This window comes from Balaenoptera ricei, chromosome X (genome assembly GCF_028023285.1).
Source record: "Balaenoptera ricei isolate mBalRic1 chromosome X, mBalRic1.hap2, whole genome shotgun sequence".
Lineage (NCBI taxonomy): Eukaryota > Metazoa > Chordata > Mammalia > Artiodactyla > Balaenopteridae > Balaenoptera > Balaenoptera ricei.
Genome location: NC_082660.1, coordinates 80,210,006 through 80,282,094, shown reverse-complemented (window position 1 = coordinate 80,282,094; position 72,089 = coordinate 80,210,006).

Here is a 72,089-nt window from a genome sequence, read left to right as displayed (position 1 = left end):
TTTCCTTTTTAAAAAAAATTATCATGTTTTTAACTTTACTGAGGAATAATTGACAAATATACTTGTATATGTTTAAAGTATGCAATGTGATAATTTGATATACACATAAATTGTGGATTACCAAGATCAAGATAATTAACACATCCACCACCTCACATAGTTAACACTTTTTTGTGTATGTATGGTGAGAATGTTTATAGCTCTACTCTCAACATCTTTCAAGCATAAAATAGAGTAATATTAGCTATAGTCACTATGCTGTATTTTTTTGATTGAAGTACAGTTGATTTACAATGTTGTGTTAGTCTCTGGTGTACAGCACAGTGATTCAGTTAAATATACATATGTATATACATATACATATATATGCATATATAAATATATATACTTTTTCAGATTCTGTTCCCTTATAGGTTCTTACAGAATATCAAGTGTAGTTCCAAGTGCTATACAGTAGGTCCTTGTTGGTTATCTATTTTATATATTGTAGTGTGTATTGCAGTGTGTGTTCTTTTTATAACCAAAAATTTGTACCCTTTGACCTATATCACCCCATTCTATTAAGTCAGTAGTCTCAAACACACACACACATACATACACAGACACACATGTATACTGCGATTGTCTTTGTCTGCTGTATTAATCAGCTTGTGGGGCTGCTGTAACAAAGTGCCACAGACTAGGTGGCTTAAACAGCAGAAATGTATTGACTCACAATTCTGGAAGCTACAAATTCAAAATCGACGTGTCTGCAAGGTTGATTCCTTCTGAGGGCTGTGAGGGAAAGATCTATTTCAGGTGTTTTTCCTTGTCTTATAGATGACCATCTTCTCTCCGTGTCCCTTCACATTGCCTTCCCTCTAATGCATGTCTTGGTTTCCAAATTTTTCTTTTGCTAGGACACCAGGCATATTGGAATAAGTCCCATCCTAATAACCTCATTTAAACTTGATTACCTCTGTAAAGACCCCCATCTCAAAGTAAGATCACATTCTGAAGTACTGGAGGTTATGATGTCAACATAAAAAATTTGAGGGTGACAAAATTCAATCCAAAGCACCCACCAGTGTAGTTACTGTCATACATTTAATAATTCTTTTGAATAATATTTTATTAAAAAAAGAAAGCTGTATTTTTATTACCTTTAAGAATTACAAGAATTGAAATGATGATAGTGTCATTTCTTACTATTTTCAAAGCAGCACTTGGGGATCTGTGTGTGTGTGTGTCTGTGTTTGTGTGTAAAGGATGAAGAAAATAAAATTGCTTACTGCACTGCATTCAAGACTGGCTTCAATATGATTTTTATTATTGTTGCTAATAATAAGGTCACCCCTGAATGCTACTATGACTTCTTGAATAAGAATCCTCTGCTTTCAGAATCAATAATATTGCTTTGAAATTTTCTATACTCCTATGCTGAAACTTATTCTTGACACAAGACATTTTATCTTGATGTTGTCATTTAGCCCCTTGAATATATTTGCCTTCCATTATTGTGGTTCTATGTTGTGTAGATTTTCAATTACAGAACAAATGGTATTCCAGCAAGCTCTCTGCAAAACAAATGAAATACAGAGAATCTTTCAATAGTACTTTGGTTTTTTTCTGAATAATATCTGCCTTGTATTTTGCAGGAATGAATTTTATCTCCAAAAGTCCTATTCTCCTGAAGAAATATTAGTACAACAAACAGTTCATTTTTCACACCATTCTATTTAATACAGCAGATGGCATTGTTATTGAAAATAAAACAAGAGCAAAAATAGTACAGAGAACCACAGAAATATTTATTTCTTACAATTTATTTGAAGAAATAAATTAAAATTAAATTTACTTGATTATACTATATCTGTTAATTCAGACTTCTGTTCAGAGAATGGAATACATGCTGTTATCAATGGTTAAAATTAATTGGAGGGATTTTGCTAAAAACTGACTTTCCAACATTTGGGGGATAACATATGTACACACAAAGATTATTCCAAGTCTGAAAAAAATGTGACGTTTTATTAGTAGAAGTGCAATTTCTGTAGAATTCTATCTATATTCAAGTCAGGTCTGATACTCCATATTTGCTTCCAGGTTAAGATAAAAAGGCCTACTACTCTACAGGTGTATTTACAAAGTGACACCTAAAATTTTGAACCATTAGTTTAAATAGTTGCAAAAGCTGTAATTACTAGTAGATTGTAAATATTACACTTTAAATTAAAATGTTACATTACTCTTTTCAATGCATCAAATGTAATATAAAGACTACACTGATATGATATACACCTTTATTATCCATTTGAAAAATATGTAGCCAATTTTGTCTTTAACAGATGGATATTTTTAATTTTTCATCTTTCTCCTTGAATTTGTATTTCCATTTCATTTCCCCAACAAAATTTTATCCTAATACAATATATTTTATGCCAACCATACTCTCTGGAACTAAAATATGTGTATAAATCATATTTTTTAAAAAAAATACTGTAACAAATTTAAATATTTTACTCTGGAGTAAGTTATCATTACCATTATTAATAATAAATAGTTTATTAAACCAACGTAAATCTATTGCATATTTTGACAAGTAATACTAAATATCTAAAGTAAACCTTTATTGAAAACACAATTCTTTTTTTTTTTAACATCTTTATTGGAGTATAATTGCTTTACAATGGTGTGTCAGTTTCTGCTTTATAACAAAGTGAATCAATTATACATATACATATGTTCCCATATCTCTTCCCTCTTGCATTTCCCTCCCTCCCACCCTCCCTATCCCACCCCTCTAGGTGGTCACAAAGCACCGAGCTAATCCCCCTGTGCTATGCGGTTGCTTCCCAATAGCTATCTATTTTATGTTTGGTAGTGTATATATGTCCATGCCACTCTCTCACTTTCTCACAGCTTACACTTCACCCTCCCCATATCCTCAGGTCCATTCTCTAGTAGGTCTGTGTCTTTATCCCTGTCTTGCCACTAGGTTCTTCATGACCTTTTTTTTTTTTTTGCCTTAGATTCCATATATATGTGTTAGCATACTGTATTTGTTTATCTCTTTCTGACTTACTTCACTCTGTATGACAGACTCTAGATCCATCCACCTCACTACAAATAACTCCATTTCGTTTCTTTTTATGGCTGAGTAATATTCCATTGTATATATGTGCCACATCTTCTTTATCCATTCATCTGATGATGGACACTTAGGTTGCTCCCTGTTCTGGCTATTGTAAATACAGCTGCAATGAACATTTTGTTACATGACTCTTTTTGAATTATGGTTTTCTCAGGGTCTATGCCCAGTAGTGGGATTGCTGGGTCATATGGTAGTTCTATTTTTAGTTTTTTAAGTAACCTCCATACTGTTCTCCATAGTGGCTGTATCAATTTACTTTCCCACCAAAAGTGCAAGAGGGTTCCCTTTTCACCACACCCTCTCCAGCATTTATTGTTTCTAGATTTTTTAATGTTGGCCATTCTGACAGGTGTAAGATGATATCTCATTGTAGTTTTGATTTGCATTTCTCTAAAGATTAATGACGTTGAGCAATCTTTCATGTGTTTGTTGACAATCTGTATATCTTCTTTGGAGAAATGTCTATTTAGGTCTACTGCCCATTTTTGGATTCGTTTTTTTGTTTTTTTGTTATTTAGCTGCATGAGCTGCTTGTAAATCTTGGAGATTAATCGTTTGTCAGTTGCTTCATTTGCAAATATTTTCTCCCATTCTGAGGGTTGTCTTTTGGTCTTGTTTATGGTTTCCTTTGTTGTGCAACAGCTTTGAAGTTTCATTAGGTCCCATTTGTTTATTTTTGTTTTTATTTCCATTTCTCTCAGAGGTGGGTCCAAAAGGATCTTGCTGTGATTTATGTCATAGAGTGTTCTGCCTATGTTTTCCTCTAAGAGTCTGATAGTGTCTGGCCTTACACTTAGGTCTTTAATCCATTTTGAGTTTATTTTTGTGTATGGTGTTAGGGAGTGTTCTAATTTCATACTTTTACATGTACCTGTCCAGTTTTCCCAGCACCACTTATTGAAGAGGCTGCCTTTTCTCCACTGTATAGTCTTGCCTCCTTTATCAAAGATAAGTTGAACGTATGTGCGTGAGTATATCTCTGGGCTTTCTATCCTGTTCCATTGATCTATATTTCGGTTTTGGTGTCAGTACCATACTGTCTTGATTACTGTAGCTTTGTAGTATAGTCTGAAGTCAGGGAACCTGATTCCTCCAGCTCCATTTTTCGTTCTCAAAATTGCATTGGCTATTTGGGGTCTTTTGAGTTTCCATACAAATTGTGAAATTTTTTGTTCTAGTTCTGTGAAATATGCCAGTGGTAGTTTGTTAGGGATTGCATTGAATCTGTAGATTGCTTTGGGTAGTAGAGTCATTTTCACAATGTTGATTCTTCCAATCCAAGAACATGGTATATTTCTCCATCTATTTGTATCATCTTTAATTTCTTTCATCAGTGTCTTATAGTTTTCTGCATACAGGTCTTTTGTCTCCTTAGGTAGGTTTATTCCTACATATTTTATTCTTTTTGTTGCAATGGTAAACGGGAGTGTCTTCTTAATTTCACTTTCAGATTTTTCATCATTAGTGTAGAGGAATGCCAGAGATTTCTGTGCATTAATTTTGTATCCTGCTACTTTACCAAATTCATTGATTAGCTCTAGGAGTTTTCTGGTAGCATCTTTAGGATTCTCTATGTATAGTATCATGTCATCTGCAAACAGTGACAGCTTTACTCCTACTTTTCGATTTGGATTCCTTTTATTTCATTTTCTTCTCTGTTTGCTCTGGCTAAAACTTCCAAAACTATGTTGAATAATAGTGGTAAGAGTGGGCAACCTTGTCTTGTTCCTGATTTTAGTGGAAATGATTTCAGTTTTTCACCATTGTGGACAATGTTGGCTGCGGGTTTGTCATATATGGCCTTTATTTTGTTGAGGAAAGTTCCCTCTATGCCTACTTTCTGCAGGGCTTTTATCATAAATGGCTGTTGAATTTTGTCGAAAGCTTTCTCTGCATCTATTGAGATGATCATATAGTTTTTCTCCTTCAATTTGTTAATATGGTGTATCACGTTGATTGATTTGCATATTTTGAAGAATCCTTGCATTCCTGGAATAAACCCCACTTGATCATGGTGTATGATCCTTTTAATGTGCTGTTGGATTCTGTTTGCTAGTATTTTGTTGAAGACTTTTGCATCTATGTTCCTCAGTGATATTGGCCTATAGATTTCTTTCTTTGTGTCATTGTTGTCTGCTTTTGGTATCAGGGTGATGGTGGCCTCGTAGAATGAGTTGGGGAGTGGTCCTCCCTCTGCAATATTTTGGAAGAGTTTGAGAAGGGTAGGTGTTAGCTCTTCTCTAAATGTTTGATAGAATTCGCCTGTGAAGCCATCTGGTCCTGGGCTTTTGTTTGTTGAAAGATATTTAATCACAGTTTCAATTTCAGTGCTTGTGATTGGTCTGTTCATATTTGCTATTTCTTCCTGGTTCAGTCTCGGCAGGTTGTGCATTTCTACGAATTTGTCCATTTCTTCCCGGTTGTCTATTTTTTGGCATTGAGTTGCTTGTAGTAATCTCTCATAATCATTTGTATTTCTGTATGTCAGTTGTTACTTCTCCTTTTTCATTTCTAATTCTATTGATTTGAGTCCTCTTCCTTTTTATCTTGATGAGTCTGGCTAACTGTTTATCAATTTTATTTATCTTCTCAAAGAACCAGCTTTTAGTTTTATTTAACTTTGCTATCGTTTCCTTCATTTCTTTTTCATTTATTTCTGATCTGATCTTTATGATTTCTTTACTTCTGCTAACTTTGGCGGTTTTTTGTTCTTCTTTCTCTAATTGCTTTAGGTGCAAGGTTAGGTTGTTTATTTGAGATGTTTCCTGTTTCTTAAGATAGTGTTGTATTGCTATAAACTTCCCTCTTAGAACTGCTTTTGCTGTATCCCATAGATTTGGGTCATCGTGTTTTCATTGTCCTTTGTTTCTAGGTGTTTTTTGATTTCCCCTTTGATTTCTTCAGTGATCACTTGGTTATTAAGTAGTGTATGGTTTAGCCTCCATGTGTTTGTATTTTTTACAGATCTTTTCCTGTAATTGATATGTAGTCTCATAGTGTTGTGGTCGGAAAAGATACTTGATACGATTTCAATTTTCTTAAATTTACCAAGGCTTGATCTGTGACTCAAGATATGATCTATCCTGGAGAATGTTCCATGAGCACTTGAGAAAAATGTGTATTCTGTTGTTTTGGGTTGGAATGTCCTATAAATATCATTTAAGTCTATTTTGTTTAATGTAACATTTAAAGCTTGTGTTTCCTTATTTATTTTCATTTTGGATCATCTGTTCATTGGTGAGAGTGGGGTGTTAAAGTCCCCTACTCTGATTGTGTTACTGTCGATTTCCCCTTTTATGGCTGTTAGTATTTGCCTTATGTAGTGAGGTCCTCCTATGTTGGATGCATAAATATTTACAATTGTTATATCTTCTTCTTGGATCGATCCCTTGATCATTATGTAGTGTCCTTCTTTGTCTCTTGTAATAGTCTTTATTTTAAAGTCTATTTTGTCTGATATGAGAATTACTACTCCAGCTTTCTTTTGATTTCCATTTCATGGAATATCTTTTTCCATTCCCTCACTTTCAGTCTGTATGTGTCCCTAGGTCTGAAGTGGGTCTCTTGTAGACAGCATATATATGTATCTTGTTTTTGTATCCATTCAGCCAGTCTGTGTCTTTTGGTGGGAGCATTTAATCCATTTACATTTAAGGTAATTATCAATATGTATGTTCCTATTCCCATTTTCTTAAATGTTTTGGGTTTGTTATTGTAGGTGTTTTCCTTCTCTTTTGTTTCTTGCCTAGAGAAGTTCCTTTAGCATTTGTTGTAAAGCTGGTTTGGTGGTGCTGAACTCACTCAGCTTTTGCTTGTTGGTAAAGGTTTTAATTTCTCCATCAAATCTGAATGAGATCCTTGCTGGGTAGAGTAATCTTGGTTCTAGGTTTTTCTCCTTCATCACTTTAAATATGTCCTACCACTCCCTTCTGGCTTGCAGAGTTTCTGCTGAAAGATCAGATGTTAACCTTATGGGGATTCCCTTGTGTGTTATTTGTTGTTTTTCCCTTGCTGCTTTTAATATGATTTCTTTATATTTAATTTTTGACAGTTTGATTAATATGTGTCTTGGCGTGTTTCTCCTTGGATTTATCCTGTATGGGACTCTCTGTGCTTCCAGGACTTGATTAACTATTTCCTTTCCCATATTAGGGAAGTTTTCAACCATAATCTCTTCAAATATTTTCTCAGTCCCTTTCTTTTTCTCTTCTTCTTCTGGGACCCCTATAATTCGAATGTTGGTGCATTTAATGTTGTCCCAGATGTCTCTGAGACTGTCTTCAGTTCTTTTCATTCTTTTTTCTTTATTCTGCTCTGTAGTAGTTATTGCCACTATTTTATCTTCCAGGTCACTTATACGTTCTTCTGCCTCAGTTATTCTGCTATTGAGTATTCTGCTTCTAGAGTATTTTTAATTTCATTTATTTTGTTGTTCATCATTGCCTGTTTCCTCTTTAGTTCTTCTAGGTCCTTCTTAAATGTTTCTTGCATTTTGTCTATTTTATTTCCAAGGTTTTGGATCATCTTTACTATCATTATTCTGAATTCTTTTTCAGGTGGACTGCCTATTTCCTCTTCATTTGTTAGGTCTGGTGTGTTTTTACCTTGCTCCTTCACCTGCTGTGTGTTTTTCTGTTTTCTCATTTTGCTTATCTTAATGTGTTTGGGGTCTTCTTTTTGCAGGCTGCCAGTTCGTAGTTCCTGTTGTTTTTGGTGTCTGCCCCAGTGGCTAAGGTTGGTTCAGTGGGTTGTGTAGGCTTCCTGGTGGAGGGGACTAGTGCCTGTGTTCTGGTTGATGAGGCTCGATCTTGTCTTTCTGGTGGGCAGGGCCACGTCTAGTGGTGTGCTTTGGGGTGTTTGTGGCTTTATTATGATTTTAGGCAGCCTCTCTGCTAATGGATTGGGCTGTGTTCCTGTCTTGCTAGCTGTTTGTCATAGAGTGTCCAGCACTGTAGCTTGCTGGTCATTGAGTGAAGCTGGGTCTTGGTGTCGAGATGGAGATCTCTGGGAGATTTTTGCCATTTGGTATTATGTGGAGCTGGGAGGTCTCTTGTGGACCAGTGTCCTGAAGTTGGCTCTCCCACCTCAGAGGGCCAGCCCTGATGCCTGGCTGGAGCACCAAGAGCCTTTCATCCACACAACTCAGAATAAAGGGGAGAAAAAATAGAAAGAAAGAAAGAAAGAAAGAGGATAAAATAAAATAAAATAAAGATAAATAAAATAAAGGTATTAATATAAAAAATAAAGAATAATTTAGAAAATATTTTTAAAAAATCAAAAGACAAAAAACAAAAACGGATGGACAGAACCCTAGGACAAATGGTGAAAGAAAAGCTATACAGACAAAATCTCACACAGAAGCATACACATACACACTCACAAAAAGAGGAAAAGGGGAAAAAATAATATATCTTGCTCCCAAAGTCCACCTGCTCAATTTGGGATGATTCATTGTCTATTCAGGTATTGCACAGATGCAGGGTACATCAAGTTGATTATGGAGCTTTAATCCACTGCTTCTGAGGCTGCTGGGAGAGATTTCCCTTTCTCTTCTTTGTTCACCCCGCTCCCGGGGTTCAGCTTTGGATTTGGCCCCGCCTCTGCATGTACTTCACCTGAGGGCGTCTGTTCTTTGCTCACACAGGACGGGGTTAAAGGAGCAGGTGATTCGGGGGCTCTGGCTCACTCAGGCCGGGGGGAGGGAGGGGTACGGATGAGGGGCGAGCCTGCAGCGGCAGAGGCCAGCGTGACATTGCAGCAGCCTGAGGCATGCCGTGCGTTCTCCAGGGGAAGTTGTCCCTGGATCATGGGACCCTGGCAGTGGTGGGCTGCACAGCCTCCTGGGAGGGGAGGTGTGGATAGTGACCTGTGCTTACACACAGGCTTCTTAGTGGCGGCAACAGCAGCCTTTGTGTCTCATGCCCGTCTCTGGAGTCCGCGCTGATAGCCGCAGCCCGTGCCCATCTGTGGAGCTCCTTTAAGCAGCACTCTTAATCCCTTCTCCTCGCACACCAGGAAACAAAGAGGCAAGAAAAAGTCTCTTGCCTCTTCAGCAGCTCCAGACTTTTTCCCGGACTCCCTCCTGGTTAACTGTGGTGCACTAACCCCTTCAGGCTGTGTTCAGGCTGCCAACCCTTGTCCTCTCTCCGGGATCTGACCGAAGCCCGAGCCTCAGCTCCCAGCTTCCGCCCGCCCCGGCATGTGAGCAGAGAAGCCTCTCAGGCTGGTGAGTGCTACTCGGCACTGATCCTCCGTGTGGGAATCTCTCCACTTTGCCCTCCGCACCCCTGTGGCTGTGCTCTCTTCCGTGGCTCCGAAGCTTCCCCCCTCTGCCACCCGCAGTCTTTGCCCGCGAAGGGGCTTCTTAGTGTGTGGAAACCTTTCCTCCTTCACAGCTCCCTCCCACTGGTGCAGGTCCCTTCTCTATTCTTTTGTCTCTGTTATTTCTTTTTTCTTTTGCCCTACTCAAGTACGTGGGAAGTTTCTTGCCTTTTGGGAGGTTTGAGGTCTTCTGCCAGCATTCTGTGGGTGTTCTATAGGAGCAGTTCCACGTGTAGATGTATTTCTGATGTATTTATGGGGAGGAAGGTGATCTCCACGTCTTGCTCTTCCGCCATCTTCCCTCCGAACCTCGAAAACACATTTCTTAATGAGATAGATGAACATATCTTCCAGTTCATGTGTCTGTCAGTGAATATTACTATTGCTAGAATGAGTGAGTTAAACATCATTTCTATCCCTAATTTTCATTTTTATAGATAGAAGTACTCAGAAAACACATTTATATAAAAAAATTTTGTTATATCAATGTCAGTTTTTGATTTGATCACCTTTTGACTTATATGTCAAAAACATTATAGAGATGTCATCAAAATTAATTTTTAAGTATATGTAAGCTGACAACATTTTTGAAAGTAAAGAACTGAAAATAACCTGACCTACAAAAATGTGTTAATCCATTATTAGAGTCATTTACACCCTCAACACAAAAAGTAATATTTTGTTTTATCTCTTGTTTGTCTTCCCAGATGTTTCTCCACTGAGGAAACAATGCACCATAGTAAGATATGATAATGGTGAGATATGGGGGTGATGATTCTCTTTTGTAAAATGGAGGAAGGACAATTGTGAAATACGAAGTGGGGAAGGAGAAATTTCCCCTTCAGTACAGGTGCATTCTCTGGGAGATCAACATTAGGAAAGAGTATATTTTGAAGATATGATCCTGGAAACTAATCTGTTTATAATGTATGCCTCTTGGAAAGTCTTTATGCACTCCTGACAATTTATAGACCATAAGACAAGGTCATGGGACTTGAGTAGGTTAAGGTTTTGTGTTCCCACAGGAGTGTCCTCTTGATGTCAGTGGCTCTCAAAAGCTTATTTGAGTCTTAGAGACAAACTTTCCAGGGAGAAGGAAGGACATGAGCAGAATGTTCTATCTCTTTTTAAGCATATTTAGACATGGTCTTGGCCTGATTCCATTGAGGGCTGCCAAGGAGAGTTGAAATTAAGTAACAATTGTGGATCTTGTCAAGGCCATCTGTTTAAGGGATAATTTGAATACTCATTCCACAAAGGAAAATAAAGAGTCAACATTCTTAGTAGCCAATTGTATGTCCTAGGACTATATTGAGGTAGGAATAAATGGCAGGGTCTGTATTACAAGAATTAAACCTAGTTGACAGTAAGATGCACCAAAGTAATAAATGTTAGTATTAAGGCATTGGAGCTCTACATTAGGTATTAATTGAAGGAAGACAGAAATGTAGTAGCTGAAAAAAAGTAGAACTAAAGCACAAATGAAGTAACACAAGTGAATAGAACTGGGATACAAAGTTATGGAAGAAGCAAGAGACTAGCTTGACTTGGTACTGAATTATTGGCCTAGAGATCATCAACATTTCCTGGCTTAGGGACACTATTAAAATCCAAATTTATGTTTATGGACTAAATAGCCTAAACTGTTAATGTTAGAGGAAACATGAGAACAGGTCATTTGTTTATTTTAACCATCTTATAAATACTCATAAACATGCTGTTAAATAAAAGGCTAGGTTTTAAATTGGAACTCTTGTACACTGTTGGTGAGAATGGAAAACAGTTCAGCTGCCATGGAAAAGAGTATGGGGGTTCATCAAAAAATTAAAAATAGAATTACCATATGATCCAGAAATTCTACTTCCGAGTATATATCCTAAATAATTGAAAGCAGGGACACAAAAGGATATTTATACACCCATGTTCATAGCAGCATTATTCAAAAGAGCCAAAAGATGGAAGAAACCCAAGGGTCCATGGATCAATGAATAGATAAACAAAATGTGAGGCACACATACAATGGAATATAACTAAGCCTTAAAAGAAAGGAAGTTCTGACACATGTTACAACATGGGTGAACCTTGAAAACATTGTTGACCTTAAGGAAAAAAAGCCGGTTATTTTACCTGCAAAATGAGTTTATTGGGGAATAGCAGAGGAGTTGCAATTTGGGGCATGCAAACTATGGCAAACCATAGGCAAGTCCAAAGAGACAAAGGGAAGGCCAGCATTTATTAAGTTTTAGGAAAAAATTGGGGAGGGCTGTGGTGGTTTTTCATTGGCTGAAGGTGGTGTGTAGCTTGTTGATGTGTCAGAAGGAAATCTTTCTTCCTGCTGAAGCTTGTAAGCTGCAGTGAGTGATATGTGCATGAGAGCTCCTTCAGAGTTGCCCAACTCCTTGTTAAATGAGGTTTCCTTTATTTATTTTTATAGCATTACACGAAGTGAATAAGCCAGTCACAAAAGGACAAATTTTGTATAATTCTACTTATTATGAGGTATGTAGAGTAGTCAAATTCATAGACACAGAAAGTAGAATTGTGGTTGCCAGGGACTGGGTGAAGGGGAAATGGTGAGTTGCTGTTTAATGTATAGAATTTCAGTCTGGAAGATGAAAAAATTTCTGGAAATGGATTGTGGTGATGGTTGCACAATATTGTAAATGTACTTAATGCCACTCAACTGTGCAATTAAAAAGTTTAAAAGGATAAATTTTATATTAAGAACATATAAAAAATAAAATGGCAATGTTTTAGAAATACTCAATATAAGATAGCTGCTTTAATAAGGGGTGAAAACATTCATTATAATTACATGAGTGGTTTTGAATCTAAATATTGATTCTTAATAATGGCATTCTCTTGTTCACTTTCTTTAAAGGAAAATGGATGGGCTAAATCTCATGTAATGCCAATTCTAAGGGGAAAAAGTGTAATAGGCAACAGAATCCCCATCTGCTGTATCAATCTGCCAACCCTGACACACATATCAACAGCTCTTTACAAGGACTAAGAAGCCTAGTGATTGAGTGAATGCACAATATATTCTGTTGGTCCATTTTCTTACACAAAGTTAAAGAGTTGGCAGAGTAAGATGATGCTGAAAACAAAAGGTAGAGCACCCTATGTGTATGAAGCAAAGTCACATTGTCACATTCCTAACTTGTACACTTTTAGAGCTAAAATGCGAAGCACCTTCTGTGTGTAGCTTAACACTGAGAATAAAAGTGAGGTTTGATAAATTAACTTGGTAACCAGTTAAAGGAGGTTTGGGCAATTGTTTTTCGTAAAATGTAAGGGCATATAAAAATGTCATCAATTTGAGATCAGTCTACACCTTCAAGACTTCGATTGGCCCCTAATAATCAGAATTTGAGGAATATTTGGAAAACAGTTCCAGATATATTTATATAATCTCTTGATATTGAATACTGCTTTTAACAGTATTATAGTTATAGTTGTCATGTATGCAAGTCTTTCTATATTAAAAATTAAAAAAACTCTATTAGAAGAGGGTAATCATTACTTGAATAAATAACACTGATTAGAAACACTGAATTCCAGCCTGTTTTCCAGGTTTGCCTTGTATTTTCTCTTGAGTATTCTTTGTTTCTTCTGGTCTCTTCATTCTCTGATTTGCACATTTTCCACACATCTTTGACTTTCTTGTTTTCATATTTTTCTTTTATTGCTTTATTTTCTTGGTGTTGCTTTATAAAATGTGCTTAAGATATCTTTCATAGATTAAGTGGATCTCAAGCTCCTGACATTGCCAAGATCCTGACACACTTAGGATCTTCAGACACCATAATTTCTTGACTTAGGCAATCATTCCTAGAAACCCTCAGTCCCTAAAAAGCTGTATAGCTGCTTCCAATTAAATATATTGTTTCAAAGTAAAAACTCATAAAAATTGAAATGTTAGCAAAATTTAGATTTATGTTTTTAATTATAAGTACATAATGACCATTGGTCATTATATCATAACAACTAACTTCTTGCCTTTGATTTCTCTTGGGAAAATGGACACAGATATAATATCAATAGGTCACTATCATAATAAATAGACCATGCATTTTGTATGCTCATGCTTTTTATTTAGTTTCCCACACTGAAATAGAATTGATACTGTTATGAATGTAGGAAGATTAGAAAAATTGTCAAGTGTAGGGGAATAAACCAAATACTCTTCAGGATAGCAATCCTGGGGTTTAGTATTGTATAAAATAGTTCTTTAACGTCCATGCTTACTAAATAATGAGGCTTTAAAAAGTGAATCCAATTTAATTATTGGTACACTTAATGATGAGGTGATAACAAATAAGAAAGCAGCTGTTCAAATGTAGAAACTTCACCTGAATAAAGTTGCACATATGCCTAGGATATTTTATCTTTTGCTTGTTTTTGTATTAGAGGTTTGTATTTTTATTTTAGATTGTATACGATTACAACATGCATGCAAACAATTCATTGTGAAAATAAGAATAGATCAAATATAATCATTAAGCCAAAGTGTATTATACAATGTTAAGCATGATAGATTTTTATATCTCAGATGATAATATGGCCTTGGATTTGCATAGTGCCTTTCTTGCAAAAATCACAAAGCATTTTCATATCAGTCACAGCTAGGTGAGGTAGAGAGGTACAGTAGTTAACTTCATTTTACAGATAGAAAAATATGAGATTTAGAAAGAGTAAAGGACTTGTTTGAAGTTACAAAGCAAATCAAAGTTTAGACCCAGGATGTAAGTCTTAGTGGGATTGACTGCTTTTCTTTTTTTCTTTTTCTGATAAAATATTCATAACATAAAATTTACCATCTTAACTATTTTTAAGTGTACAGTTCAAGGCTAATGACATTTAATTTGCACATATATGACTGAAAAGACTAGTTTAGAATGTGAATGCTTTCTCACATTAGCCTGTTATGAAATCTGGATACTGTTTGTATTGTTCGTGTTGTAGTTCTGATATTTGGTTTTGTTTTTTGTTTCTTACAGTGATACATCGTAGGTTAATGGATTGAATATGATTTAGAGCTATAAAAGATTGTCATTTACCCTCTTGTTTCTTGATTATAACTTTCTAGCAATAGCTAGAATATGGTAGTTAAGTTGTTTTTCCTATTACATTGGATTAACTTGCAAGTGTTCATCCTCTCCCTGTTTGGTTGTTGAGCTGTCCCCACTTCTTCCTGTTTGGTTGTTGAGCTGTCCCTACTTCTTTCCATTATTTACTTCTCACTTCTAACTCACCTTATATGTTGCTTCTTCCATGAAGCTTCACTTCACAATCTTCCCACTCTGTTCAGTCTGACTTACATGTATGATACTCCATGTGCTTCCATAGCAATAGGTATAATGCACTGTATTGCAATAGTGTCTCTACTTGCCTAAACCACTGGAGAACAGAATATAAACTTCTTAACAGAAAGAACTGCATTTTATTAGTATTTGTATCCCAAGCACCAAATATAGTGCATATACATATAGATGTTTAGTAAATGTTTACCCAATGGATGTGTAAGTGAAAGTGTGATGAATTCTTTCTTATAGCATTGATCACATTTCTAATGTTTAATATCTTTCTTTGTTAAATTGTAAGCTCCAAAAGGCAGGACCATGTCTATTTTGTTTATCATTTTTACCTCAGCATCTAGGTACATCATAAGCTCTCAATGTGGAATAAATGACTGAATGAATGCATGTTGATCCCCTCTCACATGTGCAGCTCAGCAAATTGAATTACAATGACAGCAGGTATAAGAGGTTGTGTTACCAGATATCATTATGGGTAAGCTTATTTCCCAACAAAAAGTAAATATGGCATGCAACTGATTTATTGGCACAAGAGTCATTATTTAGGCAGCACCACAGTAGTTATACAACCTCAGATCATTTCTGTAGATGCACTTCTTTTCTGATTTTTACTGTCAAAGATTATAAAATAGTGCTTGTCAGGTTATGGAAAACTCTAAATCAGAGTTATGGACATAAAAGAACTTCTAAAATATTTTACAGAAATGAGATCATGAAAGTAGGACTACCCAGAAGCCACTCTTCTGTGATAACCTCTATTTCATCTTTAAGTGCTAATCCTCTTATATTTCTGAAGAGTTTTGTTTTCAAATGAATAGTTTAGTAATTCATGCTACTGTATAGGGCAATAAAGAATCAAAATATCTCTACTTCCAGAAACATTTTATTTTAATAAAAAACAGTTTAAATATGAAGAACCTACTATCCAAAGGCATTAATTTTCCAAATATGGAATATCAGGTTTGATAGGTGGTGATTACTTGAGATTGATTTTATTTATGAGTTGGCAGCAATCTGTATATTGTTTGCAGACTTACTGGTAGATTGCAAAGTCCATAATTATCTCTTACTTTTAGTGTTTTTATTAGTTTTTTGGGGTTTTTTTTTTGCTGACATGTTATCTTTCATTGTCCTGGAATGCTGTTTGGCCTTCTGGGGCCCCCAATAGAAATGCAAACATGTAAAAAATAAAGCACCTCAGAAAATCAAAGGAAAACAAAATACAAGTGGAATGCCAAGAGAGGAGAAAAGACAGGGTTAGACAGCAGTGGAACCAGGGTTAGACAGCTTTTTTTAGTGAAAAAGCAGCTTAGAAAAGTAATAGTATATAGGCCAACATTTCTGAGGCTTAGTTAACAGGCAAGTTGCATTAGATTTGACATGTATTTAGTAAGAACAAAGGGGTGACCTACACATGGAAACCTCCTTTATAGTTAGAAATACTATTGACAACATTTTTATCAAAGTGTAATCTGGTTCCTTAATAACCTGGATCAGAGAACAAAACATCCCAAAGGATATTTTAGTGCATACAGGCAGCTGATGGTCACTCTTTTCTGATGCCATTTCACAATGGTTCTCAATGGAATAAAGAAGAACTTGTTTTTCTCAAATTTAAACTTTGTAGCAAAGGCTATCCTAGAACACAGTTTCTCAAATTACAAAACTTTGAACAACAAAGCTCAGAAAAATCTGAGCACCTGTCAGCTTCATGCCATGACACTACAGTTGAACAGATTCTGCATCAGAGAAAATATGTAAACTTTGGATGACACATAGTCACAATCTTAGTCAAAACTCTAGTTTCCTGAATTCCTTTTTAGTATCATCTTTACTTTGTTATATCCAGCAATTATGTATGAGTGGGTAATAGAGCATAGCGTGAGCTCAGGCAACCTAGTAAGGATACATGACAGTGTCATTAGAGAAAAAACCCTTTTTAAAAACAATATCAACTAGAGGTATTCTTTAGAACATTTATATTTCTTGTGCAATGGCAAACATGAAATGTTTTTATCGAGTCAAAATAATTTTTGTTTAGGGATAGAACTGTGATCACTGTGCTATGCACCTTTGTAAATCAATATGCAAAGCATAATTATTGTTACATGAATATTTTAATAGAGGAGTACATATTTCCTTAAAAATTCAATCTCTTATGAGGAAGTGATGCTTAACCTGATGTCTAGGGCAAGATAATTGTCTCATCTACATATGCATGCCAAAGAGCCCCTTGTATTTCATCTAACAGAGAGACTGTTTAGAAAAGCCAAATTTCTATCAACCTGAAGATCCAGTCAGCCAAGGGAGAGAGCCACACACTGTTATTTCTGGTTTTGTGTATAGGTACCCCAAACTTTCACCTATAGCTTATCATAATGCCTCATATATAGAATTATTACCTCCTCTGGTTATTTGTTGATACATATACCCAGAAAATACTTGCAAAATTTAATAGAAAATCTAAAGCCAACAAAATAGCAGAGTGGCATTACTTCACTAGAGGAAGGTTAAGAGAAGGTTAATAGAAACTAGTGAAGATATAATGATGTCATCTGTCTTTATGATAAAATGTATAAAAAAAATTCAGGAGCCATGTCAAATGAAGGAATTCGTCTTATCGCTAGTTCTAAAGTTATCTGATTTGATAAAAATCCTTTTATTTTCCAAATAGAGAGACATTCCATGAAAAAAAAAAAAGTACCAGTATAAATAGGGTGGCAGGAACAATGGGATTTCTTTTCCCCACTGCATTCAAGATAGTATATGGGACATGCAGTTTATAATGCCCAGGTTCTATTTTAGGTCAACCTCTATCAGCGACTGAGTTCTGTGACATTGAGCAGATCACTAAAGCTTTCAAGGCTCTTTTTTGGGGGCTCTTTATTTGAGAAACAATACTAATGACGTGTTTTTCTCACTAGATTATTGTGAGACCTAAGTAAGAACATATGTGCTTAAGCAGATTGGAAAAAAATGGTATTCTAGAAACACCAAGTAATGTTTATGTGATAACTAAAATATTTGGGCTTTTCATATTCACTCAACCTTCGGCAGCAACCTTTAGCAGAATCTGCCAAGGCATTTCTGTGTGGGCTTTCTCCAAGGTATATGGTGGCTGATGCAAAGTAAACAGATCCTTCCCTGTGAGATCCTGCTATGTAGTCTACTGTAAACTATGCATTTTTCCCAGGTACCCAGTGCCCTCATACTGCTATCCAACTTCCTTAACTATGTCATTTCACTTGCACAGCAGCACACCATCCCTTAAGACATGGCATATCTTTCTCCTTCTTCCACCAGTGCAGCATTTATAGTTCACCATAGAATTGACCAGTCCTTCAAGGCTTAGCTAGCTGTCTAAATGATCTTACAAATGCATGCAAATACAAATGATCCTGGTAAATAATATTTTCGATGTTTATATGTTCTAAATTCATATGATGTCTATGTGTTCTAAACTGTGTAGACTATAGTAGAATGGCTGCTTATAATCCTTAAAGAGATAATTAAAAACATAAATCTCCAGGCTCAATTCTCAACTCTTGGATTTAATGATACTGGGGTAGAAACCCCAAATCTCTATTTTAAAATAATTTCTCCAGGAGATTCTGCTGTGTAGTCAATTTTGACAACCATTGATCTAAAATACCTTGTCTAAAACAGAATTGCTTTCTCAGTGGCTTTGCCAAATAAACACTAAGAAATATGGAGATTTCCATAAGACAATGCCATTGCTGTTTTGTGACATGAAGAGTGTTTAGTGTAGCAAGGGAAAAGTTTATGATAAAATCTTGGGAACACACAGTGAGGAGGCAGTGGTGGAGAGAAGAGGCACCTAGGTGGAATGTGACATTCTCTGTTTAAAGTTATGATATAATGTGTCTTTGGGGGAAAAAAAAATAATTGTAACATGATGAAGTTAGTCTTTGATGTCTTCCACCATTATTACTCAACTTCTCTCTTTTAACTCCTGCCCCTTTTTATTCCACTCTCAATCTAATGTTACTGGTACTATGCTCCTCAGAAACCTAACTTAAATAAACCCACCTTGGATTGTTCTCCTCCATTCTATAGTATTTATAGCAATTAAGGCATTTTTAATAACAAAAATAGCCACCATTTATGATGCCAAGATGTATTCCAAGACCTAAGTTAAATTCTTCTGAGGTTTATCTGCCATACTCTAAAACATGCTCCTACATCAAGAAAACAAATGGGAACTTGCACAGACCACTTTAATTTATTTTTCCTTTTTTTATTGTAATAAAATATGCATCTAAAACTATTCTAAAAAATTGCAGAGGAAGGAACACTTCTGAACTCATTCTAAGAGGCCATCATAACCCTGATACCAAAACTGGACAAAAATGTCACAAATAAAAAAAATTAGAGGCCAATATCACTAATGAACATAGAGGCAAAAATCCTCAAAAATATTAGCAAACTGAATCCAGCAATTATTTTTCCCTGTGGTGAATGACCAGCTTCCAGGGAATCAATATCTGTATTTATGCTATTGTCTATCTTTGTGTTCAAACTAGATTCAAGATTATACTTTTTCAGTGATCCAGAAACAAGATTTTTTTAGCTTAAATTATAATATTTTTATGATCTCTATATGTATTCCAATTTAATCACCCCAATATAAAAGATCTTATGAAGGAGGTAGGACCTGAGTTAGATAGAAAAGAGTTATCATTTGAAATAGAGGACAGAGTATAAGCAAAAACAGTTAGCCTCTCTATAAAACCTTTTCTTGACTCACCTAGGTAGCATTGATAACTATCCTGTATGTCACTCTGAAACCTATATATGTCCTTTTATTATAGTACCTGTAACAATTATACTTATATACATGTCAGTCTTCACCAAGTACAGATCTGTTGTTTTTTTTTTTTCTTTTTGTAACCCCTGAATATTATATCTGAGTCACAGGAGGTATATTAAGAAAATTTAAATGTGATGCCAGAGAGAAATTTGCTCAAATGGATAATGTAAATTTATGTTGGAAAAATAATGTTTGAGTACCTTAATATTTTTCGACTTTTCTTATATGTCTCTTTTTTCTTTTAAACTGCAATCAGAAAAATCTCTTGGCTCAGGTTTTCAGCTAATTATTTTTCAGCAGTATCTACTATGCTATGTAACCCATCTTCCAAAATCTTTATTTCAACTATTACATGTTATTTTCAAGATCTGCAGGAAATTTTTTCCCCTTTACTTTTTAGTGAAGTAATACATATGTACAGTAAATCGTGCAAAAGAACACATCCTAACTGCACAGCTTGTTAAATAATCACGACCTAATTTAAGGTATGATTTCCACCTTAGCATTTCCAGTAACCCAGAATTCTTCCCGGTGCTCCTTCCTATTCAATACCCATCTACCTAAAGATAAGTACTATTATAAATTCTACCAAGACTAACTTACATCTGAGAATATTAATAACATTTATTCTTATGTCTGATTGTATTTCTTTTATTGAGTTTCTTGGCTCCATATAAATTATTCTGGTTATTCTGTTTGTTGAGTTTGATGCTTGTCTTACACAATAGTCTGGTAATTCCTGAGTGTTTGCTCATCTTTGTGTCTGAGAATCTTTTTGTCTGATTTTGAAAGCTTTTGTTAGTATATCCTTTTGACAAATAAATTATAAGCTGACAAAAAAGACAAGATGAAAGCAAATATTATATTTCTACATTACTTTTTCTTAAAATTTTGTTGAATTTTTTTCCTGATGGAATCCAGAAAGTGGCATATTCATGCTCAAAATGCGAGCAACTGATGTTCTTAAACAAAATGAAGGGAGGACCCAAATTTTTAAATTTTTAAAATTTAAGATTGGAATGCATTACAGAAAGCGTTAGATAGAAATTTACACCTTAAGTTTAATGTAGAAAGAAAAGAAAAACAAACAACATGATTTCATTTTTCAAATCTACACTATATTCCTTTCTTTAGTCCTAAAACCTATGGTAAGAAGACCTTAGAAAACGTGCTGGCCGTCAGGCTAGGCTGGGAATGGTAAGGAGAAGAGAACTTATAGAGGACATCCTACACATTTCATTAATTTCTTATTGCATGTAAAACATTATGTTGGGCAATGGGAAACAGACCCAGATTACATACTTGAAAACTAATAGGAATATTCAAAATGTGCAAGTGACGGAAAAATAGCTATAGGTTTAATAGTGACAATAAGTACTAGGGAAGTTCAGAGAATAGAGAAATTGCATTGTTCTGAGGAATAGGCACCTACATTTGAGTGGATCATAAAAATACTGAGTTTAATGTTGATTATTAGAAGACTAGGGAGAAAGTTATAAGTAAGAGAGAAATAAGGATATTTGTTTTAACAGGATAAAATAATTATTGTTATTACAGAAAATTTATATTAATTTTGCTAGATCTGAGTTTATATAAAGAAATATAAAAGACACTTTATGTGTAAAGCTAAATAAATTTGAGAAGGTAGGTTGCAGTAAGATATTGGAGCCTTGAGTACCAAACCAGGGCATTTTAACTATATTCTATAGGAGCAATGACAAGTCTATGAGCAGAGGCATAACATGGTAAAAGAAGCGTTAGAAAAGCACTCTGGCAGTAGTTTTCAGAAGTAATTGGATAGAGGCAAGATGAAACATAGAGAAAGCAGTTAGGTTACTGTTATAGACTAGGAATGAGTCCAATATGACTTAAACGAAGGTAGTAGCAGTAGGAATTAAAGGAAGGAACAGGTACAAAGAACTGACAAGTTTCATCAATATAAAAGATATTTCTTTTTGCTGTTTTCTGAGTTTCCAATATAGAAGCTCTGTGCCAGATTTTTAAGATATCTCAACCCCTACTGTTAAGAAAAACATGGAGGTCCTCAGTTGAAATGGTCTTTTTAAGTGTGAATGAATTTTGACTGCTACTTAGCTCCCAAAAGCATTATCACTTCTGTCCTTTCAGGAACCCTAGAGCTTATAGAGGTGTAATAAATGAGGCCTAATCTTCAGCCTTACAATCTGCATTCATTGCCATTTTTCCAGGTTCTTTGTGGTATGCATATTAGAGAGAATGTTATACAACTATGTTTTGAAAAACAAATCCCAGGTCTGTAAAAATATGAGCAATGTCTTTTCACTTGGGTTCATTCTACACTCACAAATTAAATGATTTGACTCTTTAATGTTAATCTTTACTGTTAAGAAATATACAACTACATCAAACAACTTTTATTGGCTTTATTAGGCTGTGCTGAAGAGTCCTTGGTATATATGAGACTAGAGAATGAACTGTCTTTAGTCCTTCCAAATTTCCAATTGAAACTGTTGGCAAGACATTAAAAAAGGTTTTTGCAGAGGTTTTTACTTGGCTTGTGAATACTTGGATTCAATTTTCTGTTTTTTACCATAACTTTCAAATACATTAAAAAGGATTGAGTTTTGGTGACTTTTCCTTTACTTTTGCAGTTACTGAGCATCACTGCTGCTGATTTTGACAATTGAAATTACAGCCAAACTACAGGAGCATCATCTAAATCTGGACCATCATTATTCTTTCCTAAGAAGTTTAGGATTACAGTCCACCCTGTCATTAACCCAGATTCTTGTCTTTCTTTGTATCTGTTGGAGTCAGAAAATGTTGGAGTCTTTCAATGAAAAATGTCTTGCTTAATAACATCAGTTATCTATTTTGGTGTAGCAAAGCAGCCCACATCTTAGTGGCTTAAAGCAACAACTCATTTGTGATTTTGAATGATTCTATGGGTTAAAACGGCATTTTTCTGCTTCGTGAGGTATTATCTGAGGTGGCGGTAGAGTTGGGCATTTCAAAATGGCCACAGTTACATGGCTGCCAGGTAGGTCTGTCAGCCCAGGATCTTGGTTCTCCTCTATGTGGATGTGTTCCATGTAGTTACTAGGGCTTTCTCACAGCATGGCGCACGACTTTCAAGGAGTGCTCCAAGAAGCAGTGGTAGAAGCTGCAGAAATTTTAAGGTACACCTTGGAAGTTAAATAGAGTCAATTCAGAGCCATTTCTGTTGTCCAAAATAGGCTAAAGGACCATCTCAGATTCACGAACAGTGGAAATAGACTCCACTCCTTGGTGTGGAATTATTGGATCTTATGGTAATTTTATGTTTAAAATTTGAGGAACCTCCATACTGTTTTCCACAGCAGCTGCACCATTTACAGTCTCACCAGCAGTGCATAAGGGTTTGAGTTTCTTTACATCCTCACCAACACTTTTTATTTTATGCTCATTTTCTTTTATTTACCTTAAAGTGTATGGAGTAGTATCTCATTTTGGTTTGATTTAAATTTTCTAACAATTAGTGTTATGTATTGAATGTTTGTGTTCCTCCAAAATTTGTATGTTTAAGTCCTAACCCCAAGAAATGTGGCTGTATATAGAGATAGGGCCTTTATGGAAGTAATTAAGGTAAAATAAGGTCATAAATGTAGGGCCCTAATCCAATACGGCTGATACCCTTGTAAGAAGAGGAAGAAACATCAAAATTCTCTCTCCATCATGTGAAGACATAATGAGAAGGTGGTGGTCTACAAGCTAGGAAGAGAGCTCTCACCAAAAAAAAAAAAAAAAAAAAAAAAAATCTACTGGTACCTTGATCTTAAAATTCCCAGCATCCAGAACTGTGAGAAAATAAATTTCTATTGTTTAAGATATCCAGTCTGTGGTATTTCTTTATGTCAGCCCAAGCTAAGTAATATAATTAGTGATGTTAAATATTTTTTTAAGGTGCTTTTTTGCCATTAGTATATCTTCTCTGTGGAAAGGCCTATTCAAGTCCTTTGCCCACTGTTAATTGTTTCTTTTTTTTTTTTAATTGTTGTTGAATTGAATGATATCTTTATTCTGGAAATTAATCCTCTGATAAGATATATACTTTGCAAATATTGTCTCTCATTCTGTGGGTTGCCTTTTCACTTTCTTGATAGTATTCTTTGATGTACCAAATTTTTAATTTTGATAATGTCCAATTATCTATTTTTTCTTTTATTGCCTATGCTTTTGGTGTCATATCCAAGAAACCATTTTCAAATCCAATGTCATAAAGCTTTTCCCCTATGTTTTCTTCTAAAAGTTTTATAGTTTTAGCTCTTACGTTTAGGTCTTTTGTCCATTTTGAGTTATTTTTTTGTGCCTGACGTAAGGTAAGGGTCCAAACTCATTTTGCATCTGGATATCCATTATTCCCATAGTGCTTTGTTAAAAATATTTTCATCTCTCCATTAACTGGTTTTGGCACCCATGTTGGAGGTAATTTGGCCATATCTGCAAAATTTATTTCTGGGTTTCTATTCTATTTTATTGATTTACATGTCTGTCTTTACATCCATACAACACAATTTTGATTACAATAGGTTATAGTAACTTTTGAAATCAGGAAGTGTGAGTCCTGCAACTTTGTCTTCTCTTTTTCAGTTATTCAGGATCACCTGAGATTTCATATGAATCTTAGGATGTTTGTTTCTATTTCTGTGAAAAATATTATTGGGATTTTGCTAGGGAGTTTATTGAATTAATAGAACACTTTGGGTAGTATTGACATCTCAATATTAACTCTTCCTATTTATAAACACACCATTGTGAACACAGGATGCCTTTCCATTTGTTGGTGCCTTCTTTAATTTCTTTTAGCAACATTTTCCTGTTTTCAGTGTCAGGATATTCACCTCCTTGGTTAAGTTTATCCCTAAGAGTTTTATTCTTTTTGATGGTATTTTAAATGGAATTATTTTCTTAATTTCCTTTTTGGATTGTTCATTGTTAGTGTATACAAACACAAATGATTTTTGCATGTTGATTTTGTATTCTGCTACTTCGATGAATTTGTATTATAGCTCTAACAGTATTTTGTGGAGTATCTAAGGTTTTTTTAAATAAGATCATGTCATATGTGAATAGAGATAATTTTACTTCTTCCTTTCTACTTTAGATGCCTTTAATTTCTTTTTCTTGCATACTTTCTCCAGCTAGAGCTTCCAATACTATGTTGAATTGTCTCTTTTGGTATATTGTACTTGGAGTTTGTTGAGCTTCTTGCAAATGTAAACTCATATTCATATCTTTTATCAAATTTGGGAAATTTTTGTCCTTATTTCTTCAAATAACCTCTATTCCCCTTTCCTATCTCTTCTCCTGGGACTCCCACCATGCATATATTTGTCTGCATGATTATGTTCCATAAGTCCCAAAGGCTCTGTTTATTTATTTTTTGTTCTTTGGACTCGATAATTTCAAATGGCCTGTCTTCAAATTCACTTTTTTTTTCTTTTGCCTGCTCAAGTCTGCAGCTGAGCCCCTCTAGTGAATTTATTATTTCATTTATTATATTTTTTAGCTCCAGAAACTGTTTGGTTCCTTTTATAATTTCTATCTCTGTTTATATCATTATTTTCTTCATTTATTAGTATCCTGATTTACTTAACTCTTTGCCTGTGTTTTCTTTCAGCTCTTTGAGGAAATTTAAGATAATTCTTTTAAAATCATTGTCTAGTATGTCTAATGTCTGTGCTTTCTCAGGGATGTTTTCTGCCAATTTATTTTGTTCCATTGTATTGGCCATGTTTTCCTGTTTCTTTGCATGCCTTTGACTTTTTGTTTTAATTGGACATTTGAAAAAACAATCATCTCTCCCAGCTTTTGCAGACTGCCTTTGGACTGGGGTAGTCCTTTATTGTTTAGCTGGGAATTTTTCTTTTCTTTTCTTTTTTTTTTTTTTTTTTTGAGCTTAAGGATTAGCCTGATGTAAAATCTAAGTCTTCTCAGGTCTTTCCTCAACATGCATCTTGCCTGAGTCCATGTGTGGCTTTCTCAATTCTCCTGCTGCTTTAATACAGTTGCTTTTAATGTCTTTATTTCTCTGAGTCATACCCAGAGAAATGTATTAGATGGTCTCTTCTATATCACTACCTATAATATCTTGCCCTACATGTCTGGAGGTCTGTAGTCTCATAAGCTGAAGCTTTCACAAGCTGTTGCTACCACTTTTTCCCAACTGAGTCCTGACTTAAACAAGACAAAGAGCAGTCTTTCAGGCTAGCCACTAGAAAAGTTAGAATGTTGCAAATAAGAACTGTTCTGCTCCTTTTGGTTCATGAGACGAAATTGAGAACTGAGCTGCTTCCTCCTCCAGACCAAGATCAAGCTGTGCTGGAGAAGCTGTGAGTCAAAAACAAGTAAAAACACCATGAAATTCCATGCCATTTTTAATGTGGCTTTTTCTTGATGAAGTGTTCATTTGGTTGCTGTAGTCTTTGACTGTTTTGTGGAGCTCTCATAAGGTTATTTCAGCCAGTTTATGGTTGTTTTTAAATGTTTCCTTGGGGGAAATAAGAACTTGGATCTTCCTAGCATGCCATTTTTGCTATCATTATCTCTTAAAAAGGACCATTGCCCCTAGTATCAGCCATACAATTTCATGGCCATTATATTCTTTATTTTCTCCTTTCTCAAATGCCTGATTCAATTTTTTTGCTATATGTCCTTCTACCAGTATATTATCCAATTCAGCCCTGGGGAAAGTTGTAACAATCACTTTGCTACACTGTATCAGTGTCTATTCATGCTCCACCTACCATAGTGATTTGTTTCTCATTTCCATTTATCTGAGGGGCCTGCAAATTATAGCTCATGGACTGATTGCATGTTTTAATAAAAAAAAAGTTTAGTTAGAATATAGCCACTCCCATTCATTTATGTATTATCTATGACTGCTTTCAAGCTACTATAGCAGACGAATATTTATTACAATGACTATATGGCCTGCAAAGCCATATTTGCTAACTGTGCCTTTAAGAAAAAGTTTGTCACTGATCTAGCTGGTGGATGATCCAACTCCAGAATTTCATCTCAGTATCTGTTTTCTCAGAACAATCCTGGTAGCATCTGTTGCTGGTTGGGTTCCTTGTGAACAGACTTTTTGAAATTGAGATTAATGTACAGAAATTTATGAGAGAATATTCTCTGATTTAGTACTTTAGAAGAAAGGGGAAGAAAATAGGAGTAGAAAGAGAAAAGCTGTGTTGTGATGGAATTACAACAAAGGTCTTAAGTGATGTCATAGGGAGCTCTGAAACTGGGATGGCCTGTCAGAGTTGTTCAAAGTTGGGGTGAGGAAACTGGTTTTTGTACTTCCTCACTGATCATTGGATGCAGACTTCCCTGGAAAGTGATCATGCTCTTGAGGAAGATAGTTTTCAAAGTCAAGAGCAATTTCTGGAAGAAAGCTATCATTTGACAGCACTGTCAGAACCTGGGAAAGAGTCCTTTAATCCTCAAGATGAGATCTGGTTACGCATCAGAGAATCTGCTACAGGTAAATTGTTTCTATTTCAATGTATTTTTTTCAGTATTTTTGTTCTGTGTGTGTGTGTGTGTGTGTGTGTGTGTGTGTATATGTATATATATATACTTATTAAGTAGACTTTTATAAAACTTTAATTGAAACTGAATTATCCCTTTACTATTTAGTAAATAATTCTAGTTTTTTTCTAGAACTTTAATAGCAGAAAATTTCCTTGTAATAGTTCCATTATATTCTGCATGAAACTGTATGATATGCTACATTATTGAACTGTGTTATTAAAGAAAATAAAGAAAAAATTAAATGAATGTTTAAAGGCAAGAAATGATAACTCTAAATATGGTATGTCTATGATCCTATTTCATATGTTTAGGTTCAATGTCTGATCAAGTTACAAATTTATATCATTAGTAAAAAAGGAAGATTTTTTTCTGATACCTTTCCACATTATAAAGAATAAAAGCATTATTTAAGTGGTTCTCTTGAAATTATATGTTTCAGCCTAAGCTTCTGAAAAAGAAAGGATATATAATTTGAATCAACATGAAGTTTTATTGCTGTTTGTTTTAGCAATTCATAATCTTATTTCCCTAATGCAAATCATACCTGAATTCCATTTGAATGAGAAAATGAATATTTTCTTCCATATGTTCTAATTTATTCCACCTTTCTGGAGATTTCTTATATGCTAAACACTTAGGATTGGCTTTGCCAAAGTCCTTAACATGGTGGCATTCCAGTTGTCATTGCCTTTGTGTATGATTTCTTTACTCTTTCAGCCTATTGTTTTAGAAAGAAGTTTTAGACAGCACTTAAATGTATGTTTTATCTTTACCTCAAGAATACCTTCAGCAGCTTGGCAGATTTAAAGGTACTCTATCAAGTTCTCCAGTTGTTCTCTGTATCTGCAGTTCAAAGCATCTGTAACTAAATTGTTACTTTTCAATTCATTATGATATTTCAGGCACTTAAAGAAATAGAGGCAATATTATCCACTCTAATCTTCCATACAGATTTTTCTGTAGGCGGTTTAAACCCATCGTAAGATAAACATTTAGTGAATTCCTGCTGAGCAATTTGTATGGAAAATAAAGTAGAGAATTTGTTAGTACATTAAAATGCATAGACAGGCAGCTATGTAATGAGATAATAGCTACATGAAAACAACTAAGGAATGTTTGTCAAAAACATTTTACACCTCCATGACTTCTATTTTTTAAACTTAATTAAAGCTACACATTTTTGTAGTTAAGATTTTTTTTCGTTTTTCACTTAAAACCAAAGCTTGCATATGGACTTTTCTGACTTTATATGGGTCAAGTACTTTGGTGATATAAGATGACAAATTTATTGAGCAACATAAGTTAGAGGTTATAATTGCTGTGATGTTCTATAATACAGTTTAATAATAATAAATACTAGCCTAGAATTGCTACTTTTATTCTATACTACTTCTAAGAGATCATTTACTATCACCACCTGAATATATCCATTCTCTAAAGAATCACCACCACAGGAATTACCTACTTTAAGATATTTTACAAAAAAACAGTGACAATACAATATCTCTGAAAAATCAGCCATTCAGTCTGCAGGTAATTACAAAATGTATATCTCTGGTGATTATATTTCTCCTCTCTGTTGTCAACCACTATTTTTAGAATGATATCAACACAAAATTAAATATTGACCTACAGAAGTTCCTCTTGTCTCTTCCTTTCAATAAATTCTTATTTATATCTAACAAACACAGAGAAGAGTTCAGAAGCTATTAGACAAGCCTGGATAAAAATAGAGACAATAATGAAAGGAGAAAAACAAAGTATCACTGCTATAGAGTGCTATGTTTGAATTAATGTGTATAAACATGTAAAACAATTTATGCAAAAACTAAATTATGTTATATAACAGGAAAATCAGGAAAGGAGAGAACAATATTTCCTTTGCATTCTTTATGTGTTGGGAATTTCCCTAGAAAATAATATTCTTTCTAATTAGAGAAATGTGAGGTAAAATTCCTACTGACCATGTTTAATATTTGGTTAGTGATCATTGTTTGGCCCACAATATACCAGGAATCAAAGATAATTTTGTACTAATTAGAAAGAGCAGAAGAAAGGCTTGATTGCTAAATATAGCTCTCAAAGCAAAACAGAGCAGTTGAACCAATAGCAATTAGACTACCATTTCTCTGACAGTTTCTCAGAGAAAAATAAATGAGCTGATTTATTCATTACTTACACATATTTATTACTTCCAATTATATTCTAGATTCTGTAAGTATATCTATGAACATAACAAAGTCTTTACCTTCATAAAGTGAAATTATAGTGAGGGGGAGGATACTAAACATATAATATAATGACAAGTAGTGATTAAGACCATGAAGACAGATAAATCAGTAAAATTATAAAATTGTACAGATCCTTGAAGGCAATGGTATACTTTACAGGCCATTATAAGGATTTTGGATTTTCTTCTAATTCTAGTGGGGATCCCTTGGCTGAGCTTGAGCCAAGAAGTAAATTTATTTTATTTATGTTTTTAAAACAGACATTCAGATTCTGCCAAGATGGAGTAGCTCAATTCATCCCTGGTCTTCCATATTTCAATGAAACCTCTAGAAACTACACTATAATCAAGCATAGGAAGACTGAAATGTGGAAAGAAGATAGACAGCCTAGGTACCTCAGGACTTGAGGAATGACATGATGTTGAATTCCAAAGGTTTTCTTATTGCTAACAATATATCCAACAGGTCACTGAATAAGCCTCCAACCCAGAACTACCAGCAGGTTCAGACAAGAAAAGCTCTAAGAAAAGACTGGCCCTTCATCCATTGGACATGCAACTGGGTGGAATAACAACAGAAAACCTGTTTTTGGAAATACACGTCCTACCCTACTCTATACAAACATCAAAGAAAAAACTGCAACTAAACCCCAGTATTTCAACAGGTCCAAACAAGGAGTGGCTATATTAATATCACAAAATTAGTCCTCAGATCAAAGACAATTTCTAGAAATAAAGAAGTGTATTACATAAAGATAAAGTGGTCAATGCACCAGAAAGACAAAAACCTTAAATATGTAGACACCAAAAATAAGAGTCTGAAAATACATGAAAAAACAGAGCACAAAAGCAAAAATAGATAAATTGGACTACATCAAAATTGTAAACTTCTCTGCATCAAAGGACACACTCTACAGAGTTCAAAGGCAAATGTACAAAATGGTTAAAAACGTTTGCAAATAATATATATATGCTACAAGGTTAATATCCAGAATATATAAGGAATTCCTATAATTCAACAGCAGCAACAAAAAGACACCCAATTTTTAAAATTAGCTAAAGACTTGAATAAATATCTCTCCAAAGACGATATACAAATGGCTAATAAGCACATGAAAAGGTGGTCAACATCACTAATAATTAAGAAAATGCAAATCAAAACTACAATGAGAAAAAAAAACTACAATGAGAAACCATCACACACACATTAGGATGACTAATATAAAAAATCAGAAAATAAGAAGTGTTGGTAAGGATGTAGAAAAACCAGAATCCTTGTGCACTGTTAGTATGAATGTAAAATGGTGCAGCTGCTAAAAACAGACTGGCAGTTCCTCAAAAATTAAAAATAGGATTTCTATATGATCCAGCAATTCCACTTCTGGGTATAAACCCAACATATTTGAAAGCAGGGATTCAAACTGATATTTGTATATTCATGTTCATACAGCGTTATTCACAATAGCCAAATTGTAGAAGCAACCTAAGTGTCCATTGACGATGAGTGGATAAAGAAAATGTGGTATATGCATACAATGGGATATTACTCGTTCTTAAAAAAAAAAAAATCTGATACATTCTACAACATGGATGGAACCTGAAAACATTATGCAAAGTAAAATGTCAGTTACAAAAGGAAAAATACTGTAGGATTACACTTATATGAGGTACCTAGTGTAGCCAAATTTTTAGAAACAAAAAGTACAATGGTAGTTAGCAGGGTTTAGGCAGGTGGGAGATTGGAAAGTTATTGTTTAAATTGTACAGAGTTTCCATTTGGAAGGATAAAAAAAGAGTAATGGAGATGAATGGTGGTGGTGGTTGCAAACAATGTGACTGTACTTAATGACACTAAACTGTACACTTAAAGATGGCTAAAATAATGAATTTTATGTTAAGTATATTCTACTACAATAAAAATAAATTTTAAAAAACCTAGGAGAAAGTATTTTGGGATCTAGAGCTAAAAAAAGATTTTTTAGACTTTATACCAAAAAGCATGATCCATAAAAAAGAAAAGTTGAAAAATTGAACCTTATCAAAATAAAAAAAACTTGAATTGTGAAAAGCCCTGAAAGAGGATAAAAACAAGCCATATGGCAGAGTATTTGCACTCCTGGACATTTACCCCAGGAAAATAAAGACTTATATAACACAAAAAACCAGTACATGATGTTTATAAAAGCTTTATTTATGTTAGACATTACCAGGAAACAATCCATAAGTGCTTCAATGGGTGAATGGTTAAACAAATTGTGGTACATCCATGCTATGGAATACTACTCAGAAAGAAAAAGGAACAAACTATCAATACATACAACAACTAGGATAAATATCCAAGAATTTTGCTAAGTGAAAAGAGCCAATACCAAAATTTACATACTGTGTGATTTCATCTTTTAAGCAGTCTCTCAGTGGCAAAATTATGGAAATGCAGAGCAGATTATTGGTTGCCAGGGATTGAAGGGGTAAGGGAAAATTTAGTGTAGATAAAAAAATGGCGACAGGAGGCATCCTTGTGGTTGTTCAGCTGTACTGTTTCATGACTACATCAATGCCAGTATCTTGGTTATGATATTGTATTATAGTTTTGCAAGATGTTAACTCTGAGGGAACATAGGTAAGGGGTCCATGGAATCTCTTTGTATAATTTCTTAGAAATGCATGTGGATTTATAGTTACATAATAATAAATAATTTAATAAAAATGTACTCTGACTAATATGTGCATATAGACTGTGGAAGACAGGACTAGAAGCAAACAGATCCATTAGGAGTCAATTGTAAGAGTGGTTGTCCTATAGTCATATCTACAGAAGTTTGAGAAGAGGTTATACTTTGTATATATTCTGAAAGCAGGACTAACAAAATTTGTGGATAGATTATTTTGAAGTGTAAGGAAAAGAGAGGAATCAGGATGACTCCCATGGAAACTTGATGCCATTTATCAAGCTGGGGAAGCCTAGAAAGAAGCAAGTTTCAGAGATGGTGGTAATCTGGAATTTAATCTTTCATGTATTACGGTAGAGATGCCTGTTAGAAATCCTAGTGAGATGACAAGTAAGGAGTTAGATATGTGAGTCTGTAGTTAAGAATGGAGATGTGAACTGGAGATAGCAGTTTTGGAGTCTTCAGCATATAATTGATATTTACAGCCGTGAGACTAGATACAGCCACTTAAGGATTTAGCAGGAATAAGCCCTGGAAACTTCCTACAATTAGACTTTGGGAAGAGAATTTTAAAAAAAGAACAATAAGTAAATTCAGCAGGAAAAAACAGTTTGTGTTATCACGACAGTGAGATAAAAGAAAAGAATGGTAAACATGATGTTGAAAAAGGGTTTTCAAAAGACATGGAGTGATAACCTTAAGTCCTGTGCTTCTGTGCCACGTTGTAAGATGAAGAGTAAGACTTGGCCAATACATTTGGCAACATTAGAGATCCCTGTCAAGAGAAGTACTAACAAGTTCAATTTCAGAAGAGTGAACAAACAAAAGTCTAATTGAAATGGTCCGAGGAAAAAATTGTTATATGAAGATGACAGTAAGTTGAGCAATTTATCTGCATATATAGTTTTACTCTAAAGAGGAACAGAGAATTGGAATGGTAGAGAGTGGCAGATTTATGGCTGTGCGAGGATTTTATATTTTAGATGAATATATTACAGCAAGTTTGCATTTGGAAATGAGCCAACGTAGTGGAGAAGTTAATGATGCAAGAGAGAGAGAAATCATTATACAAGCAGAGTCCTTCAGTAGAAGAGAAAAGATGGGATCTATTGCTCAGGTGTAATGGGGGGTAATAAAATAGAAGCAAGACTAATTCTTCCCTTATAGCAAGAGGGAGAAAAGAGTATTTTCATAGTTGTTTATAAGTTGGTAGTTTCATGCTAGAAAATAAGAAGTTTTCTTCTGATAATTTTCTTTTCTCAGTGAAAAAAAACAGTAACTTCATCAGCTGAAACAGGATAAGGAAGGGAATTGGAAGTTCCAAGATAGAGGAGAAGATATGAAATTATTTCAGATATTGACATCGTAAATTGACTAGGCAGGATTAACAAACTTACCAGGAAGTGCTAAAGACTCACTTATCATTTGTAGTCAAATATTTAAAGTAAGACAAGTTAGCAAATTTGTTTGTTTTTCCTAGCCTTATTCACCTGCTTGGGTACAGGTGTGAGTAGGTGGTATATTGGATCATGAAGGTTGTTGTTTTTTCAGGAATGTTTTTAGAGATAAAGGGGCCAGAGGTTTGAGAGGGACAAGAGAATTACTGGAATGATGAGCCGTGGAACTAGGCTAGGTAAAGTGGGATGTAAAAATATGACCGGAATGAGGGATAGTGAAGATCTGGTAAAGTCAATTGATTAGAGGTCCAATTAGGGTTGGAGAATTATAGAAGTGCAAGAATAGAGAGGAATTGAACTGAAAAATATAGCAGTTATATGTCCAAGAGTGGGAGGTTTGCACTTGAAATTTTGGAGGTGGTAATTATTGGTAAAGAAAAGGTTATGACCATACATACATGAGGCGGAAATGGATGGAGGAAAAAGTAATTGCAGGGGAGGAAGTAAAGAATTTACAATTCATAATGTTGGATTGATCATTTTTTATGAATGTTAAAATCACTAAGAATTATGACATGAGGAGTGGTGCTGAGAAAGAAGATGGTGAGCTAGATGTTAAAAGACACAGTGAGTGAAGGAGAGTATATGTGAGAGTGGTGGACAATTATAGCAAGGAGGAATACCAGAGGTCATGTGATAGGATGTATTTCAAGGAGGAGGGGTTTAAGCTAATAGAAATAAGCTCCAAATTCTGATTTGATAATTTTTTGAAGCTGAACCAGTGAAAAGCTGACCCCATAAAAGTAGAACTGAAATGTTTGAGGCTCTAACATTAGCCCTGGCCTTTTTAGATAGTATTAAATGAATTCTATTTTGGTCACACTGAGAATCATGATTACATCTTTAGCATTCCCCAGGACAAGACATATGAAGACTCTTGCAGATAAAGCTAAGCATGGTTCAAGAGCTATATCCGTTGCAAGCTATAACCTTTCTGAGAGAAAAAAAATGCGTGTTTATATGATAGGGAGAAAATATATATGGGAATCAGTATATATATAATATATATATATATATTATATATAATATATATAATATATATATATTATATATAATATATATATAATATATATATATATTCTTCATTCAAAACATCTCAGCACAACTCACCTTAACTTTCCTGCAATTTAAATCATCATCTTCTTGTCTTCTCAAATACTAGCTAATATTTATTGAACATTTACTGTGTAATTTACTGTTCCAATTTTTCTACGTGCATTAATTTATTTATTACCAACAACTCATGAAGTTGGAGCTATTATTATCTTTCTTTTAGAGATGAGAAAACTTAAGCATTGAAAGAATGAGTAACTTATCATCATTGCACAGTATATAAGGACTAAACTCAAAACTTCACCTCAAGCTGTATCACTTCAGAACTCAGTGTTAATTGCTATCATTGCTATCCTATGCTATCTTAAGTAAGAGAGAGTTCATCAGACTTCTTAATAAAAAAAAAAAAAGTCTGTTAAATATAGTAATTTAGTATAAGATAGTCAAGTTTTGTTTATTTTTCCTACCATTGGACATGTGACTTTAAAACGGAATGTTACAGAAAAAACAGAAACATTATCTCAAGAAAAAAGCTACATGTGTAAAATAATAGAACATAGATATGTTGGTCTTTGCTTCCAGTTACTGACACAAAGCTTCCAAATCCCTTGTAATTTCCTAAATGATAAAAACACTAGGAATATCTTTTGTTCTAATAGTTGGTCTTTGACTCTGGTTCCTGACACAGAGTTCCTAAATTCCTTGGAATTTCCTGAGTAACAGGACTGTCTTTTGTTCTAACAAGGTGACTCGATAGTCTGCTGGATAGCTTCAGGATGAGGGTTGGTCTCCAGAAAGACTAGGCTATGATTAGAAGCTTCAAACTTTCAGCCCCACCTCCCATTCTCCTGGAAAGGGAGAAGAGCTGGAGATTGAGTTAATTATTGATCATGCCTACATGAGGAAGCCTCCATAAAATTCCCAAAGTATGGAGTTTGGAGAGCTTCTTGGTTGGTGTGCACATCTATGGGCTGGGAGGGTGGCACACCCCAACTGTAAAGGGACAGAAGATCCTGCACTTGGGATACTGCCACACCTTGCCATATGTATCTCTCCATCTGGCTGTTCATGTATATCATTTATCATATCATTTGTTATATAATAAACTGGTAAAAAATAAATATTTTCCTAAGTTCTTTGAACCATTCTAGCAAATGATTGAATCTGAGAAGGGGGCTATCGAAGTCTCTAATTCATACCTGATCAATCAAAAGTACAGGTGATAATCTGGATGTGCTACAGGTATATGAGGTTGGAGGAGCACTGAGCACTTAACCTGCGGGGTCTGTGCTAATTTGTTAGTGTCAGAATTGAATTGTAGGACACCCAGCTGGTGGAATTCCACATAGTGGAATTGTGAGTGAATTTGGGATTGGAAAGTGAGTTATTTTTCATATTATGCTTTTCTATATTGTTTGTAATTTTAATATTTATATACATTCCTTCTATAATGAAAGAATATGTTTCATTAAATATATGATATATAGATAGATATTTATACAAATTCAGTGAAATAATGTGCAGATGTTAAAACAAATGAGGTAGACATCTATACTAAGTCGTATATATCTTAAACACATATAGTTGAATGAAAGAACATTGCAAAAGAAAATATATAGTATGATATCACTTGTGTAAAAAGCATATATATACACCAATATTATATATATATTGAAATATATGCATGTATTTGTATCTAGTTATCTATTTATTTGTTTATGCACTGAAAATATATGAAAGCATACAAATAAAACTTTATTATTGGCTACTTCTGGGGAGGGTTGTTGGAGGGGAAATTAAGGTCTTTTACTTATTAAGTTAAATGTCTCTCTTCCTTCTAAATTTTCTTTCCACAAAAAGCCTTTATTGAATGTATTGATTAAAACATTTAGAACTATTTAAACTAGTTAAATGCATTATGAAACATTTGCATTAGAGCATTACATGTATGAGTATGAAGGATGCAATACTGAAAGAAATATGTCATTATGTCAGTTTTTTTCTGCTGTTTTCAAAAAATTAAAGTATGTTATAAAGATATTTTATGTTCTGTACCTTCTCCCTTTTATCTCTCTTTTCTAGTTCCATGCTAGAATAGCAACACTTTTTCCTTTTTAGTATGATAGATAGATAGGTATATAGTAGTCCATTTGTGATCACTTCCTCCGTCAAAATGCTCTTACTGTCAAAGGAGCAGTAATTTGGAGACATCACGAATGTACCTAATAGAAGGCTAGAAACACTGCATAGTGGATTGTCCAGAAGAGAGATACTAAGGGAAAAATATCATAGTTCCATTTTCCCTTTCCCTATCTTAATTATATTTGTCTAAAATACTAAATTTCTTTCAGTTTTCGGTCACCAATGTCATCCCCTAGTCATTAAGAGGATGGAATGCTGTAATAGCAAACAGAAAGCTTTGATTTCAGTTGTGGATTCACCATTTACTTTGATAAGTCATTTAACATATCTGAACTAGTTTTCTTAAAATTTAAAGTGGCGATTATACTATCATGGTGAGGACCAAAAGAATATAGCTTATTAGACTCTCATAATCTTTAAAATAATATTTATACTCAATGGGTGAAAAAAACTGAAAGCTTTCCCTTCAGTATCAGGAAGAAGGCAAGGACACCCACTCTTGCCAATTCAATGCAAAAGAGTAGTAAAAGTGCTAGCCAGAGCAATTAGAAAGGAAAAATAAATAAAAGAAATCCAAATTGTAAAGAAAGAATGTTCTCCTTGTTTGCAGCTATCATGATCCTAAATGTACAAAAGCTACAAAAATAAATAGTTAGAACTAATAAGTTCAGTAGTTTCAGGATACAAAATCAACATACAAAAATCAGAAAGGGAAATTAAGAAAACAATAGCATCGAAAATAATAAAATATTTAGGAGTTAACTAAGAAAGTGAAAGACTTGTATACTGAAAACTTACAAAACATTTGATGAAAACTTATGCACAGCAAAGGAAACAATCAATACAATGAAAAGGTAACCTACATAATAGGAGAAAATATTCACAAACCATATATCTGATAAGGCATTAATCTCCAAAATATATAAGAAACTCCTACAACTCAATAATAAAAAAAACCTAAATGTCCAGTTAAAAATGGGCAGATGACTCGAATAGACATCTCTCCAAATAAGACAAATAAATGGCCAACAGGTATATGAAGATATTCTGAATGTCAAATTATTTTGGAAAATGCAAATCAAAACCACAATGAGATATTACCTCACACCTGTTAGGATGTCTATCAATAAAAAAAACAAAAACAAAAACAAAACAAGTGTTGTTAAGGATGTGGAGAAATTGAAAACCTTGCACATTGTTAATGGAAATGCAAAATGGTGCAGTCACAATGGAAAACAGTATAGAGGTTCCTCAAAAAATTAAAAATAGAACTACCATATAATCCAGCAATTCTACTTCTCGGTATTTATCCAAAATATTTGAAATCAGAATCCTAAAGAGTTATTATTACTCCCATGTTAATTGCAGCACTATTTGCAATATCCAAGATGTGGAAACAACCTAAATGTCCCTTGACAGATGAATGGATAAAAAAATGTGATCTGTACATACAATGAAATACTATTCAGTCTAAAAAAGAAGGAAATCCTGCAATATGCAACAACATGGATGAAACTTGAGGACATCATGCTAAGTGAAATGTCAGTCACAGAAGAACAAATACTGCATGATTCCACTTATATGGCATAACTAAAAGAGTCAAACTCAGAGAAGAAGAGAGTATATTGGTGGTTTCTAGGGGCTGGGTAGAGGGGAAAATGAGTTGCTAATCAATGGTTATAAAGTTTCAATTATGTTATACAAGGTAAATAAGTTCTAGGGACCTGCTGTATAATATTGTGCCTATAGATAACAAACTTCTACTTAAAAATCTCTGTAGAAGATAAAGCTCGTGTTAGTGTTCTTACCACAATAAAATAAAAATAAAATAAAACAATATGCTAATGTACTTATAAACTGTTATAAATGTTATCAATAATATATTTTCTATAATGCAGGAGAGGCATGTTCCCAATTTCCTGAAATAGAAAATATATTGGAATTCAAAAATAGTCTGATTTCCAACTATATCATCAACTTAATTCTTCCACGCTAGTGAGATCATAGGATTTAGTGTTGTGTCTGCTGAAAATAAATATCAACTATGTACATTTACATTATCACATTAAGGTGGATAATCATGTCAGTATTGCCAGTATTGTATGTTTTTAATGGTGAATGAGGTACAGTAAAATGTAATATAGGTGAATGTGTGGTAGGAAACAAAGAAGGCATTCAAATTGTTCTTAGACTATGGTCAGATGAAATACAAGATTACCTGTTAAAGTTATATTTCAGATAAACAAATGAAGTTCAAATTTAACAGGGCATCTTTTGTCTTTATTTGTTAAATCTGGCAACCCAATGTTAGGTCAGTCTTCTTAGTCATATTTTATATCTATAAGAAAATTTAATCCTTGCTCTGCTCTTCCCAGCAATAAGTGGTGCATCACTTTGAAATTATGCCCATTCCCCATCCCAAAACAGATCCATGCACACTCACTTATTCAAGGCAACCAGAATAAAGCAAAGTAAACGGAGTGTAAATTTGGAAGGAACAACCTACAAATTTACCACTAGGCTTTAATCTTGGAGAAAAAAGATATTTTTTTTATTTTAATCACCCATGGGACTAATTTACATCTTGCTCTGTTTTGTGCAGTCAGTTTACAGTCGTATCCTTTTTTCTTTTTTGGTATCTCTCTGGGAAAGATTTTAATTTGATATGGAATCTTAGGAGGCTCTTGATAGAGGTGAACCATGTTGCCAAGTACTTGATTGTCAAATGACATGCATAATGAATGTAAAGGAAGAACCAGATGATTTAGGTTGTCCTACTAGGTCAAGGATGTAGGCAATGCCTGATAATTGCTGCTGATCATTTTTCTGGCACTTTCAGGCACAAACTGTAGCGGATATTAGTATAACTATAAATTTGTGTAATTTGTGAAATTGCTATTTCTAATGAATGAGGAATTTCCCACTTTATAAGGCTGTGTCCCCAAACTAGAAGCCTGAACTTGCTTTCCCAGCCTGACTTGCAAACCACACCAGTCACACAACCTAAACTCTCCAATCAAATAAACCTGCAAGACACTTTGATTTGGAAGTTAGTGACATGAGGAGGCAGGCATTCATTCTAGCAAGGGTGGTAGCAGAGGTATTCAGTTTTCAGAGAAGTAAGTGGAAAAGTTCTAGTGCTCACCACTAGCAGTACAAGCTGTAGTGTCTGACTCAGAAGTGGCAGTATTACAGTCCTCCAAAGGAGCAGTCCTGTAAAGTAAATTGGGTTTTCCCTAACCTTTCAACTTCCAACTCTTCTTTTTCAGTCCTCTCACAGACTCAGTGAGCTACTTAATGTTTTTAAATGTATTCTATTGATGCTTAACTAGTTAGAGAGTTGTGTTATTTTTTGTAACTAAGCACCCTGATTTATTTTGATAATATCATATAATAGTAAAATAATATCTGCCAGTGTTAAGCATCTACAATGTCCAAGGAATTCTGAATGAAGATTTCAAAGTGCCAAACTCACACCTACTTTCTATTCTAGAATAGTCAAAGATTAAGCAATTTAATGTAAGTTTCTTAGTTTCTCTGGCTTCAGTTTCCACATCCACAACACTTATATTAGAACTTAACATCAACCACAGACTGAGTAGTATCAGGTACAGAGTACTGAAATGCATAATAGTTCCACGATCAAGTTGAATGGAAATAGAGTATATACAGAGATGGCTATCTCTGATAGATACAGAGATGGTAGCAAATCTGGTTAATTTGCCTCAAGTTCCTAAAAGGCATGTTTTAGAGAAGATAGAGATCATGTAGTTCAGAAATACCACAAAATGATGAAGGCAAACATTTTATCGATTATTTCTAACCAGAAGGAATTTTGCAAGCCTAACTATCTATGAAGGACCAGTGAAATAATAGCTTATACTCAGAAACCTCATCTTGGCATATAGCACTTACTTTTTTAAATGACTATATTTTAGAGCAGTTTTTGGTTCACAACAAAATTGAGAGAAAGGTTTAGAGATTTCCTATATGAAACTTGCCCCCATTCATGCATAGCATCCCCTATTATCAACATCACTAAACAGAATAGTACATTTGTTACCAAGGATGAACCTACACTTTACATCATAATCACTCAAAGTCCATAGTTTACCTTAGGGTTTACTCTTGGTATTGTATATTCTATGGGTTTGGACAAATGTATATTGACATATATACATTGTTATAATATCATACAGAGTATTTTCACTGCACTAGAAATGTTCTGCTCTCTCCTACTCATTCATCTTCCCAATCCCACCCTTGTAAAACCAGGATCTTTCTATTGTCTCCATGGTTTTGCCTTTTGGGGAATGTCATATAGATAAAATCATACATTAATAGCTTTTTCAGATTGGCTTCTTTCACTTTTTCACTAATAATATCCATTTAAGGTTTCTCTATGTCTTTTCATGGCTTGATAGCTCATTTCTTTTTAGCACTAAATAATATTCCATTGTCTGGATGTACCACAGTTTATTTATCCATTTACCTACTGAAAGATATCTTGGTTGCTCCCAAGTTTTGGCAATTATGAATAAAGCTGCTATAAACATCTGTGCACAGGTTTTTGTATGGACATGTTTTCAACAACTTTGGATAAATACCAAGGAGTAAAATTGCTAGATTATATGGTAAAAGCATGTTTAGTCTTGTAAGAAACTGTGACACTGTCATCCAAAGTGGCTGTACAATTTTGCATTCCCATCAGCAATATATGAGAATATCTTTTGCTCCTCATCCTTGTCAGCATTTGGTGTTGTCAGTGTTCTGGATTTTGGCCATTGTAATAGGTATGTAGTAATATCTCATTATTATTTTAATTTACATTTTCCTGATGACATATGATGTGGAACATATGCTTATTTGCCATTGGCATATGCCATTGGTGAGGTGTCTGTTCAGGTCTTTGACCCATTTTAAATCAGGTTGTTTGTTTTCTTCTTGTTGAGATCTAAGAGTTCTTTGTATATTTTGGATAATAGTCCTTTATCAGATATGTCTTTTGCAAATATTTGTTCCCAGTATGTGGCTTATCTTCTAATTCTCTTGACATTGTCATTCACAGAACAGAAGCTTTTACTTTTAATGAAATCCATGTTATCAATTATTTTTTCATGGATTGTGCCCTGGGTGTTGTATCTAAAAAGGCATTACCATACTCAACATCATCTAGGTTTTCTCCTGTTATCGCCTAGGAGTTTTATAATTTTCATTTTACATTTAGGTTTATGATTCATTTTGAGTTACTTTTTGTAAAAGGTGTAAGGTCTGTGTCTAGATTCATTTTTTTGCATGTGAATGTCCAGTTGTTCCAGCACCATTAGTTGAAGAGACTATCTTTGCTCCATTGTATTGCCTTTGCTCCTTTGTCAAAGGTAATAGACTACATTTATGGGGATCTATTTCTCCACTCTCTATTCTGTTCTATTGATCAATTTGTTTTTTATTTTATCATTATGAAATATTACTGAAGTTTTACAATAATCTTGAAATTGGGTATCATCAGTGCTCCATCTTAGTTTTTCTCCTTTAGTACTGTGTTGGCTATTCTGGGCTTTTTGCCTCTCCACATAAACTTTAGAATCAGTTTCTTGATACCAATAAAATAACTTGTTGGGATTTTGCTTGGGGTTGCATTGAATCTATAGATCAGGTTGGGAAGAACTGACATCTTAATAATATTGAGTCTTCCTATCCATTAGCATGGAATATCTCTCCATTGATTTCATTCATTAGAGTTCTGTAGTTTTCCTCATATAGATATTATATTTTTTTGTTAGATTTATACCTAAGTATTTCACTTTGGGGGAGTGCTAATATAAATGGTGTTGTGTTTTTAATTTCAAGTTCCCCTTGTTCATTGTTGGTATATGGGAAGGCAATTGACTTTTGTATGTTAACTTTTTTTCTTACAGCCTTGCTATAATCACTTATTAGTTCAGGAGTTCTTTTGTCAACTCTTTAAATTTTTCTACATAGATGTTCTTGTCATCTGCAAGAAAAAGTTTTATATCTTCCTTCCAAGTCTGTATACATTTCATTTTTATTTCTTGCCTTATTGCATAAGCAAGGAGTTCCAGTACCATGTTGAAAATGAGTGGTGAGAGGGGACATCCTTGCCTTGTACCTCATCTTAGTGGGAAAGCTTCAAATTTCTCACAATTAAGTATGATGTTAGCTGTACGTTTTTTGTAGATAGTCTTTATCAAGTTGAGAAAGCTCTCTTCTATTCCCAGTTTGCTGAGAGTTTTTACCATGAATGGGTATTGAATTTTGTCAAATGATTTTCCTGCATTTATTGATATAATTATGTAATTTTGCTTTTTTAGTTTGTTGATGTGTATAACACTCATTTTGGAAACAGCAGCGTCTAATTCTTGAGGCTCTGGGCATTGCTTAGGTGTTTTATTAAACAGAATGTTACTTATTATTACAAAGAATTACTTATAACTCTACCTCCTTCTGTGTGTGAATGGGTGAGTGAGTGTGTCCTTTTATCTTTTGAGTTCAAGGAAGAATATCCTACTTAGACTTTGCTCAAAGAGATACTTTGCAAATTGTTTGTCAAGATACCATTGTATGTTGATCTAAAATAAATAGACTGCTAGATATTTCTCCAGCAAAGATGAGTTTGTTCAGGATAAGCAGGGATTGCAATTTGGGGTCTGCAACCATGGTGAGCCACATTCAAGGCTCCATAAGGCAAGGAAAGGAGAACACTTTTATAGAGAGTGTCAACAAAAAAAATAATTAATAGTCATTATAAGAAAGAAATGAAAAAATTTATTCCAGCAACCTGAGGATTATAACCCAGGAGACAGTTTTTCAGAAAGCTCTGAGGACTGTTCTGTCTGTGAGAAGTCAAGGCACAGTTACATAACTTTTTGAGACAAAGGGTTATATAACAAAGTAATATATTGACAGTTTACATAGCCCAACAAAGTGAGTAGTGGGTTACTGTGAACCCTTACAGGATTGAGAAAGAAATGTTATGTATAATGCTGATGCTCAATGCACACTAACGTAGAGGGGATAGCAGTCAAATGCGCAGAAAAAGAATTTTATGTTTAAAAATGTACTCGTCCTGCCTTAAAAATAATTTTATTTTATCAGATAGAAAAGGAAATTGGGAGGGCTATTGTAAGCAGAGAGTCCATGGCTTTTCATTGGCCAAGTCCTTGACAGGGAAGAAGAGGAGTCTTTCTTTTTTCTGTTTGCTCTGCTATTGTTGCAGGGTATGAGAGCTCCCCCTCTGGTCTCCCAACTCTATTTAATTGCAGTTACTGTTCACTAATTTTTTACATCTATAAGTGATGAATTTTAATATAAGAAAGTTTGGAAATGTAACCTAATCAGAAAGTGCTATACCAGTCTGGACTAGTATCATCTAGCAATACAATAATTCTGAAATAGTACTGAGATTTAACCAACTATAATAAAAATCCATTTGTGTAATTCCAACAATATCAATGGCCAATTAAGTAACATGAACAAGCACTTTATAAACATATAATGCAAAATAATAATAATAATAATGAATTATATTTTTAAATGTAATAAAATTACCTCTATAAAGAATTGAATAATATTCAAAAGAAGTTGAATGGATTCAAAATGTGATATCCAGTAGAAAATTTCTGGGAATGTGATATTACTCTCTTCCTTTCATGTTCCTGCAAAATAAATTTCAGGGTTTTCCAGTCTGCCCACAGGCAACTTGATCTTTGCCTCCCTGCCCACAATTGTATTCTAACCGAACATTTCTCTATAAATTTTTATATTCTCTGAATAAATTATGAATAAAATTTCCAAATGTCACCAAGAAGATTGTATGTATCAACATCCTCAGGCTACTATTTGGCAATAAATGTCAGAAGAAATTTTTATGGGTTTTAAAGATTATTAGCAATTTGTAATGAGCTTTTTGAAAGATCCATTATTTTATGAGTGAGAACAACTGTCAAATAAATGTATTTGTAATGTCAGGAGTTTTACCACCACATGACTAGAGGCTAAAGTCTAGGTGCTAAACCCCTTCTGGGTTTATATCTCTCAGCTAGCTTTTAATATAGGTATGTCCTTTGTACCTTTCATTAATTTTTCTTTACCTTTTTAAAGTAATAATTTAACTTACATTTCTTATGACCCATTATCCCTCATCTATTTCATTAAGGACTCATTGCAGCATTGGAGTTAACCAGTAGCTTTTAGTTACGCAGCAATAGCTATGATTAGGAAGCTGAGCCTGAAGCAATGTGGATTTTATGTCACTAGAGATCTTTTCATCTTTTTGTATTTAAAACAGAAGAAAAGATTTCGTCTTTCTCAGAATAATTCATATCCAGTGGATTTTTTTCCTATTGAGCAATGAAGCTATAATATTGATTGAATATATAAATAATTCTTATAATTCAAAAAATATGAGAAATATAACTACCTCAGAACATTTCATTATGAATGAAATTCTATCATAACATTAAAAAAGGTACATTAATACAAATTAAAGGCTTAGAAACTCATTTTTAAATATTTAATTGTGTATTTTGTATAAATTGTACCAGTCCAATGTTGTTGTTATGCAGAATATATATATATATTCATTGAAGAAAATGATAAATATAGAATTCATAGTTTTCTTTCTGACAAACTATCTTGAAAAATTTTCTGACATTACTGATCTGTGTGTAAGTCTTAGAATTTATAATTCTATTTTTCAAATTATAGGGCATTTCTGTTTGTTTTTAACACAGCATTAGAGTCTATCAAAATATTTTGTAAATTTAATTTTTCATTGTCTTGTTTTAGATGGTAAAATATGAGTATTCTACATAATTATCATTAAGAGATATCATTAAAGATATTTTGCAAGGCACATCAGTATTTGTAAACCAAATTATATTAACGATATAGATCACTGGTATTTATAATTATCATTTCACCCCCCACTCCCATCCTCACACACAAATTTTTTCTGTCTCTGATTTCTGACGTTACTGTTTTGTTTGTTTTTTTGATTTTTTTTCTCTTCATTATATATCACATTTTCTGTATTTGCATACCTAGTAGTTTTTTTTTTTTTTGAATTTAATTTTATTTATTTTTTTATACAGCAGGTTCTCATTAGTCATCCATTTTATAAACATCAGTGTATACATGTCAATCCCAATCTCCCAATTCATCACACCACCACCCCCACACCCCGTCATTTACCCCCTTAGTGTCCATATGTTTGTTCTCTACATCTGTGTCTCTATATCTGTCCTGCAAAATGGTTCATCTGTACCATTTTTCTAGGTTCCATATACACGCGTTAATATACAATATTTGTTTTTCCCTTTCTGACTTACTTCACTCGGTATGACAGTCTCTAGATCCATCCATGCCTCAACAAATGACCCAATTATGTTCCTTTATATGGCTGAGTAATATTCCATTGTATATATGTACCACACCTTCTTTATCCATTTGTCTGTCGACAGGCATTTAGGTTGCTTCCATGACCTGGCTATTGTAAATAGTGCTGTGATGAATATTGGGGTGCATGTGTCCTTTTGAATTATGGTTTTCTCTGGGTATATGCCCAGTAGTGGGATTGCTGGGTCATATGGCAGTTCTATTTTTAGTTTTTTAAGGAACCTCCATACTGTTCTCCATAGTGGCTGTATCAATTTACATTCCCACCAACAGTGCAAGAGGCTTCCCTTTCCTCCACACCCTCTCTAGGTTTTGTTGCTTGTAGATTTTCTGATGATGCCCATTCTAACTGGTGTGAGGTGATACCTCATTGTAGTGTTGATTTGCATTTCTCTAATAATTAGTGATGTTGAGCAGCTTTTCATGTGCTTCTTGGCCATCTGTATGTCTTCTTCGGAGAAATGTCTATTTAGGTCTTCTGCCCATTTTTGGATTGGGTTGTTTGTTTCTTCAATATTGAGCTGCATGAGATGTTTATATATTTTGGAGATTAATCCTTTGTCCGTTGATTCATTTGCAAATATTTTCTCCCACTTTGAGGGTTGTCTTATTGTCTTGTCTATGGGTTCCTTTGCTGTGAAAAAGCTTTTAAGTTTTATTAGGTCCCATTTGTTTATTTTTGTTTTTATTTCCATTACTCTAGGAGGTGGATCAAAAAAGATCTTGCTGTGATTTATGTCAAAGAATGTTCTTCCTATGTTTTCCTCTAAAAGTTTTATATTGTCCAGTCTTACATTTAGGTCTCAAATCCATTTTGAGATTATTTTTGTGTATGGTGTTAGGAAGTGTTCTAATTTCATTCTTTTACATGTAGCTGTCCAGTTTTCCCAGCACCACTTATTGAAGAGACTGTCTTTCCTCCATTTTATATCCCTGCCTCCTTTGTCATAGATTAGTTGACCGTAGGTGCGTGGGTTTATCTCTGGGCTTTCTATCTTGTTCCATTGATCTATGTTTCTGTTTTTGTGCCAGTACCATATTGCCTTGATTACTGTAGCTTTGTAGTATAGTCTGAAGTCAGGGAGTCTGATTCTTCCAGCTCCGTTTTTTTCCCTCAAGACTGCTTTGGCTATTCGGGGTCTTTTGTGTCTCCATACAAATTTTAAGATTTTTTGTTCTAGTTCTGTAATAAATGCCATTGGTAATTTGATTGATAAGGATTGCATTGAATCTGTAGATTGCTTTGGGTAGTATACTCATTTTAACAATATTGATTCTTCCAATCCAAGAACTTGGTATATCTCTCCATCTGTTGGTATCATCTTTAATTTCCTTCATCAGTGTCTTATGGTATTCTGCATACAGGTCTTTTGTCTCCCTAGGTAGGTTTATTCATAGGTATTTTATTTTTTCTGTTGCAGTGGTAAATGGGAGTGTTTCCTTAATTACACTTTCAGATATTTCACCATCAGTGCATAGGAATGCAAGAGATATTCTGTGCATTAATTTGTATCCTGCAACTTTACCAAATTCATTGATTAGCTCTAGTAGTTTTCTGATGGCATCTTTAGGATTCTGTATGTATGATACCATGTCATCTCCAAACAGTGACAGTTTTACTTCTTCTTTTCCAATTGGTATTCCTTTTATTTCTTTTTCTTCTCTGATTGCCATGGCTAGGACTTCCAAAACTATGTTGAATAACAGTGGTGAGAGTGGACATCCTTGTCTCATTCCTGATCTTAGAGGAAATGCTTTCAATTTTTCACCATTGAGAATGATGTTTGCTGTGGGTTTGTTGTACATGGCCTTTATTATGTTGAAGTAGGTACCCTCTATGCCCACTTTCTGTGGAGTTTTTATCACAAATGGGTGTTGAATTCTGTCAAAATCTTTTTCTGCATCTATTGAGATGATCATATGGTTCTTATTCTTCAGTTTGTTAATATGGTGTATCACATTGTTTGATTTGCATATATTGAAGAATCCTTGCATCCCTGGGATAAATCCCACTTGATTATGGTACATGATCCCTTTATTGTGTTGTTGGATTCTGTTGCTAGTATTTGGTTGAGGATTTTTGCATCTATATTCATCAGTGATATTGATCTGTAATTTCCTTTTTTTCTAGTATCTTTGTCTTGTTTTCATATCAGGGTGATGGTGGCCTCATAGAATGAGTTTGGGAGTGTTCCTTCCTCTGCAATTTTTGGAAGAGTTTTAGAAGGATGGGTGTTAGCTCTTCTCTAAATATTTGATAGAATTCACCTGTGAAGCCATCTCATCCTGGGCTTTGGTTTATTGGAAGATTTTTAATCACAGTTTCAATTTCATTACTTGTGATTGGTCTGTTCATATTTTCTGTTTCTTCCTGTTTCAGTCTTGGAAGGTTATACCTTTCTAAGAATTTGTCCATTTCTTCCAGGTTGTCCATTTTATTGGCATAGAGTTGCTTGTAGTAGTCTCTTAGGATACGTTGTATTTCTGTGGTGTCTGTTGGAACGTCTCCTTTTTCATTTCTAATTTTATTGATTTGAGTCCTCTCCTCTTTTTCTTGATGAGTCTGGCTAATGGTTTATCAATTTTGTTTATCTTCTCAAAGAACCAACTTTTAGTTTTATTGATCTTTGCTATTGTTTTCTTTGTTTCTATTTCCTTTATTTCTGCTCTGATCTTTATGATTTCTTTCCTTCTGTTAACTTTGCATTTTGATTGTTCTTCCTTCTCTAGTTCCTTTAGGTGTAAGGTTAGATTGTTCTTTTCATATTTTTCTTGTTTCTTGAGGTAGGCTTTTATAGCTATAAACTTCCCTGTTAGAACTGCTTTTGTTTCATCCCAAAGGTTTTGGATTGTCATGTTTTCATTGTCATTTGTCACTAGGAATTTTTTGATTTCCTCTTTGATTTCTTCAGTGATCTCTTGGCTATTTAGTAACGTATTGTGTAGCCTTCATGTGTTTGTATGTTTTACATTTTTTTCCCTGTAATTGATTTCTAATCTCATAGCATTGTGGTCAGAAAGGATGCTTGATATGATTTCAATTTTCTTAAATTTGCTGAGGCTTGATTTGTGACCCAAGATGGGATCTATCCTGGAGAATGTTCCATGTGCACTTGAGAAGAAAGTGTAATCTGCTGTTTTTGGATGGAATGTTCTATAAATATCAATTAAATCTGTCTGGTCTATTGTGTCATTTAAAGCTTGTGTTTCCTTATTAATTTTCTGTTTGTTATGATCTGTCCATTGGCGTAAGTGAGGTGTTAAAATCCTCCACTATTATTGTGTCACTGTTGATTTCCTCTTTTATAGCTTTTAGCAGTTGCCTTATGTACTGAGGTGCTCCTATGTTGGGTGCATATATATTTATAATTGTTATATCTTCTTCTTGGATTGATCCGTTGATCATTATTTAGTGTCCTTCCTTGTCTCTTGTAACATTCTTTATTTTAAAATCTATTTTATATGATATGAGTATTGCTACTCCAGCTTTGTTTTGATTTCCGTTTGCATGCAATATCTTTTTCCATCCCCTCACTTTCAGTCTGTATGTGCCCCTAGGTCTGAAGTTGGCCTCTTGTAGACAGCATATATATGAGTCTTGTTTTTGTATCCATTCAGCAAGCCTGTGTCTTTTGGTTGGAGCATTTAATACATTCATGTTTAAAGTAATTATCGATATGTATACTCCTCTTACCATTTTAAAAATATTTTTAATTAATATTATTAATTATGGGAAAAATGAGACTCAGATTCCTTTGGGTACTTTCAAAGGCAAAAAGCTATTCAAGAACACAAAGTATTAAATCTTGATAAACTCCACTGTAAGTCAAAATAGATTGACAAATTGTATATCAGGCTACATCCATCAAAACGTCATAAAACTTTATCATTAAATTCTGTAATTTTATGAGTTCATGTTTATGCTATTTTTATCTATGTTATGACATCATATTTAAAAATAACAAATGTAGTCCAAATTTTCCTATCCCAATAATTTACAACAACTTGTTATCTTTTTCCATAAATTGAATGATTTTATTTGAGTTATATAGAGCGTTCAGTGCAACAGAAGTGGAACATTGAGAAAACATTTAATGTATTCCTGAATAGAGACCTAGTCTCTGTCTTAATGTTAATGTGAATAAATTTCCTCCCTAAAACTAGAAATAAACTTACATGAAAACATAAAAACTCCTTTTTTTTAAAAATGGGTGACTGTCCATAAAATTTTCATAGCAAAGTAAACCAAGGGAGATACAACATACACACATAAACACACACACACAGCATGTGTGACAAATAATGAGAGACATAGAAGACACATAAAAGTGTCATATAATAGGGGTTGGCCTAGTTTTGTTTTGTTTTGTTTTTCAGTAGGGCTATTCATTTTAGTCTTTTAATATTTTTTCCCCATCTGCTTTATTGTTGAGTGGGAGATTGCTAAGAAATTGTGGAAAGCCTAAGATTTCAATTCAAAACAAAATTATATTGAAATTGTCCAGCCTCTAGTTTATAAAATTAGGATATGGAAGTTATAATGATAATCACCTTAATTCTAGGTGTCAATTGGGACATTTCCAAATTATTTGACAATGACAGTTTGTTTGTCATTGTCACCTTAAAAAAGTAAGCAGCACTTTAAAAACAAAGTCATATTTCTTTCCTTCCCTTATTCTTAATTTTCCCCTACTTGTGCTGTTATTTGAGATGTTCTCTTAAGGACACAACACTGTTGAAGACTGGGGAAAACTTGGCTAAAATACTGGCAATCCTGTTTCTAATTGGCTATAGGAGTTACTAAATTATTTCCACCCCACCTGAGGGTTTAATATTTTTCTTTTTCAGAATATGTAGTCCTTTATGCTCAATATGTATTATTGTTTTTTAAATAGAAATACCTCAAGGACTCCTAAAATTTGGAAGAGAGAGAGAAGACTCTCCAATATACATATTCAAAAAGTTCATAGCTTAAACTTAGAAGTATATTTCTGATTAAAATTTTACCTTCATTCAAAAATGAATAATTTGAAAAAATTGGCATTGGTGAATATTATAATATATAGTGCCTATAGTATAAGTGTGTTTTAAAGCTGAACCCTCAGTTTGTCTAGATTGCAGCATGTGAGTAATCACAAATAATCCCACAATACAGGCTAAACAAAGGGGCAAGACAGAATTGCATGTGTGGTGGAAAATTATCTGAAAATTTTCAAACTCTTTAATACAGTTTTCCAGTGCTAGAGTTACAAAGTCTCCTAGAAAACCCTAAAATTTATTTGAAATAAAAATTTTAATGGTTTTGATCTTCTCCTGACAGTGAGCTTATGTATCTCTTGACACACAGTGGCAGAGAAGGGGCAGCTTGATTTTTAAAAATTTAAGTACAAAAGAGGAATATATACATTACTTGTGAGACTGAATAGATAGTTTTCCAGAAAAGTTGGTGCAGTATGAATATCTGGGTTAAAGACTAAAGGGAGGTGGGGGAAATCCAAATATCTGGGTTACAGACTGAAGGGGGGTAAAATCCAAATGTGAAGTATCAGATGGACCCAAATCAGAAAGACAAAACACAGATGCTTGAGTTACCCCAGAGCTCTGATTGTGCAAAGAGTGGAAAATGCAGCATTGCCAACTAATTGCCCAGGGATGGAGCTAGATCAACAATACCTCATTCACACCAAGAATCAGAATACCTACTCTGAAGTGTAGATCAGCATAGGCATCAGCACAAGAATGTGGACAGCTTCATCTACAGTGATATGGGTACTCACTAAGCTTTTATATTCACCCAGGCACCAATATGAGAAGAAATAAAAGGAAGAGAAAAAGAAGCATGATAGGAAATTGGAATCTTAATTAACTGAATTGGTTATCAAATAATAAACACTATAAATAAAATGGAGAGGAAGCTCACTTTCTCCACCTGAAAATCCAGTTTCTCAAGCCTGCCAAATTCTTTCAACAGGGGTTAAGACTAGAGTCAGATTTACAGTGAAGATAATAAAGCTTAAACTCTAGAGTCCTTCACTTGCATTGAGCAAGTTTTAATCATGTATGTGCATGACAGTGTAGAGAAAATGTTTTTATGTTTTGCATAATTATGACTTTTTCAGCAAATTTTAGTGAAATTTGGGACCACAGGTAAAAGACAAGTGTTAGAGGTTAATTCACAACTGAATATAAAGTGAGAACTCCAGAGTTATTTCTATGGATGTATGTGTTTATATTTCAAAGGGGAGATGAAACCTGGAGTTATCCTTGTGTTGTAAAGCTGGAGACACTTATGTTACATTTTCCCTAAAGAGATTTATTTACATTCCAAGTGGTAAGAATTAAGAATTTTTCTCTCTATATTTCCAAGGAGGTTTTATCAGAAGGGAGTGGGTAAGAGCTGCCTCTCCTCTCCATCATGTTGTACCATAAACCTCATGTTGATATTCAGAATAATGTTAACATATATTAGAATATTAATATATATATTAATATAGTATATATTTATGTATAACTTTAATTTTAATTGATTTATTTTTCTTAAAAAAGGGGTACCTGAATTGCATAAATTTCATACAACACAAAATCTGTTCAAGATTAGATTGGTTCAAGATGGCGGAGTAGAAGGACGTGTGCTCACTCTCTCTTGTGAGAGCACCAGAATCACAACTAACTGCTGAACAATCATCGAGAGGAAGACACTGGAACTCACCAAAAAGACACCCCACATCCAAAGACAAAGGAGAAGCCACAAAGTGACAGTAGGAGGGGCACAATCACAATAAAATCAAATCCCATAACTGCTGGGTGGGTGACTCACAAACTGGAGAACACTTATACCACAGAAGTCCACCCACTGGAGTGAGGGTTCTGAGCCCCACGCCAGGCTTCCCAACCTGGGGTTCTGGCAATGGGAGGAGGAATTCTTAGAGAATCAGACTTTGAAGGCTAGTGAGATTTGATTGCAGGACTTTGACAGGACCGGGGGAAACAGAGACTCCACTCTTGCACGGCACAAACAAAGTAGTGTGCACATAAGGAACCAGGGGAAGGAGCAGTGACACCATAGGAGACTGAACCAGACCTATCTGCTAGTGTTGGAGGGTCTCCTGCAGAGTGGGGGGTGGCTGTGACTCAACATGGGGACAAGGACACTGGCAGCAGAAGTTCTGGGAAGTATTCCCTAACATCAGTCCTCCCAGAGTCCACCATTAGCCCCACCAAAGAACTGGGTAGGCTCCAGTGTTGGGTTGCCTCAGGCCAAACAAACAACAGGGAGGGAAGCCAGCCCTACCTATCAGCAGACAAGTGGATTAAAGTTTTATTGAGCTCTGCCCACCAGAGCAACACCCAGCTCTACCCACCACCAGTCCCTCCCATAAGTAAGCTTGCACAGGTCTCTTAGATAGCCTCATTCAACAGAGGGAAGACAGCAGAAGCAAGAAGAACTGCAATACTGCATCCTGTGGAAGGAAAACCACATTCACAGAAAGATAGACAAAATGAAACGGCAGAGAAATTTTTACCAAATGAAGGAACAAGATAAAACCCCAGAAAAACAACTAAATGAAGTGGAGATAGGCAAACTTCCAGAAAAACAATTTAGAATAATGATAGTGAAGATGATCCAGGACCTGGGAAAAAGAACGGAGGCAAAGTTCGAGAAGATAAAATAAATGTTTAACAAAGACCTAGAAGAATTAAAGAACAAACAAACAGGAATGACAATACAATAACTGAAATGAAAAATACACTAGAATGAATCAAGTGGAGAATAACTGAGGCAGAAGAACGGAAAAGTGACGTGGAAGACAGAATGGTGACATTCACTGCTGCAGAACAGAATAAAGAAAAAAGAATGAAAAGAAATGAAGACAGCCTAAGAGAACTCTGGGACAACATTAAATGCATTATAGTGGTCCCAGAAGGAGAAGAGAGAGAGAAAGGACCCGAGAAATATTTGAAGAGATTATAGTCCATAACATGGGAAACGAAATAGCCACCCAAGTCCAAGAAGCGCAGAGAGTACCAGGCAGGATAAATCCAAGGACAAACACGCCGAGACACATAGTAACCAAATTGGCAAAAATTAAAGACAAAGAAAAATTATTGAAAGCAACAAGGGAGAAAAGGCAAGTAACATACAAGGGAACTTCCATAAGGTTAACAGCTGATTTCTCAGCAGAAACTCTACAAGCCAGAAGCGAGTGGTGTGATATATTTAAAGTGATGAAAGGGAAGAAACTACAACCAAGATTACACTACCCAGCAAGGATCTTATTCAGATACAACAGAGAAATCAAAAGTTTTACAGACAAGCAAAAGCTAAGAGAATTCAGCACCACCAAACCAGCAACCAGCTCTACAACAAATGCTAAAGGAACTTCTCTGGGTGGGAAACACAAGAGAAGAAAAGGATCTCCAAAAACAAACCAATAACAATTAAGAGAATGGTAATAGAAACATACATATTGATAATTACCTTAAACGTGAATAGATTAAAAGCTGCAACCAAAAGACACAGGCTTGCTGAATGGATAAAAAACAAGACTCATATAGATGCTGTCTACAAGAGACGTACTTCAGACCTAGGGACACATACAGACTGAAAATGAGGGGATGGAAAAAGATATTCCATGCAAATGGAAATCAAAAGAAAGCTGGAGTAGCAATACTCATATCAGATAAAATACACTTTAAAATAAAGAATGTTACAAGAGATAAGGAAGGACACTACATAATGATCAATGGATCCATCCAAGAAGAAGAAAGAACAATTATAAATATATATGCACCCAACATAGGAGCACCTCAGTACATAAGGCAACTGCTGACAGCTATAAAAGAGGAAATCGACAGTAACACAATCATAGTGGGGGAATTTTACAGCTCACTTACACCAATGGACAGATCATCCAGACAGAAAATAAATAAGGAAACAGAAGCTATAAATGACACAAGAGACCAGATAGACTTAATTGATATTTATAGCACATTCCATCCAAAAACAGAAGATTACACTTTCTTCTCAAGTGCACAAAGATCATTCTCCAGGATAGATCACATCGTGGGTCACAAATCAAGTCTCAGTAAATTTAAGAAAATTTAAATCATATCAAGCATCTTTTCCGACCACAACACTATGAGATTAGAAATCATTTACAGGGAAAAAACCATAAAAAACACAAACACATGGAGACTAAACAAAACGTTACTAAATAACCAAAAGAACACTGAAGAAATCAAAGAGGACATCAAAAAATACCTAGAGACAATTTACAATGAAAACGTGACTGGTCAAAACCTATGGGATGCAGCAAAAGCAGTTCTAAGAGGGAAGTATATAGCAATACAAGCTTACCTCAAGAAACAAGAAAAACTTCAAGTAAACAATCGAACCTTACACCTAAAGAAACTGGAAAGAAAAACAAACAAAACCCAAAGTTAGCAGAAGGAAAGAAATCATAAAGATCAGAGCAGAAATAAATGAAATAGAAACAAAGAAAACAATAGCAAAGATAAATAAAACTAAAAGCTGGTTCTTTCAGAAGATAAACAAAGTGATAAACCTTTTGCCAGACTCATCAAGAAAAAGAGGGAAAGGACTCAAATCAATAAAGTTAGAAATGAAAAGGAGACGTTACAATGGACACCACAGAAATACAAAGCATCCTAAGAGACTACTACAAGCAACTTGATGCCAATAAAATGGAAGAAATAGACAAATTCTTAGAAAGATATAACCTTCCAAGACTGAACCAGGAAGAAATAGAAAATATGAACAGACCAATCACAAGTAAGGAAATTGAAACTGTGATTAAAAATCTTCCAACAAACAAAAGTCCAGGACCAGAAGGCTTCACAGGTGAATTTTATCAAATATTTAGCAAAGAGCTTACACCCGCCATTCTCAAATTCTTCCATAAATTTGCAGAGGAAGGAACACTCCCAAACTCATTCTATGAGGCCACCATCACCCTGATACGAAAACCAGGCAAAGATACTACGAAAAAAGAATATTACACACCAATGTCACTGATGAATATAGATGCAAAATTCTTCAACCAAATACTAGCAACAGAATCCAACAACACAATAAAGGGATCATGTACCATAATCAAGTGGGATTTATCCCAGGGATGCAAGGATTCTTCAATATATGCAAATCAATCAATGTGATACACCATATTAACAAACTGAAGAATAAGAACCATATGATCATCTCAATAGATGCAGAAAAAGCTTTTGACAAAATTCAACACCCATTTATGATAAAAACTCTCCAGAAAGAGGGCATAGAGGGAACCTACCTCAACATAATAAAGGCCGTATACGAAAAACCCACAGCAAATATCATTCTCAATGGTGAAGAACTGAAAGCATTTCCCCTATGATCAGGAACAAGACAAAGATGTCCACTCTCACCACTGTTATTCAACATAGTTTGGAGATCCTAGCCATGGCAATAGGAGAAGAAAAAGAAATAAAAGAATACAATAGGAAAAGAAGAAATAAAACTGTCACTGTTTGAAGATGACATGAAACTATACATAGAGTATCCTAAACATGCCACCAGAAAACTACTAGAGGTAATCAATGAATTTGGTAATGTTGCAGTATACAAAATTAATGCACAGGAATACTTTGCGTTCCTATACACTAACAATGAAAAATCAGAAAGAGAAATTAAGGAAACAATTCCATTCAGCATTGCAACAAAACAAATAAAATACCTAGGAATAAACCCACATAAGGGGGTAAAAGACCTCTACTCAGAAAACTATAAGACACTGATGAAAGAAATCAAAGATGACACAAACAGATGGAGAGATATACCAAGTTCTTGAATTGGAAGAATCAATATTGTGAAAATAACTTTACTACCCAAAGCAATCTATAGATTCAATGCAATCCCTATGAAATTACCAGTGATATTTTTTACAGGACTAGGAAAAAAAAAAGGACAATCTTAAAATTTGTATGGAGACACAAAAGACCCCGAACAGCCAAAGCAGTTTTGAAGGAAAAATACGGAGCTGGAGGAATCACACTCCCTGACTTCAGACTATACTACAAAGCTACAGTAATCAGGACAGTATGGTACTGGCACAAAATCAGAAATATAGATCAATGGAACAGGATAGAAAACCCAGAGCTAAACCCACACACCTATGGTCAACTAATCTATGACAAAGGAGGCAAAGATATACAATGAAGAAAAGACAGCCTCTTCAATAAATGGTTCTGGGAAAACTGGGCAACTACATGTAAGAGAATGAAATTAGAACACTCTGTAACACTCTGTGTTACTTGTGTAACACCATACACAAAAATAAATTCAAAATGGATTAGAGGCAGAAATATAAGACCAGACACTATAAAACTCTTAGAGGAAAACATAGGAAGAATGCACTTTGACAGAAATCACAGCAAGATCTTTTTTGATCCACCTCCTAGAGTGATGGAAATACAAACAAAAGTAAACAAATGGGACCAAATGAAACTTAAAAGCTTTTGCAAAGCAAAGCAAACTACAAACAAGATGAAAAGACAACCCTCAAAATGGGAGAAAATATTTGCAAATGACTCAAAAGACAAAGGGTTAATCTCCAAATATATAAACAGCTCATGCAGCTCAATATTAAAAAAAACAAACAACCCAATCCAAAAATTGGCAGAAGACCTAAATAGACATTTCTCCAAAGAAGACATACAGATGGCCAAGAAGCAAATGAAATGCTGCTTAACATCACTAGTTATTAGAGAAATGCAACTCAAAACTACAATGAGGTATCACCTCACACCAGTTAGAATGGGCACCATCAGAAAATCTACAAACAACAAACGCTGGAGACGGTGTGGAGAAAAAGGAACCCTCTTGCACTGTTGGTGGCAATGTAAATTGATACAGCCACTATGGAGAATGGTATGGATGTTCCTTAAAAAACTAAAAATAGAATCACCATATGACCTAGTAATCCCACTACTGGTCATATACCCAGAGAAAACCATAATTCAAAAAGACACATGCACCCCAATATTCATTGCAACACTATTAACAATAGCCATGTCATGGAAGCAACCTTAATGCCCATCGACAGTCAAATGGATAAAGAAGATGTGGTACATATATACAATGGAATATTACTCAGCCATAAAATGGAACGAATTTAGGTCCTTTGTAGAGACGTGTATGGATCTAGAGACTGTCATACTGCGTGAAGTAAGTCAGAAGTAGAAAAACCAATATTGAATATTAACGCATATATGTGGAACATAGAAAAATGGTACAGGTGAACCAGTTTGTACAGCAGAAAAAGAGACACAGATGTAGAGAACAAATGTATGGACACCAAGAGGGGAAAATGTTGTGGGGGATGGTGGTGGTGGGATGAATTGAGAGATTGGGATTGACATATACATACCAATATGTATAAAATAGATAAGTAATAAGAACCTGCTGTAAAAAATAAATAAGTAAAATAAAATTTAAAAATTAAAAAAAGAAAAAAAACAAAGAGGTGCAGTTTAAAAAAACAAAAAATCTTTTCTAGAGGAAATTGCAGGAAGTGAAATTAAGGATAAACCTTCCAGAGAACAAATCGATAGGTATCACACTCCCTGATTTCAAACAGTACTACAAAGCTATAGTAATCAAAAGTGTATGGTACTGGCACAAAGTAAAAAGACACATAGATTAATAGAACATAAAATAGAGCCCAGAAATAAACTCACAGTTATATAGCCAATTTATGACAAAGGAGGCAAGAATATAAAATGGGGAAAAGACAGTCTTTCAGTAAATGGTGTAGGGAAAACCAGACATCTACATGCAAAAGAATAAAACTGGACTACTTTCTTATATCATATGCAAAAATAACTCAAAATTGATTAAATACTTAAATGTAAGACCTGAAACCGTAAAATTCCTAGAAGAAAATATAAGCAGTAGGCTCTTTGATGTTTGTCTTAGCAATAGTTTTTTGGATTTGTCTCCTCTGGCAAGAGCAACAGCAACAAAACAAAAGTAAACAAATGGGACTGCATCCAACTAAAAAGCTTTTGCACAGCAAAGGAAACCATCAGCAAAAGAAAAATGCAACCTACTGAATGGGAGAACATATTTACAAATTATATATCCAATAAGGGGTTAATATCCAATATATATACAGAACTCACACAACTCAATAGCAAAAGAAAAACAAACAATATAAAAAAATGGGCAGAGAACCTGAATAGACATTTTTCCAAAGAAAACATACAGATGCCAACAGACATATGAACAGATGCTCAGTATCACTAATCATCAGGAAAAATGCAAATCAAAACCACAATGAGATACCACCTCACACCTGTCAGAATGGCTATTTTCAAAAAGGCAACAAATAACAAGTATCAGCAAGGATGTGGAGAAAAGGAAAACCTCATGCACTGTTGGTGGAAATGTAAATTATGCAGTCGTTATGAAAAGGTGTATGGAGTTTCCTCAAAAATTTAAAAATAGAACTACCATAGAATTCAGAAATTACACTTTTGGATATTTATTTGAAGAAAATGAAAACACTAATTTAGAAAGATGTATGTACCGTTCTGTTCACTGCAGCATTATTTACAATAGACAAGATATGGAAGCAAACTAAGTGTCCATCAATAGATGAATGGATAAAGAAATAGTGTGTGTGTGTGTGTGTGTGTGTGTGTGTGTGTATGAATATTACCAATCAAAAAATGAAATCTTGCCATTTTCAACAACATGGATGGACCTAGAGGGTATTAAGTGAAATAAGTCAAACAAAGAAAGACAAACACCATATGATTTCACTTATATGTGAAATCTAAAAATCAAAATAAAACCAAACAGAAGCAGACTCATAGATACAGAGAACAAACTGCTGCTTACTAGAGGGGAGGGTGATGGGGGGTTGGGTGAAATATTTGAAGGAAATTAAGAGGTACAAACTTCCAGTTATAAAATAAATAAGTCAAAGTGATGTAATGACAGCACAGGAAATATAGTCAATAATATTATAATAACTTTGTATGGTAAGAGATGGTTACTAGACTTATTGTGATGATCAATTTGAAGTGTATATAAATGTCAAATCACTATGTTGTATGCCTGGAACTAATATATATTGTATGTTGATCATACTTCAATAAAAAATAAATACATCTTCCAGGGCTCCTACTCTCCAAGAACAGGGTTGAAATGGAGCCTCATGCTATAAATAAATGCAGATTCCCCAATCTACTCTATCAACAGAAGTCAAGACGAAATGGTTCTTACTTAAAAAAGGCCTGCCCTCCTATAACCATCTTGCTTCCATCAACAGAAATCAAGAGAGAGCTCCCCGTGCTTGAAGCAAGTTTCAGTACTCCCTAGAATGGATCAATGGTGAATTCTTCAGTCATGGGATAATGTATCTCACTAGGAAAGGTAGGCTATCAGCATTTCTCATCCTCTTCAGCCTCAATTTGCAGTTGCTAGATTTCAGGTAAGTTTGACCTACAGGTCAGGGGTTCCTTTGCTCCACCTAGCCACTACACAGAGGGCAGAGGCTCAATCCCAGTTGTAACAAGCTAAAAATACTGGGGTCTTGAATGTTCTTGCTGCAGCTCACTCATAGAGAACAGCTTCAACAATGAAAAAGGCAGCTGAGCAAACCAGAGACTGCTCCCCTAACTGGCCTACTGTATCCAACCTAGCTCTGGAGCAGTGGTACAGAGACTTTTGCAGGAGAGACACAGACCATGAGAACACAAAGACCCCAAAGTTCTCCCCAAATGAACTGACTTTATTCAAAACAAAGTGTGGGGAAATCCACGATAAATGATGCTTTCAAAAATAATGAAGATCTTGGTGGTAAGCAATTAAGAAAAGGCTGATAGCTCCATTAGAACAACAAGATAAATTATAGGCCAGTTAGTTTACCAGAGAGAGAACCAGGAAATAGAACAGCTTAAAAAAAATCCTTCCTGGGATTAGAACAAATCTTAATGACTTGCTTCAAAAGCTACTCTAAAAAGAAGTAGAAAATTATTTGTATCATATTTTGGATCCATTTGTGCCCCAGTAAATTTCCAAAATCAGTAGAGCAATCAGCTGATAATTAATAGAACCTTAAAACTTGGTGTGATAAGAACAGTGTCAAGAAGATTAAGAGAGAGATCAGACAAATAAAGTCCTGCTAAAACCACTATTATCCCAGCATGACTGTGTGCATGCCCAAGGCTGAACCCTTTGAGGAATAACATTAGAGCCCTCACAATCAAGGGAAAATAGAATTCTCTAAACTAGTCCAGCCAAATAATTAAGCTAATAAAAAAATACCAAACAAAATAAGCCTGGGGGTGAGGGGATCAGAATCCAGAGTTGATACAATGTATATGTCATTTTTAAAATAAAACATTATGAGACATGCAAAGAAATAGAAAAGTATGACACATATATGGGGGAAAAAAGCAATAGGCAGAATAAACTGCCTGTGAGAGGAAGGGCCCATATTTCAAGTTTACCTACAAGACTTCAAACCATCATTACAAATGTGTCCAAAAAACTTAAAGAAATCATGATTAAAGATGTATGTATGCATGTATATATGATGTATCATCAAATATATAATATAAATAAAAAGATAGATATTATTTAAAAATGGAAATTCTGGAGTTGAAAATTACATTAAGTGAAATGAAAAATTTATAGAGAACCTTAACAGTAGATATGAACTGACAAGAGAGAGTCAGCAAACTTGAAGACAGATTGATAGAGGTTATGTAATTCCAAGAATAGATAAGAAAAACAATATTAAGAGAACCTCAGAGAAATGTGGGATACTATTAAGAACACCAATATAAATGTAATGGGAGTATCAAAAGGAGAAGAGAGAGAGAGAAAGAAGAAAAATATTTAAATTAATAACTAAAAATTCCAAAGTTTAATTAAAAAAAAATTAATCTACATATCCAAGAAGTTCAATGAAGTCAGAGTGGGATAAAAGCAAGGAAATCTACACCCAGACACATCACAGTAAAAGTACTTAAAGCCAAAAACACAGAGACCATTTTGAAAGCAGCAAGAGAAAACTACTCAGGTAGAAGAAACTCTAATAAAATGTAAAGCTGACTTATTAGAAATAATGGAAGGCAGAAGGCATTAGGACGACATATTCAAATGGTTTCCTTTACAGCCTTTAAAAACAGTGGTTGTTTATCTCCCATAGCCCTCATACACTGGAACAAGTAGGAGCCATCCCTGCTTTTCATTGCTGCTTCCCAATGTTTCTCCTTGTCTCCTCTCTAGATCCTTCTAGCTTTGAATCCCATGTTATCAGGACACATTAAATATTTCTGCTTTTTTTTTTTTTGAGCCCCTACTTCCCCTGTTTCATGACCTCTCATTTTTTCACATTTTTTCACCTAACGTATATATCACTCTCTGTGACGACTCATGTCTTAATTCTTTGTGATTTTAATATTCACTTCCAAGACCCTGACATATCAATTCTTTTATTTTTTTTCCCTTCCAATAACCTTTTCCACCATTTACCTCAGCTGCTTACATCCATGATTATAACCTAGGATTCGTCATTATTAATAATCTCACTTTGTTACATCCCACTTTCTGGCCAAAACATCCTGTTTTACCATCTCACTCCCAATGGTACTGTGATCACAGCATTACTTTAACTATATCAGGGCCAATAATCTATTGAAGCTAGTGCTTTTCTACCTTTATTGACCTACCTTTGATGTTCTCTCTTCCTTTCTTAATCAGTTTAAATTACGTGGTTAATCACAATCATCACTACCTTTTTAGACAGATCAACTCTTTTTCATCCTTTTCAGTTTCTGTCATACTCCCTGGGCAAGAACTATAGTTAAATCAAACTCAGTGCTTATTTCATGATGATATTGTGCAAGTGAACAAAGCTGAAAAAAACAATGATGCTGATTATTTGCACTTTACATTTATGAACAAATGCTTCAACTAAGACCTTAATGCTGCCTGGCAACTGCACTATATTTCCCTGATGGCTTCACTCTCCAACTCTCTCTGTTGACAACTTTATGTCTTTTCTTTTCATCTGAAGTCTCAGACACTTTCCACTCTTCATTCTCAGACTAAGAAAATTGAAAGAGTTAGATGAAAACATCAACAAACTTCCATACACCTACATTTTCACTCATATATTTTTCCTTCCATCTCCTTTCTAGAAATAAACTTTTCTATGCTCCTGCTTAAAGCCAACTCCCCTGCTTGTGAACTAGATGTCATTTCTATTCACCTGCTAAGAAAAACAATCCACAAAAATCTCATATCTCTTTTCTTCAAAATAACATTTTCTTTCTCTTTAGATAATTTCTACCAACACAGATATACTTCCCATCTTAAAACAAAAACAAACCAATTAAACTTCTCTAGACCCCACTTTTTCACCAACTACCACCTATTTCTCTATTCTTCATTTTAGTAAAACACTTCTGAAGAGTTGACTATCCTTTGTTTATTTTTTCTTCTATTTTCTCATAAAAGCAATCTAATCAGTTTTTGCTTCTACCACTCCACCCAAACAGCTCTGGAGAGTGTCATCTGTGCCCTCCACCTTGCTAAAAAAACATATTAAATTCTCAGTCCCTATCTTACTAGACTTAGCAGAAATCTTGAAATACTTTCTTCACTAGACTTCTGTCTCATTAAATGGTCATGATATTCTTCCTACTCAACTAGCTGTGGGCTCTTTTCTTTTAATGTTCTTTCTCTACTGGACTTAGTTATTTTACCTCTTCTATTCTCTAGGCATTATTTCCATGATGATTTCATATAGTGTCCTGGCTTATATATGCTGATGAGTCCAAAATTTATATATCTGACCCAGATCTTTCCCTTAAAGTTCAGACTTGAATATTTATTTGCCTCTTCAACATCTTTATTTAGATATAAAAAGACACTTTAAACTTAACATTCTTTAATCTGAACCCATGAAGTTCACCTGATCCAGTGGAGACTCACATTTTTCTTATCTCATTTAATCATTCCAGATTATCAGATCAAAAGCTTTGGAGTTGTTCTTGACTCCTCTCTTTGTTTCATAACTCATAGTCTAGCCATCAGAGCATCCTGTTAACTTTCCTTTCCAGACATATCCAGAATATAACTATTTTTCATCATCTCCACTGCCTCCACCCAGTCTAGACACCATTACGTCTCTCTTGGATTATTGTAGTAGCCTTCCATCAGGTTTTCCTGCTTCTACCCTGTCGCCTATCATCTAATTTTGCTTCAATAGTCAGAACAAACCTTTAAAAAACAAAGTAAAAAGAAACAAAAAACCCCATAAAGTCATATTATATCATTACTCTGCTCAAAGCCTTCCAATGTCCCTTCATCTCTCAGAATAAAATTCTAAATCTTTACTGTGGCCGACAAGAGTCTAAATAATCTGCCCTTTCTTCTACTTTACCTCTCTGACCTCAGCTTCTATTACTTTGCCATTTACTTTCTCCTCTCTACTCATGCTGGCTTCCTATGTGTTCCTAGCACCTGCCATATATGTTCCCTTCTCAAGGCTATGCCCTGGCTGTTTCCCTTCTTATAACATTCTTTTGTTATAAGAAGAACATCTGAATTGTTCACTTCTTATTTTTTACTTCAAATTTTTACTCCAATTTAATCTTGTGGATAAAACCTACCCTGACCTCTCTAATTAAAATATACTCCTGACATCCTCTACCTCTTGGGTTTTCCTCATAGTACTTACTACATTTTAACACATTATGTAATTGTTTAATATACACATCATTGATTGATTCTTCCACCTACAGGAATATAAACTTCACAAAGTTGGTATTTTTGCTTGTTTTATTTGTGTGAATGTATGAATAGTGCCTGTCACTCAAAATAATGCCTGTCATATAGTAAATTCTCAACAAATATTTATGTAATTAGTGAATGAATACAATGTTTGTTCAATATCCAAAAAAAATGTTTATACAGGATTGGACTGAGATGCTTTTATTTGGGAAATGCCCTCCCAAGCACTTCACCACAACCTAATAGATGGCACTCATGAGGAAGACTAGATTGGTTATAGAAATACAGGAACTAATAAAGTCACATTTTCTTTGTATATTAGAGTACCATGTGTCTATGTGTGAGTGTAAATTTTTACTGCAAAAAATTTAGGTGCTTGTCGAGAATTCTGAGGAGTGCATTTGCAAAATACAACTTCGTTACAGACTGACTATTTATCCCAAACTAGAGAAGATAGTCACCTTGAGGCCAGAACTTGCAGGAAAAATTTTCAAAGATATTGATTTATTATAATCAACATAAGGAAATGAAGAGCATGGAAGTTACCTTACAGGTCTACTTGCCTGGACATTGAATTTTTCAGAGGAGAGAATCTAATTCTAGGAGTAGTAACTCAGGCACTGTGCATAATGGACTGGGACAAATCTAGAGAGAATTAATTTGGGGGAAGAGACTAACTGCCTCGTTGAAGCATGAAAGAGAACACAGCAATGTAGAAACTAAGGTTATCTTGGCAAGTCTCAGGAAAACAGAAAATGTAGGCACACTTGTTTCAGGAGAGAAAACTGAGTCCACATATGTTTTCCTTTTTAGTCTACACATGGAAGTCAGAGACTGAGCAATGATTATTTCAAGAAGGAGAGAGATTGGAGTTGTTGCCTAACCCACTTCCTGTTGACTTTGTTTACATTACTCAGAGACATCTTCACATAGCATAACGATGTTAAAACCATCCAAACAATGCTAGAGCAATTTTAGTTTTGCCTGATGATCAGGAGGATCAGTGCTGCTACTAGAAGGAAGCTAAGCCTACAGGAAATATAAGCCACCAATAATAAGAGTTAATATTTTCAGTCAGTAACCTTGGATGCCTAGTGAAACTTGGAGAACATGGGGACAAGCAAATAGATAAAGAAATAGGTTCTGATGTATACTTCAATAAAAAAATCAAATTTGAATAAAAAAGAAATAGATTCTTGGAAGGAGGGATGCCGAGATGAGCTTGAATTCCCTTTATGTATGCACAAATGCGTATCTGGGGAGTAAATGTTAATGTTAATTTTGGATTTTCCCTTATCAAGAAGCTGGTTTCTGTCTTTGTTTCCTTTCACCTATTATGTTATTCAGAGAAGGGGATTAAGGAAATGCCACCTCTGAATGGATAAAGATAGTTTATGTGAGAAGTATTTGCTAGATGGAGGAAGACAAAATCCAGCTTAATCTGCCCATGATGGAGTTGCGAAGAGGAGAAGGAAGAGAGGTAGGAGAAGCAGGTCATCAATTACATGTGTTCTGGCTTCTCTCTCGACCAAACTCCCAGAGGAGCAGGCATATTAGATTGAGGGAAACATCAAAAGCAGAAGGGCTCTGTTGCCCTAATCCCTGCTTTGATCCTGAGGTGAGAGAAAGACACCACCATATAGGATGGCTTTGTGACAAAATGGGAAGTAGACTAATAAATCTGAAGAAGCTATGAGGAGGTATGACTAGATATGCGATTGTGTATGCATTTAAAGAAATATTGACTTTCCTGCCTTTTACTAACAACAAATATCTGAGGCTCAGAAATGGGTAATTTTTTCAAGGTCACATAGTTAATGGCAGGACTGGTAACAAACCCCAGAATCCTGACCTAGTTCATGCTCCTCCAACTCCTCTAGAATTCTTCTATACTATGCATTTCCAATCTTATTTTTTCTATACAATCCATGAGTAAGTATGTATTTTTAGGTCTTGCTAAAATACAATCTCAACCCCTCTCACACCACCACCAAACACATATATAAAGAGAGAGAGAGAGAGAGAGGTCAAGAATGAGATAGAAATTTAGGTTAAAATTTATTTTAAGAAACTGGCTTATATAGTTTTGGGGGCTGGCAAGTCTGAAATTCTTAGGGCAGGATGGCAGGCTAGAAATACCTGAAAGAATTGATGTTGTAGTCTTGAATCTGGATTCAACAGGGCAGCAGGCTGGACACTCAGACAGGGTTTCTGTGTTGCACTCTTAGGATAAGGTGTCCTTAAGTCTTAAGGATAAGGATTTCTCTTGTTTGGAAAAACTCAGTCTTTGCTCTTAGGCCTTCAACTGACTGGATTAGGTCCACCCATGTTATGAGGGTGATCTTACTCAATGTCAACTAATTTAAATGTTAATACCATCTAAAATACCTTCACAGAAATGTCTAGAATACTGTTTAACCAAATATCTGGGTACTGTGACCTAGCTGAATTGACACTAAAATTAACCTCCACAATCCACATCTTGTCAACTTGGCATCCATACACATCTCCTTAAACCATACTTAATCTCCAAATAAACATAACAACAAAGTAATGCTCCTAACTAACATGGTATAATTGCCCCCTACATACAATAAAAAATGCACTAACCTTTTTCCCAGAAGAAGATGCAAAGTCCTTGGATGATGTTCACAATTCTCCTTTATAACCTGGAAAGGATATAAATACTATATATAATACTATATATAAATAATTAAATACTATAATGTAAAGAAAAAGCATCATTAAACAGATAATATAATTTATATAAGGGGATAAGAGAGGAAAGAAAAAAAGATTATATGCATAAACATATTTATAAAAAATAAGAAAGAAAATTTATAAAAATTTCCACAACTGTCATGTGGTTATTGCTGGTTTTTATAACTACCTTCTTCTATGATCCATGACATACTCCCTTTGCCTTCAGAAAGCACACCAGCTTGATTGTGGTATTTTATCTGGTGAAGTGACCCAAATCTTTATTCCTGAATGACTGGGCCATTAGCAGTCCTGCCTGGATTGGGTTGTTACAGTTTCCCATTGCCTTTAATTACAGGGCATGGTAGTACTAAGAGATGCCCTAAGGTATCTCCTGTATTCTAGACATACTCTTCCTTACCTTTATTGTGTAGAACCAGTCCAATTTTCCCTTGTCAGTCAGGTCAATCACATAACAAGTACAGTAATTACATTTTTTGCCTGTTGAATCAGAAGCATCAGGAACCCAAAGTAACCAGGTAGCAGTATTAATTTTCAATCCACAGGAATCATTGTTGTGTCTCCTGGTGGAAGCATTGATACCTTTGGAATGAACACCTCTAGACCAGAAGAGCATAATGTCCTGAGGATAGGATGGATCTCTAAGAGTAATAGTCAATGGTTCCACTCTCATTTCCATCCCTGGATTCCGGGCCCATAAATCCTGTCTATGGGAGAAATAACACTATATATTGGATGCTGATATAGAGAATATACACCCTCATAGAGAATCTTGCCTCAGCCCTGCAAGATATTGCCCCTAACTGGCACTGTACCTGAATCTTCAAAAGGTCATTCCACCATTCTATCAAACCAGCTGCCTCAGGAATCATCCACATTCCATGAGCCTGGCCCATTGCCACATTTCATTTGCTATGAGTTGAGTTCCTTGATCAGAAGCAATACTGGGCGTAGTACCATACTGTGGATAAGATATTTTATAAGCCCACAGATGATACTTTGAGAGAAGCATTGTACACAAGGAAGACAAATCTGTATCCAAAGTGCCTATCCCAGTAAGAAAAGGATGGTGCCTCTTCCATGATGGAAAGAGTTCTATGTAATCGACCTTCCACCAAGCAGCTGGATGATCACTCTGGAGAATGATGCCATACTGGGAACTCAGTGTTAGTCTCTGCTGCTGGTAGTTTTGACGTTCTGCAGTGGCCATAGTCAAGTTGGCTTTGGCAATTGGAAGACCACATTACTGAGCACATGCATACCCTTCATTCCTGCCTCCATATCCACTTTTTATTTTTTTATGAGCCCATTGGATATGACAGGGATGGCTGAAGAAAGAGGCTGATGGTATCCACTGAATAGATCATCCTGTCAACTTGATTATTAAAATCCTCCTCTGCTGAGGTCACGTTTAATGAGCATTCACATGGGACACAAATATCTTTACCCTCTTCATTTATTCACATAGGTCTAGCCACATACCTCTTCCTCAGATCTCCTTGTCACCAAGTTTTCTATCATGTTCCTTCCAACTTCCTGACCACCTAGCCAAACTATTGGCCACAGTCCTGGAATCAGTATATAGTCACACATTTGGCCATTTCTCCTTCTGAATCAAATAAACAACCATGTACACTGCTCAAGGTTCTGCCCACTCTGAGGATATCCCTTCACCACTTCATTCAAGGATGTCACAGAAAGGTGCTATAGTACTATCACTGTTCATTTTCAAGTGATGCCTGTATATCATACAAAACCATCTGCAAACCAACTCTAGTTTTCTCTTCCTTAGTAAACTGATCATAGTAATTTTTCATGAGAATATAGGCATGGGCTGGGAGAAAAAAGGTAATGTACTAAGAGTGGAGGCGATGCGCATTTGAGCCACTTGTTCATGTACCTTACTTGTGCTTCCGGTCCCAGATCAAGCTCAGTCTTGTATATGCTATTTCCATTTAATAACTTTATGGCTTGGTCGGTCAGACAACATCTAGCTCATAATGGTAGCTCAGGTTGTATAGAAACTCAGTAGTCTTTGGTTAAGCATTCAGTCTCTACTCAGTCTCAATAATAAGCCAAAAGCTGCTTCTCAAAAGGAGACTATTTATTTACAGATGATGGCAGAGTTTTGTGCCACAATCCTAATGATCTAATCTGTAATTATAATCTAAATCCTAATGATATAATCTAATCCACAATCCTAATCTGTAATTATAGGGGCTTGCCAAAGGCTCCAAACAACTGTGTATATCATTGATACTTCAAGCACCATTGGATCTGCTGGATCATATGGCTCAATTGGCAGAGAAGCTTGCATGACAGCCTGGATTTGTTGCACAGCCTTCTCTTCTTCCAGGCCTGACTCAAAACTAGCAGGTTTTTAGGTCACTTAGTAACTGTGACAGAGTAGCATACTCAAATGGGGAATATGTTGCCCTTAAAATACCAAAATGTCTGCTAGGCAATGTACTTCTTTTTTGGATATAGAAGGGGCCAGATGCAACAATTTATTCTTCACCTTAGAAGGGTTATGACAACATACTCAATACCACTGGACCCTAGAAATTTCACTAAGATAGAAGATTCCTGAATATTTGTTAGATTTATTTATCATGTTCTGGCATACAAATATCTTACCAGTAACTCTGGAGTAACTGCTATTTCTTGTTTACCAGGTTCCACCAGCATAGTATCATCAATGTAATGGGCCAGTGTGATGTCTTGTGAAAAGGAAAAATTATCAGGTTTCCTGCACACTAAAGTATAACATAGAACTGGAGAGTTGATATACCCCAGAGTTAGGACAGTAAAGGTGCATTACTGGCCTTGCTAGTTGAAAGCAAACTGCTTCTGGTATTCATTATTAACAGGTATGGAGAAAAATACATTTTATACATCAATAGCTGCACATCAGGTATTAGGGGACATGTTAATTTGCTCAAGCAATAAAACGACATCTGGTACAGCAGTTAGAACTGAAGTCACAACTTGGCTAAGCTTATGATAGCCCATTGTCATTCTCAGAGATTTGTTTTCTGCACAGGCTAAATAGGCAAATCAAATGGAGAATGCTGTGGGAATCGGCACCCTTGCAACCTTCAAGTCCTTGAAGATGACAGTAATCTTTGCAATCTCTCTAGGAATGTGATGTTGCCTTTGGTTTACTATTTTCCTAGGTAGGTTATAGCAGTTCTACTGGCTTTTACTTGTGATTTTCCTGCCATACTAACCCTTGCTTCACAGATCAGGAAATCACTGTGGAGATTCTGCCAGTTTCTATGTCTATTCCAATTATGCATTCCAGAACAGGGGAAATAACCACAAGATGGTTTATAGATCCACTGGGCCCATTTTGAGATGAATCTAAGCTAACATTCATTGGTCACTTGACCTCAATAAGCCTATACTTTGGTAGACCACAGTGATGTTTTTGCTCTCTTGGAATTAGTGTGTCAAACCAGTGTCCAGTAATCTCTGAAATACCTGATTATTTTCTTTTCCCCAATGCACAGTCCCTGATGAAAGACCATAGGTCCCTTTGTGGAAGGTTGTCTTTTGATTAACAGTATTAGTTTTTGGCAGTGTAATGGGTTCTTTGCTCAAGGGAAGCCAGTCACCGCTTCATCCAATGGGCTTCGGGATGTTCTAAACAAGCTAAAGTCAGGGAATTGATTGAAGAACCATGGCCATCTTTTTTTATGATTCAATTTAGATTTCTGTTTACTTGACCAAGAACTCTTCTGCTTATACAGATCAATTAAAAATGTTTTATACTTTCCGTGTATTTAATTTCTAGGAACACCATAATCAACTGGCCAACATCATAGGTCTCTGTGAGTCAGACTATTCTGATTACTGCTTTGACTCTTCACCCACCTCGCCTTGAACAATCAAGTGCCACCACTTGGCTCTTGGTATTTTAAGATCCAAATAGCCCCATTAGATTTAGGTTTCTCAATTCACTGGCAGTAGTTCCCTCTGTTATTTCTAATCTAGAAAGTAGAGCAACCACAGAGCTCTGCAAGGATGCTGGGGCTCCTCTCGCAAATCTATTTTGCCCAATTGTTGTGAAAGGCATATCCTCTGGATGCTGCCAGAGTGTGTGAGCAGATCTTAAATGACAAATTCACTCTAACATTCTCCCTAGCCCATTGAATCCTTTCCTCTACAGTATATGAAAGCAGGTCTGCATTTCAACTTAATTCAGTGTAGGCCACTTTTTGGTCCATGTTTCAGACAAACAACAAAACTTTTAGAGCCCCTTCTAACCCCCAAGCTACAATATTAAATCCAGGATCTCTGCTTAGTGGGTTTACATGAATAAACTCAACCTGATCCAAATTTATGTTTCTTCAACCATCATTCCACCCCTTAAAACCCATCCCCACATATATTCTCAGATTTTTGTCTGTATAAATTGAAAAAAAAAGCA